A 72,089-nucleotide genomic window follows, 5' to 3' on the forward strand; every position below is an offset into this window, starting at 1 on the left:
AAATATATAAACAGCTCATGCAGCTCAATATTAAAGAAACAAACAACCCAATCCAAAAAATGGGCAGAAGACCTAAATAGACATTTCTCCAAAGAAGATATACGGATGGCCAAGAAGCACATGAAAAGCTGCTCAACATCACTAATTATTACAGAAATGCAAATCAAAACGACAATGTGGTATCACCTCACACCACTTAGAATGGGCATCATTAGAAAATCTACAAATAATAAATGCTGGAGAGGGTGTGGAGAAAAGGGAACCCTCCTGCACTGTTGGTGGGAATGTAAATTGATACACTCACTATGGAGAACAGTATGGAGGTTCCTTAAAAAACTAAAAATAGAATTACCATATGATCCAGCAATCCCACAACTGGGCATATGCCCAGAGAAACCAATAATTCAAAGAGACACATGCACCCCAATGTTCATTGCAGCACTATTTACAATAGCCAGGTCATGGAAGCAACCTAAATGCCCATCGACAGACGAATGGATAAAGAGGATGTGTTACATATATACAATGGAATATTACTCAGCCATTAAAAGGAATGAAATTGGGTCATTTGTAGAGATGTGGATGGATCTAGTGACTGTCATACAGAGTGAAGTAAGTCAGAAAGAGAAAAACAAATATCGTATATTAATGCATATATGTGGAACCTAGAAAAATGGTACAGATGAACCGGTTTCCAGGGCAGAAATTGAGACACAGATGTAGAGAACAAACGAATGGACACCAAGGGAGGAAAGCAGGGGGTGTAGGGGTGGTGGTGGTGGTGTGATGAATTGGGTGATTGGGATTGACATGTATACATTGATGTGTATAAAATTGATGACTAATAAGGACCTGCTGTATAAAAAAATAAATAAAATAAAATTCAAAGAACAAAGAATGTTTCAATATTACATAAAGTTAAACTGAAGTACAGAGAGAGAGGGATATAACAAAATTTGTTTAACATGTTGATTGTGAGACATGGATTAAGACATTTTTGGCTTTGTAGGCAAGACACTGAATCACACCCATATAGTCATATCCTTACTTGGGAGCAATATTTTTTTCTTTTAAAAAATGTTTATGCTTTATTATAAAAATGCTTGCCACAGAATGTTTAAGTTTGAATCTTTTGATATAGTTAAATTTCTGTTAAGTTTTAAGATATTCTATTATAAAAAGTTCAGAGTGAATGTGAATAGCATCCACCAAAACTACTATTCTTTCCAGTGTGGTGTTTTGGTTTCCAGCTAAGACTTTGTCCTTATCATTAACAGATTTATTGCACCAGCAGGACAGTGTTAGCCTCTTAAGTTTGGTCAACTTGCATTCTTTTTCCTCTTTAGTGCAGTCGTAGGCCAAATTCCCATTTCCCCATCATTTTTGTCTCCATTGCCTTTAAAGGGAATATTGCATTCTGATAAAATCTGCCAGTGCTGAAGGAGTCGTAATTTGGCCATGGAATACACAGACAGTCCCCAGTATGTGATGGTTCGATTGAAGATTTTTTGACTTTATGATGGTGGAAAATATTACACATTCAGTATACACCATACCTCAAATTTGAATTTGATCTTTTCCAGGGCTAGGGGTATGCAGTACAAAAGGCTGGGCAGGGCAGGGAGCTGCAGCTCTCAGTCAGCCACTAGATCATAAGGGTAAACAGCTGAGACACTTATAACCATTCTGTATCCAGCCATTCTGATTTTCACTTTCACTACAGTATACAATAAATTACATGAGATATTCAACACTTTATTATAAGATAGGCTTTGTGTTAGGTGATTTTGGCCAACTGTAGGCTAAAGTGAGTGTTCTGAGCACGTTTAAAGGTAGGCTAGGCTAAGCTAAGATGATGGGTAGGTTAGGTGTATTAAATGCATTTTTGACTTACGATATTTTCAATTTATGATGGGTTTATCAGGACCCCCACCTCAAATAGAGTAAGATCTGTAAAGATCACCTTCTACTTTGTTTTATATATTTTCCTCTTTTTCTGCTATCTTTAGATTAATGCCCAGAATAAAAATTTCTTGGATAAATCTGAATAATTCCCCTACAAACAAATTATTTTCACAGAAAAGCATGTGTAAAGTGCCTCACTGAGACTGTTCGACATTTCTTTCTACGAACAAAGTTGCTCCTTGACTATGTCTGTTTCACAGAACCAGTCACAGCTAACCCAATGCTGCCTCTCTGCCTCTCTCCACATAGTGATTGCTTGTATCTCACTTCCTAGAACTGTTTATTATGCCTGGCTTTACATCTTTGAATATACTTGCATGTTTTCTCATGTTTTGTCTTCCTCACTAGATTAGAAATGTCTCAATATTAGAAACAATAATTTCCAATCAGGGATGGACTATTATTTGCCTGCAGATCTCTGAATTCAAATGAAATCCTTTCAAATCCCTTCCTTCCAATTCCCAGAACCCGGTTCTAGTTCAGGCACTCATTCTCTCTCGCCTGATTACTGTAATCATCTTCTAATGATTTACCTGGCCTTTGGTCTCTAACCTCTGGCAATTCATTGCTGATTTCCTTCCTAGTCATCTTTCTAAAGCACAGTTCTGCTGGTGTCACTGCCTAGCTTAAAGGCCTTTGATGGCTCCTCACTGCTTCCAAAATAAAATCCCCAGCCTTTACAATCTGGTCCTATCTTCCGTTTCTAACCCCATTCCAGCCACTTACCCTTCCTACTCTGTATTCTATGAGCTATTAATTGTTTACCAAATACATCTTTGCACATTTCCATCCCCTATCTTTATTCATTTTCTCTCTTCCTCCGATGGACTTCTCCACTTATTCATATCTTGCTCTTCAATTATGATCCAGCTCAATTGGATCACCTCTTAACACCTTTCTTGCTGTCCCTAGTCAACTTGTTTCTTCTTTCCAGAGCATGTTGTTTATGACTCAGTTGTAGCACTTACCATCTGCTCTGTACTCCAGAGGTGGATCTATCTCTGTCTCCCATTTATACTGTGAGCAACTTGAGCGCACGGTTGATGATTTATTCATCTTTCCATGGCCACGGCCTGGCAAGTGGAGTGGGAGAAGGAGAATAATTCTCCCTGAAAAAGAAGAAAATATTTCTAATGACATAAGGGAGGGGAATTTTCCAGCCTGTTTCTTGGAAGAAGTTCAAATTTTAAAATTATAGACATTCACCGTACCTGAAATAACTTCCTGGAATTAGAGTTCAGAGCCCTTCTGATAAAAAACGATTCTTTCTAGAAGTCAAGTTTGTAACTTGTGAAACATGAAAGTTAAGTCTCTCAACCAGACTTATCAAACTCAAAAATCTACACTCTGTGTTCAGCCACCAATTATGTATCTTCTGTGCAACCCTGCTAGCTATTAGAATTTACTAAAAGGAATTCTATATGTAAGTCAATAATAACTGTGATCTCTTAAAACCAAACAAAGGCCAGTCTTGAAAATTCCCTGGGCAGACAAAACCAATTTAGTCATTTCTTGCTTATGCCTTTGGAAATTATAAACAAAATTTGAACTGTTTCTCACGGTTGATATGAGGTAACCACTGAAAATTCTACTATTTTAACCAATCACTATGAAGAAGAAACAGTCACGGCCTTTTCACTATATAAGCTGCTTTATAACAATATATCCCTGAGCCTCACTCCATGTTTTGGTTTGAGTGATTCTAGTTTGCAAACTGTTTTTTGGTGTGTGCACAATACCCTTTCACTAATGACTATTTCAGTGATTTATTGGTTTTACTTCGGCTATTTGTGAACTTTTGACAATCAATGACACGCTATTGTCCTGGGATCTATATCTACTCTTGTCACCACTAGTCAACTGGCACGTGGCTTTCAGGACACCAACCATCAGGGACAGCTCCGTAATTACTTGTTATTCCTTGAGTCGAACGATTCCGGGCGCATGGTGGTTACTTAGCCTTCATTCACCATTTGATTCTGTGCCAGCAGGTCGTCCGGGTGCTTGGCCACTGGCACCGCCGAACCTGGCACCAGGATCGTGGCCTCTTCCAGTCAACGCTGGACCGAGAGAAGCCAACAGCCCCAGCTGGCGGGGAACAAGGGCTGAAGTTGGAGAAGGAGGACGCGCAAAGTCCCGCCCGCCGAGCGCCGCGACGCCTGGTGGGTATTAATAAGGAGAACCTCAAGGCCGCGGCCCCGCCGAGCCTCAGGCGCCCTGACGCCGCCCGTGTGAGCTCGGGGCGGACCCAAGCGGCCGGGCCCCCTTCCATAGTGGCCATGGGGGCGGGGCGGGGCGCGGTGCGCGCCGGCGCGTGGAGGCCGCGGGCAGTGGCGGAGCGCGCGGGGCGGGGACGCGCGGCCGCTGAGGCCTGTGGCGCCGTCACCCGGCGGACTCGAGCGGGTGGAGGGAGGCGCCGCCGGCGAGGCGCGCGGAGACAGATCGGGGCTGCACCGGCGGCCGGTCCACCCTCCCGCCGCCGTCCTCCGGCCCGCGGACCGCGCGGTCCCGTTATCATGTCGTTGAGGCAGCGGCTGGTCCAGCTGGTCGGCAGTTTGCAGGACCCTCAGAAAGTGGCTCGTTTCCAACGGCTGTGCGGGGTGGAAGCGCCGGTGAGCCGCACCGCCACAGCTGCCGCCGGAGAATCCAGGCGCCAAGAGCTGCAGCTGGGGGCGTCCGGAGGCCCCCCGCCGCCCGGAAGCTACCGCAATCAGTGCCCAGCCAAGCCGGGCGGCGGCGGCGCCCCCAACGGCGTGCGGAACGGGCGGGCGACCGAGCTGGGCCCGGCCTCGCAGCGCCGCGCGGGGGTCCTGCGCCGCAACTCGCTGACGGGCGAGGAGGGCCAGCTGGCCCACGTGAGCAACATGCCTCTCTACTACCTGTTCTGCTTCGGCACGGAGCTGGGCAATGAACTCTTTTACATCCTGTTCTTCCCCTTCTGGATCTGGAACCTGGACGCCCTAGTGGGCCGGAGGCTCGTGGTCATCTGGGTGCTGGCCATGTACCTGGGCCAGTGCACCAAGGACATCATCCGCTGGCCGCGGCCCGCCTCGCCGCCCGTGGTCAAGTTGGAGGTTTTCTACAACTCAGAGTACAGCATGCCCTCCACCCATGCCATGTCCGGCACCGCCATCCCCATCTCCATGATCCTCCTCACCTATGGCCGCTGGCAGGTAAGGGTCCCTGTCCTCGCCCGGCTCAGCCTAGGGGAGTTAAAGGACTCCGAGCCGCTGTTGCTGTCTGCAGTTATTTGAATTTGGCCGTTCCCCTCCCAAACCTCTCTTCCCACAGGTTTTCACAGTACCCGCAAACAGGCCCTTTTTAGCTTTTAAAAAAATAATGAAACGATGGGGGAAACCTTCAGACTTAGTCGTCAAACTCTATTTTAATAATAATACCTTTGTTGGAACCTAAAGTAAACACTATTCGTGGAGTAATACATTATCATCGGGCTTTGGTTGAGTTTCTAAGCGATTTTAATTCTTGTGATGCACAGAATATAATTATGGTTACTTAATGTAATGTCCTTATAATTAATAGTTGGGTGACTAAGATTCACCCGTTTTATATGGTGCCTTTCCCCAGACTGATTTCTGTTTCAGGCGTAGGTAAAGTCATTGGATTTATCCCGAGACAATGTTTATGAAACAAACATGGTCGTTCAGGCAATGAAGTAATGAATTTTAAATGAAAGCCACCCTTTGTGGAAGTTAATGGAGCACCGCCTGACTGCTCTTTTAAAGGGGTGTGGTTGCTAATTTGCTGATAGACACAGTTTAATTAGCTTTTGGATCACTGATCTGAACTATCACTTTGAGCTACAGTATTATTGTTGAATTAGCTTTACAAATGGTTTTAAAGTTATTCTTAAAATTAGGGTTCTTGGTCAGACTAGTGGGTTTGTAAAAATGGTAAATATGACAGCAAGATCAGCCTGACAGCTGGGGATGAGTTTTTAACAGTAAACTTTTATATTTTGCCTACTTCTTCTGGCCTCCCATTTTTCAGTTTTTCATGGTCTGTAAATGTTACTTAGATTTAAAAGCGAATTCTTTTTTATATAGAAGCAAAATTTATTCTTAGACTGATTTTTTATCTGTCTTTCTAAAATTCTTATTTTAAAAAGTATAGTTGGTTTACAATGTTGTGTTAGTTATCTGCCTTTTAAATTGTAAGGAGGTTTGTTCATTCTGCAGACCAGTCCCTTAATTTAAGAATAAAGTTAATAACTGTGAAGAATCTAAGGAATCAGTCTTCCTTGATTTTTTTCCCATTACAGCACAAAATCATTTCACACTGAGAAATACACATTCTGTATAAAACTCCATTATGGTAAGCTTACTTATCTCAGGCTTAATTTCAGTATAGATAAACCCTTGTCCTCATGGACATTTCTGTGCAGTGCATCTCTCTTACAGGAACATGGAAAGTATGTAATGTATATAGTAAGAATGGCAGAATTATGAGGGAAGAGTACCATGAACAGTTTTTTTTTTCCTGTTTAACCTAAGGAGATTCGCAGTAATATTCAGATTGTAAATTAGTGCTGCCTGTTTTGCATAATAGATAAATATCTCAAGTTTATTTAATCTAAATGCTTCAGAATTTAAGACTGTCATTGACTTATAATATTAACTGGTTAGCTAATAACGGTTCTCTTATTTTTATGAGATTTTCCAGATTCCATAATGATAGAGTATTTTGTAACTCCTCGTTGAGTAGCTATGTTGCAAGCTATTAATATTAGCAGTCCAAGAAAGAGAAAGTAGTTGTTGCTCATCATTCATTCAGAACACATGCTAACCGGAAGTCTGAAAACAGTACTGCTGGATTGTTTATGGGATGCAGCTATCAATATTTTAACACTTAAGGGTTATTTGAATTATCAGAATATGCTTACATTACAGTTTTTGAACAACCTAGTATATTTAATTCAAAGTTTGAGGAATTTATATACCATACAGTTTTAGAATTTGGGCTAGACAGGACTTTAAAAATCACCTAGTCTCAAACTGTCATTTTACAGATGTGGAAACTGACCAGTTACATTAGAATTAATCTTGGAAAATTGTTTCTTCTTTTACGTGTCCACTCTAAGTTTGAATAAACTTCCAAAATTTGAATGATTGTTTTTGGTTAGTTGGTTTTTTTTTTTTTTTTTTGCGGTACGCGGGCCTCCCACCGCTGCGGCCTCTCCCGTTGCGGAGCACAGGCTCCGGAAGCGCAGGCCCAGCGGCCATGGCCCACGGGCCCAGCCGCTCCGCGGCATGTGGGATCCCCCCGGACCAGGGCACGAACCCGTGTCCCCTGCATCGGCAGGGGGACCCCCAACCACTGCACCACCAGGGAAGCCCTGGTTAGTTGTTTTGAAAGAAAGACTCCCGTACGTGAAAGTTCTGTGTTTATGAATGTTTGGTTGTAATAATGCAGTACAAAAAACCAAAATGACTTTTTATATTTTTTACTTTTTAAAAAAATCCTTGTTTTGATTGAAAACAAAAGTACCTTCCTTTGCTTAAGGTGTTTTGGTCCTCTTCTCTGCCAATTAGTATTATAGTACTTAGGAGGCTTATATTTCCAGAGTGGGTAATGAAAAAAATATATATTGGAAAGTGGGATAAGAATTAAACAATGCAAGCCTAGTGTTTTTTTAATTAATAGCAGTTTTGGTTGACAGTTGTTTCCATCTGCTTGTGCTCCTACTGCTTATTCAGGACAGGTGTGTTTATTTCTAATGCCTAGGATGCTGAAACCTCTGGAAACTGAGTTATCTCACATGCTATCCCTTTGGCTTGAGACAACTACTTCACTCACTCCTCACTTCATGTTCTTAACTTGAAATCTGGACAAGATTCACTCACATGGAGCCTTTTAAATGAACCTTTTCTGTTTCATTATTCATTTGTTCTTAAAATGACAGTAAGCCAGAAAAATCACTTGGGGCTTCTGTAAAGTGCAGTTTCTGCACCTTACTCCCAGAGATTCTGATCCATTAGATAAGTGAGGGGTACTGCATTTTACTGAAATTCCCCAAATATTTTTGAGGAAAAAATGTACTTTCTTCAATCCCTTCAAAAATATCAAGGAGGTCTGATTCCTTAGATTCTTTTTTTTGTTTTAATTTTATTTATTTTTGGCTGCATTGGGTCTTCAGTGCTGTGCGTGGGCTTTCTCTAGTTGGAGCGAGCAGGGGCTACTCTTCGTGTGGTACACGGGCTTTCATTGCGGTGGCTTTTCTTGTTGTAGAGCACAGGCTCTAGGCGCCCAGGTTCAGTAGTTGTGGCACGTGGGTTCAGTAGTTGTGGCTCACGGGCTCTAGAGCACAGGCTCAGTAGTTGTGCCACATGGGTCTAGTTGCTCTGTGGCATGTGGGATCTTCCTGGACCAGGGATCGAACCTGTGTCCCCTGAACTGGCAGGCGGATTCCTAACCACTGCGCCACCAGGGAAGTCCCCTTAGATTCTTCATAGTTATTAACTTTTTTCTTAAATTAAGGGACTGGTCCGCAGAACGAACAAACCAACCTCCAGCCAGTAAAATCAACTCTTGATCCTTAGAATATATTTTATATTTCTACAACATTGCTGTCTCAGTTCTTTTGCAGTTCGATTCTTTGAATCTTTTAAAGATATGTTAATAATACAAAAAGGGAGATTGAAACAGTATGGCTCCAAACAATTATTTGATATGCTGGAAGAATTTTTTCCAGTAATGCAAGATAGAAAGTGTTATGGCATTTCTCCAGGTATTAAATAGCTTGATCCATTGGCCAAGATAATGATTATTGCTCTCATATTATTTGTTGGAATTTTTTGTAGTCTGAATTGGGAAAAAAATAAGAAGTAAGGGACATCAGATATTAAGAACATAGTCTTTTGAAGAATAATCTAAAATAAAGCACTCCTTTTGTATTTATGTCTGCATGTTCTTTCCAGAAATAAAAAGTCTTAATTTTTAAATAACATGACATATAATGAGTTCTAATTATATACTTAATTTAATAACATTAAGCAAGTTTTAGATGAATTTCATTTTTAAAAAATGAGTGACATCTCACTTTTTATAGGGTTACCTATAGGTAACCTATAGGTGCTACCTATAGGGTTACCATTCCCAACTAGGGCATATGCTTTCACTACTTTTAATAATAATAATAGTTATATTATTATCTTTATTAACATTTATTAAGGTCTTACTATGGGTCAGACATTGTTTGAAATGTTTATTACCTCATTTAGTCTGCTCTTAAAACATCCCAATGTTTGGTCCTACTATTAATACAAGTTTACAGATTAGGAAACTGACATGGAGGAAGGATAAATGACTTAGAGTAACATAGCTAGTGAGTCACAGGCTGTCTTTTTTTTTTTTTAATTAATTAATTTATTTTTGGCTGCATTGGGTCTTCGTTGCTGCACGCGGGCTTCTTCTAGTTGCAGCGAGCGGGGGCTGCTCTTCATTGTGGTGTGCGGGCTTCTCATTGCAGTGACTTCTCTTGTTGCGGAGCATGGGCTCTAGGCGTGCGGCAGTAGTTGTGGTGCGAGGGCTCAGTAGTTGTGGCTCCCGGTCTCTAAAGCGCAGACTCAGTAGTTGTGGCGCTCGGGCTTAGTTGTTCTGCGGCATGTGAGATCTTCCCAGACCAGGGCTCAAAGCCCTGTCCCCTGCATTGGCAGGCGGATTCTTAACCACTGCTCCACCAGGGAAGTCCCACAAGCTGTCTTTAAACTTACAGACACACTCCAGAGCTTACAGAGAAAACTCTTTTCATATCATACTTTGTGATTTTTAAATAATCTTTGCAATAATAAAATTTTTGAAATAGATATGTATGTTCTTAAAATATAAAAACAGCTTTTATATACATTGAGAAGATAATGTGTACATACATGTGCAATAATGATAAATATTTCTTTTAAACATTAAGTTGTTGACTGAAATCAAATGCTGATTTGATCATCTTTCCTTTCCTCTATCTTCCTAATATAAATAAAAAATTAAGCATAATGAAGTCTTTGGGGAAAAAAAGAACATAAGATATTCCATCATAATGTAGTTTATTGTAGATTAAAAAGGAAGATATCTGTGAGATCATGAAACAATAAAAGAAAGGCAAGACATAAGAGTTAGAAAAGTAGGTCACAAATGAGAGAGACCAGAAAAGGCTTCAAGAGCCAAAGAAACTTATCATTATAGTAATTCTTGGAAGAAACACAGTTTATTAAAAAATCAAATTGGTTCGCTACTTTATTTCTTTTTACCTAGTATGATACTTGTGTTTGAAATGCACATTTTCCTGATTTTATAAGTACTTATTATTAAATCTTCATTTTAAATTAATTTATTTGAACAGGTAATAGATTGTAGAAAATTCAATATTTACGTAAAAATATGAAGAGGAGAGTACAGTTTCTCTTCTTTTTCTGTTCCACAGCTATGAGAATCTCATTTCCAGAGGGATTCATTGTTAGAAGTTTCTTATTTAGTCTTATAGAGATAGTCTTTACTTTTGTAGGCATATATTTATATAGTTTATTTTTCATACAAATGGCAACATACCTTTCTGGACCTTGCTTTTTTAATGTAGAAATATATTTGGGAGATTTTCCTTTTCTTTTACCCCAAAATTAACGAATACTAATTTTGTGCTTGCGATTGTCTAAATGCCTTACATGACTTTTAATCTCCATAAAATCCCTTGAGTATTGTCACTGGTTTGCAGAAGAAACTGAGGCAGAGGGAAGATAAGTAACTAGCCCAAAATGACTCTGCAAGTACCTAACAGAGCCTGGATTCAGACCCAGGCAGTTCTGCTATGAAGTGACACCATACTACTGTTATATTGCCTCTCCGTATTAGCATTTTCCATGTTTTATACAGAGAGCTATCTGATTTTTTTCACATGTGCATGATGTTCCAGTATATTAACAGCGTAATTTATTTAAAAGTTGACTATTCCAGTACTGCCAATTCAAAGACTTTCTCTATTTTTTTTCCTATCAGATTGTTGGTATTTTACTAATTTTTAAAAACTATACCTCTTTGGTTTTCTTTTTTTTTCTTTAAGTCCTTGCTCTACCTTCAAATAATGTTACACCATTTCAAGTATAGCAACAGTATACTTCATTTTTCCCTTTTCCCAACTTTTTTTTTTTTTTTTGCGGTACACGGGCCTCTCACTGTTGTGGCCTCTCCCGTTGTGGACGCGCAGGCTCAGCGGCCATGGCTCACGGGCCCAGCCGCTCTGCGGCATGTGGGATCCTCCCGGACCGGGGCACGAACCTGCGTCCCCTGCATCGGCAGGCGGACTCTCAACCACTGCGCCACCAGGGAAGCCCTCCCTCCTTTGTATTATTGTTGTCGTACATTTTACATCTACATATGTTATAATACTCAGAATACATTATTATTTTTGTAGAGTGTTCCAGCATTATTTCTAGCAATATTTTTTTCTCCCTTCCCTCACATCATCCCCTTCTGGAACTTCAATCTCATGTATGTTAGATTTGTTTAACACTGGTCACTTGTAAATCACGAATGTGATGATGATGATGATGATGATTGCGGTGTTTCTGCTCTCTGTGCTTCATTTTGGATAGTTTCTATTGCTACAACTTCAAATTCACTGGTCTTCTGCAATGTCTAGTTTTCTGGTAAACTCATCAAGTAGAATGAGATATGATTTTAGATACTGTATATTTTATATCTGGAAGTTCCTATTGGGTCTTTGGTCTAGTGTACAATTAAATTGCTTGTCAGTTTAATCTTTTTAGGCTTGCTAGAGTGGGTCTAGAATAACCATAGTCTAGAGCTAATTTAGCCTCACTACTAAGGTGATAACCTTCCAAAGACTACCCAATTCCCTCAGCACTCTGCCTGGTGGGAAAGCAATTACAGGCCTGTGTAAGCTTTGGGAATTATTTGGCCTACTGCTTTCCAATAGAAAAGCCTGATGGATTTTCATCCCGTGTGTGCACAGGTTAGTTACTCAGCCAATGATTTGCAGAGACCCCCTCCACCACCACGGGGCTCTTTCTCTGTGTAGAGTCCTCTCTTGAAAATTATTGCTGCTTTGACCTCTGGGAACTCCTGTTTCTCTCCCCTCAACTCAGTGAGACTGTTGGACTTTGTTTTGCTTCCTCCTCCTGTGCTACAGCCTGGAGACTGCCTCTAGCAGCAAGCCAGGGCAGTCATAGGGCTCATCTCATTTGTTTTCCCTTTTCTCATGAATCACAGTCCTGTGCTATTTGTTTTCCAGTATCTGAAAACAGTTCTTTCATATAATTTGTCTAGTTTTCTGGTTGTTTACAGTGGAATAGCTTTTTTTTCTTTTACAACAGTTAATCGTTTATGGGCAGAAACAGAAATTCTCTTACCTCTACTTTTTTTTTTTTTTTTAACATACAACAGCTTACTGAGATGTAATTCATATACCATACAATTCATCCATTTAAAATATACAATTCAGTGGCTTTCAGTGTATTCATAGTATTGTACAACCATCACCACAATCAACTTTGGAACATTTTCATCATCCCCCAAAGGAACCCCATGCCCATAGCAGTTGTTCTCTATTTTCCCCCAATCCCTAGGCACCCCTAGGCAACCACTAATCCACTCTAGAGATTTGCCTACTATTGTCATCTCATGCAAATGGAAGCATACATATGTAGTCTATTGTGAATAGCTTCTTTCACTTAGCATAATGTGTTAAGATTCATCCATATTATAGCATGTATCAGTAATTCATCCCTTTTTATTGCAGAGTAATATTCCATTGGATGGATATACCACATTTTATTTATGCTTTCATCTGTCGTTGGACATTTGAGTTCACTTTTTAGTTATTCTGAATAGTGTTGCCATGGATATTTTTGCATAAGTTTTTGTGTGGACGTATTTTTTTTTCCTCTTGGGTTACTTACTAGCTTTTTTTTTCTTTTTTTGCGGTACGCGGGCCTCTCACTGCTGTGGCCTCTCCTGTTGCGGAGCACAGGCACTGGACACACAGGCTCAGCGGCCATGACTCATGGGTCCAGCCGCTCCGCGGCATGTGGGATCCTCCTAGACCGGGGCACGAACCTGTGTCCCCTGTATCGGCAGGCGGACTCTCAACCACTGTGCCACCAGGGAAGCCCACTTACTAGTTTTTGAAGCCTTTTATGTAGTGGTGAAATTTGCCTTTTGACTGTGGTGTGATTTGGAAGTATGTTTCCCTAATCATTACTTCTCTTCTGACTTTTTTTCCAAGGAGAAATTTTTCTTTTTATGTATCAATCTTTTATTTCATAGTTTTGCAATTTTGTGTAATATTAGGATGGCTTTCTACCATGGTTTCTTTTTTTTTTATTTAATTTATTTCTTCTTGGCTGTGTTGGGGCTTCGTTTCTGTGCGAGGGCTTTCTCTAGTTGTGGTGAGCGGGGGCCACTCTTCATCGCGGTGCGCGGGCCTCTCACTGTCGCGGCCTCTCTTGTTGCGGAGCACAGGCTCCGAAGCGCAGGCTCAGTAGTTGTGGCGCATGGGCTTAGCTGCTCCGCGGCATGTGGGATCTTCCCAGACCAGGGCTCGAACCCGTGTCCCCTGCATTGGCAGGCGGATTCTCAACCACTGTGCCACCAGGGAAGCCCCCTCTACCATGGTTTCTTATAGTACTTTTATGGTTTCATTTTTTATGCTTAAATTTTTGAATCATCTCTTGTTTTGAGAAAGGAATCCAACTTGGTATTTCCCAATGGCACCATTTATTGAATAATCTATTTTTCCCTACTGACTTGAACTGTCACTTTTATCATATATTAAGTATAGGTATATATTTGGGTCTATGTCCATAATTTGATTTAGAATTGATATATCTAATATTTTGTGCAAGTACTATACTATTACATTTATTGTAGTTTTATAAATATTTTTTCAGAATTCTTGCTGTTTTTATTTATCTGTCTTCATGTACTTTTGATTCTGTCTAGGTCTAAAAGAAAAATCCTTTTGTGGTTTTTTTTTTTAATTGGAAAGATAAAGTTGTCCTTTCACATTTAAGTTTTTCACCTTCAGTTGCCTTGTACGTGCTGTGAGGTATGGATCTGATGTAATGTTTTATATAAATAATTAACTGACCTTGTGCCATTTTTGAATAGTTTATCCTTTCTCCACTTATCTATAATGCCACTTATGTTACATATCAAGTTCCCATGTATGTATGGGTCTAATTCTGGGTTCTCTGTTTTGTTTCCCTGGCCTGTTTGTCTCTCTCCTTAGCAATATTATCACCTTTCTTAATTGGTATAGTTGCTTTAGAATAAGTCTTGGTATCTGTTTATGAAAGTTCTCTATCATATTCTTCAAGACTGTGTTGGCTATTTTTGAATATTTGTTTTCAATATACAGTTTAGAATCAGCCCTTTAATTTCCATGTAAAAATCTGTCTGGACTTTTACTGAAATTGCAATGAATTTATAAATTAATATGGAGAGAATTGATAGCCTGACAATTTTGAATTTTCTTATGTTTGAATATGGTAAATCTTATTTATTTATGTTTTCTTAAATGCATTTCATGAAGTTTTATAATTTTCTCCATATGGATCAAGCATATCTTTTGTTGGATTTATTTCTAGTTACTTTATTTATTTTTGTTACTGTTGTAAATGATATCTTGTTAAAATTCAAATATTCTAACTTTTTGTAGCTGGAATATAGAAATGCCCTTGGTTTTTATACATTGATTACATATAAACTTTGTTCAACTCGCCATTTAATAATTTGTAGGATAGTCTCATCTGTTCTCTATAGGGAAAATCATCTCAGCTGAGAATAATGACAAGTATATTTGTTCTGTTGTAGTTGTACACTTTTTTCCTTCTCATTGACTGAAAAGCTTTAATCAAGGTAATGACATTCAATTCCACAAATATGATCTCTTCACATTTCTAATAAGTAGTAGGCAATAACATAAGCCCTCCAGATATCAGAGTGACTAAAACAAATATGGTCTGTTTGCTCAAGGAGATTAGATTGGTGTTTTAGAAATACTCTTGTGTCTGTAGGATGGAAAATGGACTGGAGAGAAGCAAGACTGGAGGCAGGCAAGCCAGGCCTAGTAAGAGGTTACTCTGCCAGTGTAAGGGAGAGATGATGGGGACCTAGATCAGGAGACTGCAGACAGGCCTGCTGCCTGATTTTATATGACTTGTGAACTGTGAATGGTTTTCACATTTTTAAATAGTTGAATAAAGTCGAAAGAAGAATGATATTTTGTGACACGTGTACATTATATTATTCAAAAATTTAGGGGCTATACAGTAAAGCTTTATTGGAACACAGCCATGTTCATTCATTACATAATTGTCTGTGGTGCTTTTGTGCTACAGCAGCAGAGTTGTGTAATTGTGACCTTGATTGTATAGTCCACAAAGCCCAAGATAGTTACTTTCTGGCTCTTTACAGAAAAAGACTTTGCTGGCCCCTGACCTTTAGGTGGCAGTAGAGAGAAATGGTGAATTTGAGAGTTATTAGGAGGTAGACTGACAAGGCATGGTGATTAACTGGGTGTGGCTGTAAAGAGGAAAAAGTGGAATAAAGGATTATTCCCAAATTTCCAGATATTTGGAAAGGTGAGAAATATTAGTTTGATTTATAGAGATAGAAGATATTGAAATCAGGTCAGATTTGTGGAAAGGGGCAGGAGCGTGGAGGAGATGAGTTCTGTTTTAGATACGTTGAATTTGACGTGTCTGTAAGACAGCCATTTGCAACTATCTAGGAGGCAGCTGTATACATGAAAGAGACCTGGACAGGTTTGGTGTCAACAACATAGACGTGCAGAACAAAGTGATTAGAGTGGATGATATTGCCCTCAGTGAGGATACAGAGTAAGAAGAACAGAGGGTCTATAGGAAAAAAAAATTTAAAGACATCAATATTTAAGGAATGGATAGAGTAAAAAGAACCTGGACCAGAATCTGACAAGTAGCAGTTCGAGAGGTTAAGAGGATATCTTAGGGATTGTCTAACTAAGGCAGCGTGTGTGTGAGTATGAGTGTGTGTGTGTGAGTGTGTGTGTGTGTGTGTGTGTGTGTGTTGTGGGGGTGCAGTGTTCTAGTAACCCATTTGAACTAGCTTAAGCAAACAAACAAAGAAACCAAAAAATGTTATTTGAAGGCTAGAGGGGGGCTGTCTTGTGGAAGTCAAGGATAAGAAAGTGCTACCAGGTCTCATGAGGGATTGGAGCTAGGCTCTGGAATGCTATCAGAACTAAAGGCATGCCATCCATCTTTGTTTCTTGAGGTTGCATGGTCTCTCATTTCTGCTTCTTTCTTTTCTGTCTCTACTTTGGCATGTGTATGTCAGCCTCACCCCTAGTTCTATGTCATTTCCAATTTCAAGCATGTAACAGAGACTGACTGACTTTCTGACTTTATTACTATTAGGAAAAAGAATCTAATCGGCTCAGCCCAGCCAATGGATTTGCTTCCCTAGAGCCAAGTGTCTGATTCAGGGGCTGTGGTCAAGAGAGCAGGATCACACAGTATGAGCATGTCTCCAGGGCCACACTGCTGGGTCTAAGTGGGGATGTTTGCAGAAGAGAGGGATATAGATTGGACAGTATCATAAAAAGAATATACTATAAACTACAAGTGAAAGAAAGAGAGGGTATTCTGGAAAGGGAAAGTAGTTAATATTGTTAAATGCTACTAAGGATAAACAGGATAAGTACTGAACCTTATAGAAGGCTTGGAAAATACAAGAATAGGAAAAAGCTAGTGTTAACTTTATTTCCTTACAATTTTGAAATAATTGGGACCATATTGTATACGGACTTTATTCTTTTTTTATTTAATATAATGTGATGGTAAATTTTGAGTCATATTGGCTAGGCCACAGTACGCAGATTTTTGGTCAAACACTATTCTAGATGTTTCTGTGAGGATATTTTTAAAAGACACTAACATTTAACTCAGTAGATTTTGGATAAAGTAGATTACCTTCCATAATGTGGGTGGAGCTTTATCCAATCAGTTGAAGGCCTTAAGAGAAAAAAGACTGTCCTCCCCCAAGGAGGAAGGGATTCTGCCAGCAGACTGCCTTTGGACTTGAGCTACATCAAGTCTTCCCTGGGTCTCCAGGCTGCTTTCATACCCTGAAGATTTTGGATTTGCCAACCTCCATAATCCTTAAAATAAATCCAATAATAAAGCCAATTCTTTATAATAAATCTCTCAATATATATGTATACATATACATCCTATTGGTTCTTTTTCTCTAAAGAATTCTGACTAATACATTATGTCATAAATTTTCTATCAGTAAAAATTCCTAGAAAACATTATTAATGAATGAAATATTTTCATATTCCTGCAAAATACTTTTTATACTATAGGGTTGTCCTTACTGTTGATATTATTATCTTTATAAACAAGGAAACTGCATTGCAAAGAGACTATAAAACTAGCCCATGGTCCCACACCTGAAGAAGTAGGCACCTTTCAGAGAGTCTGCCGAGTTCCCAACCCTCTGAAGGTTCCCTCACCTATAGGGCTGCCATATTTTCTCTACGTGTTCTTGCCCATCAGGACCTGAGAAGAGTACTGTTTGGGCAGGTTCCTCAATGAAGAAGTAGTGAATTCAGAAAGCTTTATCTACCATGTGGACTGAAGAACAGAGAAACTAGTCTGCAGAAAAAGAAGAATGAAGTGGATATGTAAAGAGAAGAGATGGTCCTGTGACCGTCCAGTTTATAATTCCAGTTTCTTCTTGAAGCTTAGCCTCATTCTGCCCTAGGGTTCTGTGAGATGCTCTGTGTCTTTACAGATACATCTCTTTTTTTCCCTTCAAGATAATTTAATATGTTATTTACATTTTTAGAGTCCCAATAAATGCATGTAGTAAGTGGCTAGATCCAGGTCCGTGTAGCTCCAAAAACTGATATTTTATTTTATTTTTTTGGCTTTGCTGCATGGCTTATGGGATCTTAGTTCCCCAACCAGGGATTGAACCAGGCCCTCGACAGTGAAAGCGCCGAGTCCTAACCACTGGACTGCCAGGGAATTCCCCAAAACTTATATTTTAAGCACTACTTTATTATCAATAAATGTTGATTTATTCATTGTTGTATGGTATATATAATTTTATTATAAACATGTTTATGTATAATCCTTGCCCTCATTTCTATTTCTTTAGTGAAGAATTCTAGGAGAGAGGTTACTAATTCAATGTATATGAACATTTATAGCTCATTATGTATTGACAAAATGCTTTCCAGAAAGGTTGCCTCAATTTTTACTCCACTAGCAGTGTATGAGAACAATGCAAGATATATCATTAATGTGTTCTTCCTGTCCTTTGTTGTTCATATAAACACTGTCCATTCCTCAAATGGAAAATATAATTTTTTTTCTTGGTGCTTGCCTTTGTCCCATGTTTAAGTTACTTAAAAATTTTTGACTTCTACTAAGAACAGTCTTTGTAACTGCTTTTTTTTTTAATTTAATTTAATTTTTTTTTTTTTTTGGCTGCTTTGGGTCTTTGTTGCTGCGCGCGGACTCCCCCTAGCTGCGGCGAGTGGGGGCTACTCTTCGTTGTGGTGCGCGGGCTTCTCATTGCGGTGGCTTCTCTTGTTGTGTAGCACGGGCTCTAGGCGCGTGGGCCTCAGCAGTTGTGGCTCGCAGGCTCAGTAGTTGTGGCTCACAGGCTCTAGAGCGCAGGCTCAGTAGTTGTGGCGCACGGGCTTAGTTGCTCCGTGGCATGTGGGAATCTTCCCAGACCAGGGTTCGAACCTGTGTCCCCTGCATTGGCAGGCGGATTCTTTTTTTTTTTTTTTTTGCGGTACGCGGGCCTCTCACTGTTGTAGCCTCTCCCATTGCGGAGCACAGGCTCCGGACGCGCAGGCCCAGCGGCCGTGGCTCACGGGCCTAGCCGCTCCGCGGCATGTGGGATCTTCCCGGAAAGGGGCAAGCAGACTCTCAACCACTGCGCCACCAGGGAAGCCCGGCAGGCGGATTCTTAACCAGTGTGCCAGCAGGGCAGCCCTATAACTGCTTTAATTGTAAGTAATTTTATTAACTTACTGACTAAAGTGAGTGTGAATGGAAAATGTCCTAATATAAAACATAATTCCAATTATGAGTGATAAATAGTTAAGGAAAGCATATCAGTAAGAGTAAAAACATTTGGTAGAATAACTGAGGGAAATGTTTAGATAAGTGTTCTGTGATAGGATTTGCAATGAAAAGATTAGATAGTGGCATGAAATTAAAAACATCTAGGAGGTCATATAATCTGTTTTGGGTTTGGTAATTTTTTATTGATTTGAAAATAGGAAGGATTTGTACATTTTTCTTTCATCTTTTTGCTGTTGTTGTTGTCATTTTGCTTTTTTCTTTGGCCGCCCAGCTTGCAGGATCCCCAACCAGGGATCGAACCCACAGTCTCAGCAGTGAAAGTGAGGAGTCGTAACCACTAGACTGCCAGGGAATTCCCTCTTTCATCCTTTTTGATAAGATCTAAAGACTTAAGTAAAAACACTCTTTTTAGAGGAAATAACATAAATTCAGCAGATAAAGCTCAATATTCTCTAAGAAAAAGAAAATAGAAGCTAGGAACCCTTACCAAACTCAAAATTATAACCTATTTGTGTAGTGATAAAAGTGTAAAGTAATAAGCATGGTAAATTGGAAAAATCATCAGAATAGGCCACTAGAATATAATACTAAATGTTATTTAGCATTGCTGGGTCTTTCTTATTTTGTAAAGAGAGGGGAGAGGAATTAGTGTAAGATCCTTTGTACTTGCAATTAAGTGAAGTTTGTACCTAGCCTCCATTCTAAGAAAAACTAAGTAAAATGTATCTGTGGTATTTTTGATCCTAGGGATACAAGGAATTAAACAAAGAATACATTTTATACAGTTTATTATAGTGGTTAAGAGCTCAGACTTGGGAATCAGACCTCCAGTGTTTGAATCTCATCTCTGTAACTTAATACCTGTTTGATTTGGGGCCTCTCTCTGCCTGTGTCATTTAAATTAGAACACCTACCCCTTAGGGTTGTTCTGATGATTAAATGAGCTAATATCTGTAAAGCTCTTAGAATAGTGCCTGGTACATGGTAAATTGTACGTTAAATTATTTAATCTATTAACATCTCAGTAGAAAACAAACCCACACACATTTCTTCTAACATCTGCCTAGAATTGAATTTGGGGTATAAAAAAATCCAGTTTGAGTTTTCTATTGCAATGCCTTTTGCATTTTGAAAATTGCTGTACTTAATTGCCTTTATTCCACTTACTCTCCCAAGTGCTGAGGCAGCTCCAGAAGAGCTGTTGTCATCCCAGACTAGATTTGCTCCCAACCCTAGAGATTTGAATTAGGAATTAAAAAAAAAAAAAATCTCTACAGAATCTGTACTAGACACTGGAGAGATTTTCTGGGACCTTGTGAGCAAATAAGCTATATTATCCAAGAGACAATTAGATTAAAAATGATTTGACAGGTTACAATCATAATGAATTAATGAAGTGGATACTGCCTGGAAGAGGGGATTTACTAAATTTCTTTTGTTTCTACTCTGGTTTCTGCGGAGGGAATTAAGAATTTGTTGTTCACCTTAACTATCTGGAGAGCTGTGAGCTTGAGCTTCCTTTAGCAGCTCTAAAATGATGCAATCTATATAATATTACATGTAGCCCTTATCTTTTTTCCTCACAAATCCCTTCCCTATAATAGGAATTGGGAAATGGACTTATTTTGTTAACATAAGGTCACATCAACTAGTTTGCTAATAAATAGTATTTCCTTATTGTGGTTTGTAATATAAAAGATATTTAAAATTATAATTAAGTTCTATTGATGAGTTCTTTTGCTAAATTGTGATATAAAAGTTTGACAGTGAAACAGTAACTAAGATGACAACAAATGTGTATAGGTCAAAACAGTAGATTGAGCTGAAAATGTTTTAGTACACATTTTTATTAATATGTACATTAAATGACTGTATATGGGTCAGATTTTCTTTTACCTATTTGAACCGACATATTACTCTACATTAGTCTACTGGTGTGGAAAGTACCATGAAGGAAAACATGCTATTTTGATTAAATTTTTTTGATTATTTATTTTTGCTTTTAGTGTAGAAAATATAGTTCATATTGTGTTGTTGAATGAAGTGGCTTTTATATTTCTATGCAACTTGAGTTACTTTATTTTAGAAAGTGTATATTACTTTTAAAAGCTTAAGCTACAGAATCCTTACCTAATAATGTTTATTCTAAAACAAGTATTGGAAGTTCCCTTTCCTAGTTTACTCAACAGGATTTTCAGATTGCAGTTTATCATGGTGAATTCCAGAGATGCTCTTAGAACTAAAGTTTAACATAGCCCAGGTTTGAGGCCAGGAATTGAATGATACCATGGCTTTTGACCCCAAGTTATCTTGAATGAGTTACTGTAAGACTGATGTTCTTAGTGGCTAAAGGCTTACGTTTACTTCATTCAACAAGTATTTATTGACTGCCTACTATATGCAGACACTAGACAATAATTAAAATAAATACTATTATTTTAAGTACATATAAGCATTTGTAATATATATGTACATATAGAATATACATAAAATATATCCTAATGCATAAATATATCCTGTCAAAGATAAAGGTGTTTAATTTCTTTTATTAATATTTTGTAGTTTTCAGTTTAATTTCTTTTATTAATGTTTTGTAGTTTTCAGTATACCATTCTTTTATTTATCTGGCTAAATTTGTTCCTACGTATTTTATTCTTTTGGGTGCTATTGTAAATTGAATTGTTTTCTTAATTTCCTTTTCACATTACTCATCACTGGTGTATAGAAACAAAACTTTTTTGTGTGCATTGATCCTGTACCCTGCAACTTTCTGAATTCATTTCTTAACTCTAGTAGTTTTTTGTGGATTCTTTGGGATTTTCTGTTTTTAACATCATGTCATCTGTGAATAGAGATAGTTTTACTTCCTAATTTAGATGTGTTTTATTTCTTTTCCTTGCCTAATTGCTCTGGCTAGAACTTACAATACAGTGTTAGATAGCAATGGTGAGAGGTAGACATCCTTGTCTTGTTCCTAATCTTGGCAGGCAGGGTGGGAGGGACCTTTCAGTCTTTCAACCATTGAACGTAATAGTATCTGTAGATATTTCAAAAATGCCCTTTATCACGTTAAGGAAGTTCCCTTCTCTTCCAAGGTTTTGAGAGCTTTTATTAAGAAGGAGTGCTGGATTTTGTCAAATGCTTTTTCTGCACCAATTGAGATGATCATGTGTTTTTTTTGTTTTGTTTTGTTTTGTTTTTGCGGTAAGAGGGCCTCTCACTGTTGTGGCCTCTCCCTTTGCGGAACACAGGCTCTGGAGGCGCAGGTTCAGCGGCCATGGCTCACGGGCCCAGCCGCTCTGGGACATGTGGGATCCTCATGGACTGGGGCACAAACCCGTGTCCCCTGCATCGGCAGGCGGACTCCCAACCACTGCGCCACCAGGGAAGCCCATGATTTTTGTTTTGTTTTTACTTCATTCTATTAATGTGGTGTATTACATTGATTGATTTTTCTTTGTTGAGCCACCCTTGTATTTCTGGGATAAATACCACTTGATCGTGGTGTATAATACTTTTAACGTGCTGTTGGATTTTGTTTGCTAATACTTTGTAGAAGATTTTTGCATTAGTATTCACAAGGGATATTGGCCTGTAGTTTTCTTGTGATGTCTTTGTCTGGTTTTGATATCAGGGTAATAACGGCCTTACAGAATGAGTTAGGAAGTGTTCCCTCTGCTTCCGTTTTTTGGAAGAGCTTGGGAAATACTGACATTAAATCTTCCTTAAATGTTTGGTGGAATTCACCAGTGAAGCTGTCTGGACTCAGGTTTTTCTTTGGAGGTTTTTTTTTTTTTTACATCTTTATTGGAGTATAATTGCTTTACAATGGTGTGTTAGTTTCTGCTTCATAACAAAGTGAATCAGTTATACATATACATATGTTCCCATATCTCTTCCCTCTTGCCTCTCCCTCCCTCCCACCCCTCTAGGTGGTCACAAAGCACCAAGCTGATCTCCTGTGCTATGCGGCTGCTTCCCACTAGCTATCTATTTTACGTTTGGTAGTGTATATATGTCCATGCCACTCTCTCACTTTGTCACAGCTTACCCTTACCCCTCCCCATATTCTCAAGTCCATTCTCTAGTACTTTGGAGGTTTTTGATTACTTACTCACTTTCTTTACTTGTAAGTCTGTTCAGACTATATTTCTTCTTGAGTCAGTTTTGGTAATTTGTGTTTTTCCAGGAATTTGTGTATTTCATCTAGGTTATCTAATTTGTTAGCATATAATTGTTCATAGTTTTCTCTTATAATCCTTTTTTAAAAAAATAAATTTATTTATTTATTTTTGGCTGTGTTGGGTCTTCGTTGCTACGTGCAGGCTTTCTCTAGTTACAGCGAGCGGGGGCTACTCTTCATTGCGGTGCGCGGCCTTCTCATTGCGGTGGCTTCTCTTGTTGTGGAGCACAGGCTCTAGGTGTGAGGGCTTCAATAGTTGTTGCACGTGGGTTCAGTAGTTGTGGCTTGCGGGCTCTAGAGCGCAAGCTCAGTAGTTGTAGCAAAAGGGCTTAGTTGCTCTGCAGCATGTGGGATCTTCCTGGACCAGGGCCTGAACCTGTGTCCCCTGCACTGGCAGGCAGATTCTTAACCACTGCACCACCAGGGAAGTCCGTCTTATAATCCTTTTTATTTCTGTAAGATCAATAGTAATGTTTCCACTTTCATTTCTGATTTTAGTTATTTGCATCCTCTTCTTTTTTTTTTTTTTTTGTCAGCCAGGATGTAGATTTATTAGTCTTGTTGTTCTTTTTTTTTTTTTTTTTTTTTTTGCAGTACGCGGGCCTCTCACTGTTGTGGCCTCTCCCATTGCGGAGTACAGGCTCCGGATGCGCAGGCTCAGCGGCCATGGCTCACGGGCCCAGCCGCTCCGCGGCATGTGGGATCTTCCCGGACCAGGGCACGAACCTGTGTCCCCTGCATCGGCAGGCGGACTCTCAACCACTGTGCCACCAGGGAAGCCCTTGTTGTTCTTTTTAAAGAAATAACTTTTAGTTGTGTTGCTTCTCTTGTTTTTCTATTCTGTATTTCATTTTTCTCCACTCTTATCATTTTATTATTTCCCTCAGTTGCTAGCTTTGCATTTAGTTTGCTCTTCTTTTTCTAGTCCTCAAGGTACAGAGTTGTGACTGATTTCTTTCTTTTTAATGTAGGGCTCCACTGTTATACACTTCCCTCTGAGTGCTGCTTTTATTGTATTACATGATTTTTATTATGATGTGTTTTGTTTTTACTTGTCTCTATTTTATAACTTCCCTGTGATTTTATCTTTGGCCTATGGTTATTTAAGGGTAGTTTAATTTCAGGACCTCCCTGGTGGTCCAGTGGTTAAGAATCTGTCTTCTGGGCTTCCCTGGTGGTGCAGTGGTTGAGAATCTGCCTGCTGATGCAGGGGACATGGGTTCACGCCCTGGTCTCATGCCCTGGTCCGGGAAGATCCCACATGCCGCGGAGCAGCTAGGCCCGTGAGCCATGGGCGCTGAGCCTGCGTGTCTGGAGCCTGTGCTCTGCAACGGGAGAGGCCACAACAGTGAGAGGCCCGCGTACCGCAAAAAAAAAAAAAGAATCTGTCTTCTGATGCAGGGTACACGGATTCGATCCCTGGTCAGGGAACTAAGATCCCACATGCCACGGGGCAGCTAAGCCTGCACCGCAACTACTGAGCCCTTCCGCTCTAGAGCCTGCAGTCCACCACTAAAGAGAAGCCTGTGGGCTGCAACTAGAGAAGCCCCCGCACCGCAAGGAAGAGCCCTCGACTTGCAACGCGTGCTGCAACTAAGACCCAACACAGCCAAACAACAATTAAAAAAAAAAAAGAGTAGTTTAATTTCTACATACAGTTGATCCTCATTTTTCATGCATTGCTTGTTTGTAAGTTTACCTACTCAGTAGAATTTGTCGCTTGAGAATCAGTACATTCAGACCTGTGTAGAGTGGTGAAAAATTTGAGTCATCTGGTATACATGTTCCCAGCCAAGGCTGAGCAAGGCAATAAACTGCTTTCTTGTTTCAGCTGTTATACTGTAAACAAGAGTCCTTTTTGCAGTCTGTTCAGTACCACATTTGTAATGTCTTTGTGCTTTTTTTTGATGGCTTTGCTGTTTAAAGTGGTCCCCAAGCTGCAGTGCTGTTTAGTGTTCCTACATACAAGAAGGCTGTGATATGCTTTACAAAGGAAATATACGTGTGTGAAGTAAGATTCATTCAGGCACCAGTTATAGTTCTTTTGGCCATGGTTCACTATTAATGCATCAACAATGTAGTACATCCAGAAAATGGAAGAGGAAATTCACTGATGTGTATGTAAGGCTACTCTGGAAATGCTGAAGTAGTAGTATCTGTAGTGTCTGATGAAGCTATGGAAAAGATGGAAAAGTGGCTGACTTTGTGGATTCATGAGATGATAACCAATTAAAAAAAAGAAAGCATAGTGGACAGCATCGTTATAAAGCTGAAAGTCAATGAAATCATGTTACCCAGAGTAAGGAAAATATTAAATTCTTCTCTTGTAGTACTGACTGGCCTGCACATTTCAAAAGACTATACAGCATGAAAAATGTTAAACTTGCAATAATCCTGAGTCAAGATCAAGAGGCTGTGGGAGAATCTTTAGGTTGTCTGCTAAGTGTTATTTAGGAAAAAGGCTATGTGGAAAAGCAGGTTTTCAATGCTGACGAGACTGGCTTATAGAACTATTTCTCCAATTCTGTCAGTGTTTGCTTCAGTTATTTTTGGGCTTTGTTTGGTGCAAATGTGTTTACAATCATTATATCTTCTTAATGAATTGATCCTCTTATCAATACATATTGTCCTTTGTCTTTGGTAACAATTTTTGACCTGAAGTCTGTTTTGTCTGATTTTAGTAGTGCCACATAGTTCTCTCTTTTGGTTACTATTTGCATGAAATATGTTTTTCCATTTGTTCACATTCAACCTATTTGTGTCTTTGGATCCAAAGTGAGTCTCTTTAGGCAGCATACAGTTGCATCGTGTTTTCTTATCCATTCTACCAATCTCTGCCTTTCATTGGAGAGTTTAAACCATTTCCATCTAAAGTAATTACTGATAAGGAATGACTTTTGACATTTTGCTATTTGTTTTCTGTATGTCTTTTACTTCTAATTTCCTACATTACTGTTTCTTTTGTGTTTGAGTTTTTTATAGTGTACCTTTTTTTTTTTTTTTAACCTTGTTTTAAACTAGCCCACATGCTATATATAGCAGACGCTATGAGCACAGCTTCAGGACTACTGTTCCTCCTTTTACGACCACTGAGACCAGGGTTCAAATCCAATGGGAAAGGGAACTGGAGGGTTATGGCATACCATTTTGATTCCCTTCTTATTTCCTTTTGTGTATATTTTTTAGATACTTTCTTTGTGGTTACCATGGGGATTACAATTAATAACTAGATATATTTTGAAGGTATAACTGACACTTTTAATGGATTGGATGATGGGTGTGAATGAGGAAGTCAAGGTTAACAACAAGGTATTTGTTGTTTTTTGATGAATGGAACAGTGGAGAAGTCATTTGTTAGGAAGGAGATAACCATAGGAATTTAAGCTGGTCAGATGTGGAGACGGCAGAGAAATCAGGAGTTCAGATTTAGTCATGTTACATTTGAGATGCCTGTTAGACATTGATCACGTAGGCAGTTGGATAATAAAAGTCTGAGATTCAGGAGACGTGTCCTGGCTAGAGATGGAAATTTGAGTCATGAACATATGGATTGTATATAAATCCTTGGGACTGGATGAGATCACTAAGGGAGTGAGTGTAGATTGGGAAATGGGCACACTAATACTAAAGAGTTGTGAATAAAGGGGAGAACTAACAAAAATGACTGAAAAGGAGTGGTCTATGTATATTTTATATATTTGTAATAGATTCTGTCATTTCTTAGGAAAGGATAATTCCACATAAATCTGTTTTTTTTCCAGCAATATCTAAATGAGGACAGTGGTCCTAAATATTAGTGGTCCTAAATTTTAGAGACAGTTTAACATAAAATAAAAAGGTAGTTATAATTTGGATATTCTTAAATATAAAATAAGTGTGCCAGATGAATTGGTTATTATGCATAATCTTCCTCCCCCAACATGATCCCACTTGAGGAATATTACTTTATCTAGTTTTTCTAGGTGGTTTTACTTTTTTTTTTTTTTGGCGGTACGCGGGCCTCTCACAGTTGTAGCCTCTCCCGTTGCAGAGCACAGGCTCTGGATGCGCAGGCTCAGCGGCCGCGGCTCACGGGCCTAGCCACTTTGCGGTATGTGAGATCTCCCTGGACCGGGGCGCGAACCCGTGTCCCCTGCATCGGCAGGCAGACTCTCCACCACTGCGCCACCAGGGAAGTCCAGTTTTACTTTTTATAGTCATTAAAATCTGTGATCTTTTTTATCTGCTTAAAAGATTGCTTGATAAAATACTTCTTTGCTTTGATACTGTAATTATACTGAATTCTGTTCTGTGGGGAGCGAATGTGAAAGTTATGTAGTAAGAACTGAATCAGGTCTTCCCCCAAATGTGTTTCTTTCCACAAAAAAAATCTAGGGAAAATATTGTGAAGGTAGAGACTAATTGCTTAAAAAAAATCAAACATCAATAAAAAAAAATGACTTGTTCTTTTCCCAAGTAGTCATCTTACCCCAGTGAGATCTAAAGGTGCTCTGGAATAGGGGAAAAGCTTCCGCATCTAGCTTGTTTGTATTCCTAACTCTCCCATTTAAACACCTTGGAGTTAGTAAACCTGAATAAAGGTGGATTAAGTTAAATTCAGTTAACTTAAAATGCTTCTTTTTGCCTACCTTCAGTCCTAGCTTTTGAGACTTAATAAATGAATTTTTCCTCTATTGTGTAAGAGAATTCCCACCAATAACTTTGTACTTTTTTACTTCCTTATGGGGTCTGAGTGAAAAAAGAGAAAGAAGAAAGACGCATAGGAGACTTTTTTGGTGGTGGTGGTAGTTTTTACTTCTTTGCCTCTCCCTTGCTATTAACAGTTAAAAAAAAATTAACAGAAAAATTGAAAATACCTGAGTGCCTGCTACAGAGACAAAAGCCACTGTTATCATCTCTCACCTAGATTGTAATAGCAGCCTCCTAACTGGTCTTCCTGCTTCCACCCTTGCTCCCTTATTGTCTAATCCCATGACACTGCTCTGCTCAAAACCCTGCAATGGCTCCCCATTTGATTCCCCACAAAATCAGATTTCTTACGGAGGGCTCTCAGGCTCTGGTTGTCATGACCTCTCTCACCTCTCCTCCTACCTGCTCTCTCTGTTCCAGCCACACTAGCTTCCTTGCCAGTTGCATTTCCTCATTAAAGACTTTGCTCTACCTGATCCCACTCCCTCATATATGTTCTTTCCTCAGATACCTGGTTGGCTAATTCTCTGACTTCCATCCAGTCTTGCCTTAAATCTCAGCTTGTCAATATAAAGCCTACACTGACTATCTTTTAATACTTTAACCTGCCCCACTCACACTCCCATACTCCTCATCCTATTTCTGTTACAGTTTTCATTATGATAGGTGTGGTTATGCTCTGGTAATGACTTAACCCTGAAAACAGCTTAACAACAAAAGCTTATTTCTCATTTGTGTTTCATATCCATTATGGGTTAGCAAACGACTCTGTTCCACTTAGAACCTTAGGGACCCAGGCTGATGGAAGTTTGCCCATCTTGTGATGCATCTCAACATGCAGCTTCCAGCGTCCCATCTGTAGGGAAGAGAGAGTTCATAGAATGATTGAAAGGGGCAGAAGTCACCTTTTTCCCAGTTCATTGTCAGAACCAGTCACATGGCCCCAATCTAACTGCAAAAGGAGCACAAGGAATATTTGGTGAAGATTACTGTTTCAACACCTGTTCTCTTTTTATTTCTCCATAGTACTTATCATATTTTATTGTATAATTTGTATATTTTATATAAAATGTCATTTATATATTTACATATTGTATAATTTGCATATTTTGTTTTTATTATTTAGTGCGTTTCCTCAGCAAGAATTTAAAACTTACTCTCCTAGAAAACCTCACTACTTACAGCTTCTTGGACACAAGCATTTCTTCATTTGCTCCTGCTGTTTGTAATGTCCTCTATCTTTTTTGCCCTGTGCTCCTTTTTCCTCTAAAGAGTAAATCCGACTTATCTTTTGGGACAATTTGAATCTTAATCTGGGAGACTCAACTAACATCCTTAAACTAAGTTAAAGGCCCATCCCTTAGACTCCCTCTGAATTTTTATTATACTCCTATCATAGCCCTTAACCTCCTTATAGGGTTACATGTCTGTCTGCCCCATTAACCAAGTTCCTCATGCACATGGAAGAATGTCTGGAGAAATACATGGGGCCTAGAAAAGAAACTGTGAGGATCCGAATAAGGACAGTATAAGTAGGGTGAAGAGATGACAGAATCAAGAAATATTTAGAAAGTAAAATCAGCAAGACTTGCTTATTGGTTGAATATGAGGGATAAGGGAGAAATCAAGGATAATTCATACTTCTCATTTAGATTATGATACTTCCAAGTGAAATAGGGAATATGAGAGGAGGAACAAGTCTAAGTGGTGGGATGATGAGTTGGGTTTGAGGTATAGTATGTTTAACTCCATAAGGATCTCAAGATGGAGATATGTGCAGGGGTTGGCTAAATGGTTCTTAATCCAAGGACATGGATAGGTGTTCAGCATGCTAAGCAGTAGTTAAAAGATAAGAAAAGGTGAGACTGCCAATAACTACTAAGGGCAGAACCCTTAGTTAAACTAACGTTTAAGGAACAATTAGAGGAATCCATGCTCTTGTGCAGAAAACACAGAAAAAAATAGGTGGTGAAAGGGGAACCACGAGAGTGTGGTGCTGTAGAAATCAGGGTATTTAGACTTTCAGGAAGAAATATGTGGGCCATGTTAAAAGCAGTAGAGAAGTCAAATCAAAACAACTGTGTACTAAATCTTGACCACTCTTCTTGCAACGTTACTTAACTCTTTCAACTCCACTTCTCATTGAACCACCTTGAATTCTTATTGAATTGAACTATCTCGGCTTCAATTTCATTGAGAAATTTGAAGTTATCAGGCACACGCCCATCCATCAATCATTTCCTCCTTCTGTTTAATATCAGGAGCTTCAAAGCCAAGTCTGATACCAGTGCCATTAATACTAAGAGTTGTCTACATTTTAAGTTTTTTCCCAATTTATGGCTTTCTGCTCCGAGTATCCCACCACAATTTTTTGCAATAAGGTTGCCATTTGAAATTTTAGTGGAGGGGCAAAAATGGACAACAAATTACGTGATGCTGAATATCAAAAGGAAGATGTGGAAATGGCAAATAGCAGTCAGTCACTGATGGAAGTGAGAGGGAGATAATGCCTCCTCCCCAAGGGAGCAATGATATTCACCTGGACCAGATTCAGGTGTTATTCCAGAGGCACTTTCATTTTGGAGCTACAGTAAAAGTATGTCTCTTACTTGTTTTTCTTCTGTAGCATACCAGTGATTGAATCTTTACTGTAGAAGCAAAAATGAGCCAGTTCCCACAACGAAGATTGTAGAAGCATTCCATTTGATTCATTTGTTCATTCATGTAAAAGTATTTCCTGAATGTTTGCTATGTGCCATGCTTATGGTTAGGTGCTGGGAATACAACGGAGAGTAAAAACCACATAGTTCTTGTTCTCCTGGAGTTTTGTAGTATAGTGATTTTTTATTTGCTTGTTTATATTTAACCTAATTTATTTAACTAATTTTACTTTTTTTTCCCTTTAGTATCCTCTTATATATGGACTGATTCTTATTCCCTGCTGGTGTTCTCTAGTTTGCCTAAGTAGAATTTACATGGGCATGCACTCCATTCTGGTAAGGAAAACATTGTGTTCATAGAGCTTTATTTTTTTCTGAAATCGACAGGCAATTGTATAATTTTTACTCATTTTCAAACTTACTGGAAACCTAAATGAGAAAATATAGTTACTGTAAATCTTCTTTGTTTTGCAAAAATAGAAACAGGATGCTTTGTAAAGTTTTAATGTAGTTATCACGTATTTCATACAAACAGTTCCCACAATAACCAAGTATTATACTCAGGATAACATTTCTCCCTCCTTCCATTTTCACTTTTCTTTTCTTTCTCATTCTCTTCTATGCCTTTCCTACCACTGAGTCAAAACCAACAATGTAAATACAGACACCAAGGAGCTCTACTTAAAAGTGAGGACCCAGTGACTAGAAGCTAAATGAACTTAAAACTGTCCTGGTGCCACTTGTATTTGAATATTAAACTCTAGTTTTCTTCTCTTTCCTGACAGTATTTTAGGGCTTACATCAGATATTTTATTTTGAGAATGCAATTCAGTTTCAAAAGCAGCAGCACAGAGACCCTGTACTCTTTCAGCCAGCCACGCCTACTCACTTCCCTTCCCCTCCATCCCATTGACATTTCCTAGTTCTGGCCTGTACCATCTCTTAACCAGATTACTGCAGCAGCTTCTTAATTAGCAGCCCTACTTCCAATAAGATACTGCTCCGTACAGTGTTTAGCCTCCTGTTGTAGTTTACTGTCCAAAACACAAGTATGATGCCGTACTGAATGACTTATGTTTCCTCAAATGCAAAGGGTGTTTCATATCCCAATACCATTAGGAATGCCTTAACCGCCACACGGTATGCCCTTTCCCTTTTCTTTGCCTAACGGACTATCCTCTCCTGTTCTTCACGACACACAAAAAAACATTATCTCCTAAAGCCTCATTACCTTCCCCATCTTTCCTTTCTCAAGACTGGTTAGATAGCCTTTCTCCCAGAGCGTATTGAACATAATTCTGGCATAGCACTTATGCTAAATTGCTATTGCTTTTTTCTTTATCTTTCATCCCCTCTAGATAATAAGCAACATGAGAAAAGTAACTCTCTATCCCTTGCATTCAGTGTGGTGTCTCTTACGACACTCTGTGAATGTATTATGTATTATCTTGTAGATAAAGGATCAGAAGAAAGATGGAGAGATAGAAATGAATTCATGGAATCCAAAAGTTTATAATAGGTTATATAAAATTTTTCTTGTCCTTAACAAGTTCACATTTTTAGACTTTTCTACTCATAAAAGTGTCTCATTAGCTTATTTCGTAGCTGTAGAAGTATTGGGTTTCTACTTCTTCCTCAGATTGCTTGCTTCCAGCAGCTGCCCCTTCACTAGTAAATTTCCAGAAGTGCCAAATGCTATGTTAAGAAGCAAGCTATTTGTGTTTTATTTTTTATAATTATTTATATTAATGCAAATTATGAATTGGCATATAATTCTGTCTTTGACTAATCTCTACCAGTTTTATAATAGACTAAGTATCACATTTTTATATCAAATCTAATATTAGTCACAAGAAAATGTTTTCCATCTCTGTGCCATGTTACAGTTATTCCCTTCCACTACCAGTTAGCAATATTGCACCTAAAAAACTAACAAAAGGTTATGCATCTATGAATGATAATATTATCCCTAGATTCATTATCATCATAAAAGAGGAATAAGAATCTTAATATATTGAATATGTAATCTCAACCATGCTGTTCTTAAAAAAAAGGAAATGTATAGTGAATTAATTAAATATTCAAGCTGAGTTCAGTTCATGTTTAGCTACTGGATAACATCTGTTCTTGAATCAGCTGAAGTAAAAACAATATTGATGTATTATTTTTCAAATCATGAGTCTGACAACCAAATCATGAGTCCGATAACCCTCGGTCTTTTTTTTTGGCCGCACTGTGAGGCTTGTGGGATCTTAGTTCCCAGACCGGGGATTGAACCCGGGCCCCAGCAATGAGAACACCAAGTCCTAACCACTGGACCACCAGGGAATTCCCCAGCCCATCTTTTAATTATTCAAAAACGATCTTGTCCCATAAAATGTCTTTATCAGTTTTATTCTGACTAGCTACTGAATTTTATTATGTATAGCTTTGCAAGTTGTTTTCCTTTTAAAAGTAAAATCACAGATGACTTGCAAGCATTGTAAATTATGTTTCTGTATTATAAGCACAATTATTCCTAATCAATAATATATTGGTTTTATCATTTGATAATTGATATATGAAATTATAGTCATAATAAACCCCCCTTTTTATATTATGGATCTAATATAGTCCCACAATTTTCACTTTTTCCTATATTTTAATGCTTCAGTAGTTACCTGCATTTTGAACTATTTTCTTAATCATAATTTGTATCTTCATTGTTTATTGTGAAATTACTATGGAACTATAGGCAGAGTATGCCCTAGAAGTTGCTCATAGGTGCTTAGATGCCATATTATCTAAGCAGATGTCTTTATTAACATTAAGAAGAAAGTTCTAATAATGTAGGCTAAATAATTTATATTAACAAGCACTTTGTTGAGTATTTTCCATATGCTTTGTTTTTATTGTTATAACACAAAGAGCAACACTTAAGTTTATTTTTAACACTTGCCTACCTTCCTAAATAGATTTTCTTAATCCCCAGAAAAGTAGAGGAGTTACCACATCCATTTTTCCTCTATTTATTTATGTATGTATTTGTTTGTTTATTTATTTGGCCGTGCCATGCAGCATGCGGGATCTTAGTTCCCCAACCGGGATCAAACCCATTGGGAGTGCAGAGTCGTAACTTAATGGGGAAGTCCCCATTTTTCCTTTATTCATTATCAAACCTAGCTCTAAAAATTTCTTGAAACACAAGCCATTTTTAAATTACTAGATTAAGTACCTGACAAATTACTGTTTTGTTTCTACATTAGTAAAATTATGAATATGTTATAATTACATTTACCCAAAATTGTACTAAAAGTTTATTTTTCTGTATGTGGAAAGTCTTTTTAGAAAGGTATTATAAGATCATAAAGTAGAATGTACCTCTCAAACCCATTTTTATAACAAGACATAAAAATCAAACTAACCAAACAACAGGAAAAATCCTGAAAACATGTTATAGAGAAAGATCCAGAACAGTAAACACTAAGAGTTTTAATAGTGGTTATTTCTGGGTAATAATTACTTGTTATTGTTTATCTATATTTTCTAGTTTTTCTGTACTGAACATGTATTAAATTTGAATTTTAATTAAAGATAAAAATTTCAAAATCCATCCCTAATAATGCCTTTATAATCAAGGATTGCATTCCAATAATGCATTTTGTTAGAAACCCTGTTGGCATCACTGACACGTTGAATTAGAAGCAGAACACCTGAAATATGTTACAATTTAAAAAAAACAACCCTAGGAGCCAGCAGAAGTCTTGAATTCTAGCCTCAGCGAATCACTAGCCTCTCTAGTTTTATTTACTGATTGGAAGAAATGAAAAGGAGACAATTTCAGATTTAAAACATAAGAAATCTTTATTGAATTTATGGTATTTGATATCTTCTACCGTAAATTTGATAACCATGAACATTCCATTCAAATGTGTAATTATTAACTTTTATGGCATATATGTTATCTATAATTAATAAGTATCTAAAATTATTTGCTGTTTCTTTTTGGAAAATTTCCTACTTTGAGTTCTTTATGCTACCTTTAACGTCAGCTTTTCTTTATTGCATACTTTGTGCTGTAATGCTTAAAACCACTTACACATTTTAATATTGTACATTAAATTGATATTACAATGATAGCCACCATGTTTATGTCCTGAATTCAATCATTCTTCCTTCTGGTTCTGTAGCATGGAAATTAAATGTGCCTTTTTATCCAGGATAATATTATAAATAATTAATAATTCAATCAGAAAAGGAGGCAGATTTGTATAGAGACTTGTAGCAATCTAAGTTTATTATTCATAGAGCTATAAAAGAAAAGAAATATTGGATGTTTTATGTCATACTGAAATATACATCTAAAAATATAATTGATGTGTTATCATATATATATATATAACCATGTAAATCAGTAAGAAAAAGAAAATCCAAAGGAATAGTTGCCTTAAAGACACAAATATACATTGTATAGAAAAGGAACAGTCCATAAACATATGAAATAATGCTTAATTAATTATCAGGGAAATGCAAATAAAACATCAAGAAATACCAACAACTGATGGGATATAAATTTCTATAAACATTTTGGAAATTTTTTATTGTCTTGTAAAATTGAACGTGCACATATACTATGATTCTGCCATTACATTCCTAGGCATATGTCCTGGAGAAACTTTCATAGACCCATATGGGAACATAAAAAGAAAGAACATAGAGGCATTGTTTATAATGCTGCTTGGTTTAAGAATATATACCAATTAAGAAAGCTCAACATTACCAATGAACTAATCCAAAAGCTGAAAACATCCTAAGTGACCATCAGTGAGAAAATAGATAAATTGTATAACCACACAATAAAATATTACATGGTTGTGACAGTGAATGACCTATAACTACATATGATGAATGAATCTTAAAAACTTAATGTTAAGTGTAAAAAGCAAATCAAAAGAGACTGCTTACTGCCTAACATTTTTATAAAGCTCAGAAAGAAGCAAAAGTAGATAATGTTTTGTTTGGAGATATGTGATAAAACAGTTTTTAAAAGCAGGTATTTATTCAGCTAATACTCAGGCTTATGCAGAGTGATAGAACTAGGAAACAGCATACCAATAGATTCAAAGTACTGGTAATATTGTAGTTCTTTTTGGGGCAGTGATTTCCTAGATATTCTTTTTGTAATTTCACATATACTTTATGTATCTTATTCTATGTACTAACTATTACATAATAAAAATCTTAGGACAGAAAAACATTAAGCAACTACTCTGGTGCTTAACTGTACTGAATGCTGTTGAGAAGTAACCATTGTTTTGGGCAGCATAAAGGTCACTAGTTAGTATCCATGAAAAGAGTGGTTTCAATGCAGTGATGAGTTTAGGAAAAAATAAGAAGTGAGAAGGTGGAGGCAGTGAATATAAGCAACTCTTCCGATAAATTTTTCAGTGATACTAGATCCCAGGGTTTCGTTTTGTTTGTTTTAAGGTGGAAATTCTGAAACAGTTTTGTTCATGTCAGGAATGATTCAGAAAGGAAAGTTCTTTTAATAATAGTGTTATTTCCTCCAATAAACCAGCTTCTATTTTCTACCCAGTTGTTTGTACCTACAAGTAGGAGTAGGAGTCATTTTTGATCCCTTTTTCTTTTGCTTCTCTCTTACATTCAGATCATCACCAAGTTGAAGTTCGTCAACTCTAATTTTAAAATATTTTACTAAATCCATCTATGTACGTCTCTTTATATGGACCATATCTAGAGTGAACCACTACAGTAGCCTCCCACTAGTGTCTCCTGTCTTCCATACTTTACCCCTATAATATATTCTCTACACAGCAGATGAAATGTTTTTCTATAAATATCCATCAGATTTTATTACACTCCTACTTGGGAATCTTTCAGGCTCCCTATCACTTTTGAAATAAAATCTGAACTTCTTACCTAGCCTACAGGGGCCCTATCTACATGATTTGACATCTGTCTGTCTCTTGGATCTCATATCACATCACTCTTCTCACTATTTGAGCCACACAGAATTTCTCTCAGTTCCTTGAACTCACTAGGTTCTTTTCTGCCTCAAGGCCTTGGCACTTGGTATTCCGTCTACCTGGGACACTTCTTCTTAGATCTAAAGATAGGGCTGACTCTTTTTTGGAATCAGATTTCTGCTCAAGGGTCACCTCCTCAGACAGGTTTCCCTAATCACTCTAATAGGGTCTTTCATCATTCTATCCCATTGTCTTGTTTTAATTTCTTTATAACAATCTGAAATTGTAATATTTATCTATTTTTTACTCACATGGTTATTGTCAGTCATCCCCACTAAAATGTAAGCTCTATGGTGTAGGAATCTTTTCATTTATTAAGCAGTGTATCCTCAGCCCCTAAAATAGCGTCAGGCACATGTAGGTACTCAATACGTATTTGTTCAGTGAATAAATGAATGAATGGGAAAAGGAAAAACAGGCTTTGTATCCTCTTTAGTCATGGAAATAATTATGTATTTAAATGTGTGATTATTATATTAAATGCATGAAGATGAAGTCTTTGAAAAATAAGTACAGTTGATCCTTGGACAACGCGGAAGTCAGCACAATCAAAAATCCACCTATCGTTACAGAGTGCCCTTCATAAACTTGGTTCCTCTGTATCTGCAGTTCCTTTGTATCAGGAGTTCTGCATCCTCAGATTCAACCAATGGGGATCATGTAGTACTGTACTACTGTTTACTATTGAAAAAAATCAGCAGTTAAGTGGATCCACACAATTCAAACTCATGTTGTTTAAGGGTCAGCTGTATATTGTTTTCCCCAGAAATCACTACATACGTTAAGCATAGTTTATTGTTCATTTGAATATACATTTGTGTGTAGCATATATGTATTAATTTGTAAAAGGGCAGAGCTATAAAAGCATAATCATTTTATTATCATCAATGAATCTTTTTAGTATTATTAAAACAGCTTTTAGTACCTATTATATAAAGTTTACTTTAAGAATGTGACATATTTAAAAATGTACATTTATTAACATTGAAATGTGAAATATATATATATATATATATATTTCCTTAAATGCCAAAAAAGTATTATACTAAACAACTCTACCTTCTTCTTTTCTCAGGATGTTATTGCTGGATTCGTATATACCATTTTAATCTTAGCTATCTTCTATCCATTTGTGGACCTGATTGACAACTTCAACCAAACTCACAAATATGCTCCATTAATCATCATCGGGCTTCATTTAGCCTTGGGGATCTTTTCTTTCACTCTAGACACTTGGAGTACATCCCGGGGAGACACAGCTGAGATTCTAGGAAGTGGTGCTGGGATTGCATGTGGATCTCATTTTACCTATAAAATGGGTCTAATATTAGATCCTCCTCTGGATATATTACCTTTACCTAGGCCCCCCATTTCAGTGACTCTGTTTGGAAAAGCCATATTGCGGATTCTCGTAGGGATGTTGTTTGTACTAGTAGTCAGAGATATAATGAAAAGGATCACTATTCCTTTAGCCTGTAAAATCTTCAATATACCATGTGATGATGTTCGAAAAGCAAGACAGCACATGGAAGTTGAACTTCCTTATCGGTATATTACCTATGGAATGGTTGGTTTCTCGATCACATTTTTTGTTCCTTACATATTTTTCTTTATTGGTATCTCTTGATGGAGAAATATTGTTTACGATAAGAAAGGAGGGTATCAGTTACTGATATCTAAAACCATATTCTAGTTAAAAGCCAAATCAGAGTTAGGCTTTTGCAGGAATTTAACTTAAATAATTATTTAAGTAAATTCATAGGAGTCAGTGCATTTTATCATTGCACATCCAGTTATTGTTTTAGGTGAGCTGAGCTATTTCAACATTGAGAAAATGATAAGTATCCATTTGGAATGTTCATGTAATATTTGGAGAGTTTTATGCTGTTATGGATTCAAGTTATATATAATATATATTAAGGAACATAATATATAATTATGTATCTAATATATGTTATATATAAAATAATATACCTAAGTTTTTTTTTAAACCATGGGGGTGTATTATAAAATCAATAATAATATGCAAACAGTTGTGCCTGTGTATTTGGACTTAATACAGGTATGTTGTTATTAACAGATACATTTAATGTTTATTTACTATGGGAGCCATTTCCTAATCAAATTGCATAATTACTAGACCAGAATTCGTATGCTACCACATATTGATTTCCTGCTTCTTTTTATACTGCCATCACCTTTCATGTTACTCATGATGTTGAACATAGGAGGCATTTTTAATGGACCAAATTTTCAGAAAAATTAGTTTTTGAATTCCTTTTTTTTGTTTCCCAGTTCTGTACACTGTGTTGAATGTACTTTATTTGCACTTGTTCTGGACATTAGTTTAATAATTCAGGTACTGAATTTTATTGCTTGCTAATTGTGCCTTTCTGTTGCTGAATTAAGAAATGCCATGTATACTGTGATATAAAAATAAGACTAACTTTATCTTAAGTTACATGTAATCAGACAAATATTTTAAAAAATATCTGTCAAGCTAACAGGGCTAGCAGTAAACCACCTTCAGTTCTTTAGCCTTTGTTTAGAAAGAAATGTGGAATGGACTAAACTTTCTCACTAATTTATTGGGAACCTAAATGGATAAATATTTCCATTTTTGTAGGTATTTTTCTGTGCATTGTAAGTTATAGGAACAAGATATATTTTTTGTACATTGTCTTGATCGTTTATACTACAGGTAGATATTTCCAATGAATGGAACTGTAATTGAACTTTATAGATGGGACAATGCACATTTCATATGTAAACAAACCATTTTTCTAAATTATTTGGAAATGATTGGGTTTAGCAGTGTTAACTTTTAATACCATTTATTAGCTACTGTGGTAAATTATAAAATTTTAAAGTATCAGTATTTTAGGTTCTATTATTTTTTTCAACCTTTTGTTATTTTCATGGTGGAATATTTGAGTATAAATATTAAACTATTCTTTATTCTGTTCGTGCCTTTATATTTTGAAGTGTAATTGTAATTAGGTTAACATTATTTGTAGTAAGTTTTTCATAAAGAAGAGAATTAACTTTCCATGTAAATGAGCATCAGGTATGGAATTACTGACTTAGTGCAATATCTGTCTGATTATCCAGAGGTATAACTTAAGATGTTTCTATTTTGGGCAGCATAACTATTTGAGCTCATATTTTTATAATTATGATTGAGAATTTAGGGACGTGGTAATTTTTGCCAATAGTGAATCTGATAATTGTAAGTAAAACAACTAAATTTTCGACATTTACCTATTAGTTAACAGAAAACCAAGGCACTTAGGAACATATCGGTACGTTGGAAAATGTGCAAAGAACTTTTCTTTCAAAATGTGTTCACTGAATCAAATTTTAGGGACTATTTCCCATAATTTGAGTATATGCTATCTTATTAATTTTTATATCTAGCTTAAAAGGTATTCAAAAATATTCCATTTCTTTGTGATTTTTTATTTTCTGTCCTATGATAGTTCCATGCTAAATGTATTTTAAAATAAAAGCCAAATTCAAGATTGGAGGGTGTTTTGTTTGCCTTCTATGCATTTGTTTCTGTATTGTCTGGTAGAGATTTATAAAATATATCTAGTATTTTCATTCTAGCAGTCTTTTCCTGTGAAGCATTTTATTCAATATAAGTACTGTTTTTAGAAATAGAAGACATTGAAGAAATTCTTTAAGGTTCAAACTGCTTTGGACTCTATATATAATCATTCTGACACTGTACTTGTAGTGAAAAGTTTCATAACTTTATTTTTAAAACTTATGCATAAAACATGTTTCAGTAAAATCCACAACTGAGTATTGTAGGTAGTTGGCTGTTAATCCATTAATCCAGGAATTAATCATAATACAAAGAACAGGTACTTTTACAAGCAAAATAAACATATGGACATTTCATTTTGTAATTATAAAGTGCCATGACATGTGAACTGCAAAAACTAGGGCTTCCTGAACGTCATTATAAGACCTAATATAAAGCAATGCTACTATAGTAGATTTATGTAATTTAATTTTATCTACTAGCTTTCTTTACAAGTAATGTTTATTAAATGTGTCTTTCAAAGACAACATAAAAATTAATTCAGTGATATGAGTATAATTTAAAGGCAGATTTTCATAAAATGTTTGATAAAGATGAGTAAATGTTAAAATGTTTTTATTTTGAGTAAAATTGTGTATAATCACACAATTTTATATGCAAAGATTTTTTATTGCCAAAGCAATTTCATTCTTGTTAATGAAGAATGTTTACTCTAGATTTAAAACCAAACTGTTTAATCTGGACATCAATAAGGCCCAGTTTTTAAAATGCAACTTTATAGCTGAATTAGTTTTTCTGAAGGGAGTTTTTGTTGTTTGCTGTGGAGATTATTTTGAGAAAGGAAAGAGGCAATAGTTTGAGAAAGTAATTTGATGTGGTGGATGTTACTATGCTATTATTTTGTCAAATTTTGGTCATGTTCTTCCAGTTTTTGCTGTTATATACATAAGTTAAAAAGAAAAATTTTAGGGCTTCCCTGGTGGCGCAGTGGTTGGGAGTCCGCCTGTCGGTGCAGGCGACGCGGCTTCATGCCCCGGTCTGGGGGAATCCCGCGTGCGGCGGAGCGGCTTGGCCCGTGAGCCATGGCCGCTGAGCCTGCGCGTCCGGAGCCTGTGCTCCGCAGTGGGAGAGACCACAGCTTTTAAACTTGAACTTTTTTTTTTTTTTTTTTTTTTTGCGTTATGCGGGCCTCTCACTGTCGTGGCCTCTCTCGTTGCGGAGCACAGGCTCCGGACGTGCTGGCGCAGCGGCCATGGCTTACGGGCCTAGCCGCTCCGCGGCATGTGGGATCTTCCCGGACCGGGGCACGAACCCGTGTCCCCTGCATCGGCAGGTGGACTCTCAACCACTGCGCCACCAGGGAAGCCCTAAACTTGCATTTTAAATAACTTTTATACTTGGATTTTAATGGTGGTTACATAGGCTATAAATAGCACAATAAAAATAAGTTTTAACATGCTAATTACAAAGGACATTTTAGAAAGTTCTTCATTTTTAAGCACACCAGACCACTACAAATCTTTATAAACAAAGCATGCCATGCCTTCCTTGTGAGACACACAGGAGGGAAAATTCAAAGAAAAATTAAAGAAATATATTTTTTAAATAAAAATGTTTACAGAAATAAACACTAACTTTTTAACCTCAACTATCTGGTATCTGCTAATTTGTCCTTTTTTCCTTTCATCATGTTTAGTCTTGGTGCACTTTCCATGGATGTCTAAAAAGCCTAGCTCCTAGTACTGTAAGTGACAGGATATGACAGAAATCTAAAGTGTGTTTTTAAAGGGTATTTTCCTGTCATTTTCTAAAAGCCAAGTGAATTTTAAAATAGCTTTATGATGTATACTATATCATGATGTCTACAACATCATTGGGTTTATTTCAACCTTAAATGTCATAAAGTCCATTATCTCAGGTTTTAAAAGTTCATACACTTACCTATTATGCTGTTTGCAATATTTGATTTAATACATATTTTTAAAGTTTCCTTTGTTACATAATGACATTTTCTTATGAGATGTAAAATGGATTCTCTTTTTAGAAAATAGTTACTACGGTAATATTACCTCTTCAGATTTGAGGTTTGTCCCTTGTCCTAAATTAGGGGTTCTCATAACTGAAATCCATTGTAGCACATACCACAACCTGTGATTATTTATGTATTATTTTCTTAAATTTTCATCTCCATGATGTAAGCTCTATGAGGAAAAGTGGCTTGTGCCTCTATTTACTTCTGGATCCCTGGGACAGAGCACGCATAATAATTATTGAATGAATACCCAGTCCCAGTCCCTAGACAGGCTTCAGTATGTGTATTTATCTGGGTGAAAAATTCTACAATTTTCATCAGCTTCTCAGAGAGATCGGTGATCTAAAAAAGTTTAAAATTATGTAATAGTCTACATTTTACTTCTTGTTCTAGCTGTTTTAAAGGTTTAGATTGTAAATAAATGCATCCAATTCATCTAGTAAAAATTTTGTCACTTTTCATGCAAATATTTAAAGGATAATCATTTAGATTCTTGAAATGTTTTACATGTAATTACTATAATACCCCATTGTATAGAATGTGATTTGTATCCAAATAAGTTTTAAGATGTTATTTTCTTTGGAATTAAAATAAAATCTGAGAAGAAAATATTCTGCATATATGGGGATATAACTTTAGTTTCTAGTAATAAGCTATATAAATATGTTCTTGAGAATATTACTTTGTACAGTTTGATCTTTAATCTTTCACATAACCAACTACTTCACAATCTGTGATTTTTATAATTAAAGTGATATTTATAATTAAAATGTAGATGAGATATAGTCAGGGATTAAATATCAATTTTTTTACTTAAGCACAAAGACTCCCCTGGATTCCAAATGTCTCCAGGCCCAGACTTATGGGACTCAACTGGGGTTGGTGACAATAAAGTGGATTCTAATTCCCCTAATATTTAAAGTTCCCCCAGTGTCCCCCTCCCTGCTTTTATCTGGGCTGACTTAAGGGATAAAATTCACCAAACTCATTTTAATGGTGGTGTTACTTTTGCTAATTTCTGATTGAAATGCTGTGATGACAGACTTGAAAAAGTAAAAGAAAAAACAGAAGTTATAGTCCCTCAACATTTCCACTCTGCAAAATGTTTCAAGTAGCTTTACAAAATAAATATTTTAAAAATATTTCTTTCTCTTGGCAGTGTATTCCCAAAATCTTATTTAAATTATTCATGGATACAAGCTGTAAATTTTTAAAATTAACATATAACTTAATTTATAAATATAATTAATTAATTATAACCCAAACATGACATTTATATCTGAAATATTTTTCTTCCTTTTCTAAAAATAAGTTGTCTACATTTTCCAACTATGTTATATATGTTAAGGCTAATCGTAGATTTACAAAATACTTTATTTTTTTAATCTATTTTTTATTGAAGTATAGTTGAATTACAATGTTGTGTTAATTGCTGTACAGAAAAGTGACTCCGTTTTTAATATATATATATATATATATATGTATATATACATACACATTCTTTTTCATATTCTTTTCCATTATGGTTTATCACAGGATACTGAATATAGTTCCCTGTGCTATACAGTAGGACCTTGTTATTTATCCATTCTATATATACCAATTTGCACTGCTAATCCCAAACTCTCACTCCTACCCTCTCCCACCCCCCTCCCCCTTGGCAACCACCAGTCTATTCAAATGTCCCTGATTTTGTTTCTGTTTCATAGATAGGTTCATTTGTGTCATATTTTGGACTCCACATATAAGTGATATATGGTATTTGTCTTTCTGACTTCACTTAGTATGATAATCTCTAGTTGCATCCATGTTGCTGCAAATGGCATTATTTTGTTCTCTTTTTTATGTCTGAATAGTATTCTACTGTATATATGTACCACATCGTCTTTATCCATTCATCTGTCAGTGGACATTTAGGTGGTTTCCATGTCTTGGCTATTGTGAATAGTACTGCTATGAACATAGGGGTGCATGTATCTCTTTGGATCATAGTTTTGTCTGGATAATATGCCCAGGAGTGGGATTGCTGGGTCATATGGTAAGAATTACAAAATACTTTAGATGTATCTGGCATCTTAGAGCTCATATATGGCAATTTCTTACCAAGTGCATAAATCTATAATACTATTAGCAGATATCATGTGCAGTCTTCTTAAATACTTAGGCAGATTGTAACTTTATGATGCATTGTTGAAATAAATGAACGAATGAAATAAGTGAAATAAAATTTCAGTGGGCTAAGAGCAGTGTGGTGGGACAGAGGATACATTTTAGGTAGAAGTAATCGGATGAACCAAAACATGGAAATGGGATGTATTAGACCTGTTTGGCAAACAAATGGATTGCAGTTTGTCTGGAGCATCAAGGTACCTGGAAGGGAGTGGTAGAATGTAAAGCTGAGAAGTTTGTTAAATTGTTCAGTAAACAACGGTAATAGTGGATGTTGCCTTTCTTTACCAGTAGAAGAGCTGCACTATTTATTGCTTGTGGATGAAATTACACCCAACTTGAAGGTAACCAAAACTATTGTTTGTTCAATAAATAAGGATATATTTTTAATCTGTGATAAAGGAAGAGAGTTGTGTGTTTAGCTTTAAGTCTTGTTTACTTATTGAGAAGAGAAGTAAGGCAATTTTTTATTATTAATCCTGGATTTTATATGAAGAAGCCCAAGGCCTTGAACTTTGGTGACATGAGATCATGACTGCTACAGTTGCAGTTATTTAAAGGAGCCCCAAGTGACTTAGGAGAACTTTGAATGTGAAGTTATACGCCCCCAACCTTCCACCCTCACTAGAGGGTTGTAAAGCAAATAATGGCACACCAAGAGCCCCGTGAACGACCCTAAGGAATGCAGCATGAGGACTGCAGAGTTTGCAGGCCTTTCATGTGTTCCACGACAAGGACTACCTCCCAGGGGATGCACTGGGATTTCTAGACATGCTCTGGGAGTAATGTTGGTGTTCTTCAATTTATCTCCTATCCCACCATACTTGAGACTGAACTTTCTTCTTTGGTTTGAAGTCAGAACCTATCACACATCTGGTCAACCCCAACTGCTTGAGACATGGATTGTGGGGTGAGTGTAGGAAGGATGTTTGCTAGTAGAATCACAGAGACACCATAAATATATTCTATATATGTCAGATAATCCACAATACATCCATGAGCACCTGATTTTTCTGATTCAACATTATTGTTCAGGAGGGCTCTTAGCTTCCTCATTAGAAGTGTGTATGTGTGTCTATTACCTATTTTAAAAGGACATAATAACTATATTGTCTTATATTTACCTTCCAGTTAGCCCTCAAACATGTTACTAGACAGTGCAGATCTGCAAATATAGCCATTCCATATCATTCACTTGAAACTCTCATTCAAAGAACCATTTGGTGACTTTTCCATGAGATGGTTTTGTAAGTAGAACAGAAAGATCATAGAATTTTGTTTTGGGGGACTTTAAGGTGTTCCATGTCATAATATGTTACATTCTTATTCTTGCCCTTGCAAGTCTATCATAAAGCTGACTTCAGATTCCCAGCTCGCAAGCAGTGGTTTCTCAAATCCTGACCCTGATAAAGAACTCTTCATTTTTTACAGAACTCTTGTTCATCCTTGTGAAAATTTTTGTGTATGAATTCCATTCTGCATGAAGATGCTGGTGCCAAACTGGTATTGACTTTTGTGTTCCCATTCTGTATCTGTTTTCTCCAGTAAATACAACAAAACAAGTATGTTGAATAAAAGAAACAGACTCAAGCCAGTATGTTACAGATGACGTCAGAAGAGCAGAATTTTGGTTTTGACTTTGTTTTGTCTTTGACTATAATTTGCTGTATACCTTTAGGCACTAGCTCCGTCTTCATGAAACACCACGTCCTCACATATAAAATGAAGACGTTGGACTTGATGTTCTCTAAGATCCCTTTCAAAACTAAAATTTAATAAACTGTATTAGACGAAGCATGCAAAAACAAAGGAAATATTTCTATTGGTTTTATGAGGATACTGAAATTTAATGGAAAAAATTTTACTCCCTTTTCACTGAGGGAATAGAGTCGAAGGAACCTATCTTGTCCTGTCCGTAAAAAGTTTGTAGACACCCATCTAAGAAAGTTTCAAGTTTCTCCAAAGAGAAACAATGAGTTAATAGCTTTAGAAGGGTCATAATAAGAGGTTATAAGTCTCTGTTATAATTCTTGTTTGAATCACAAGGTTTAAAGTGACCACTAGGCATTACCTAATCCAGCCTACTATCCAAATAGCTGTGAACTGTAATCACCCTAAACAGATGGTTCTTTAAAAAATAAAGGGAGGGGGGCAAGGACAGGGTAGACGCCAAAGACCTCAGTAATTCTATAGTTCATTCAACAAATCTTGCTAGCTATGGAGATGAACAGTAAATGAAAAAGAGAGAGAGAGAAAGAAAGAAGAAAATTCCCTTTGGGGATCTCAATCAGAACTAAAAGAAAAAACAGAAGAGAATGCTTGATAAAGAATGTAAAACTACCTCATTACAAGCATAAATCTCGTATGAACATTGAAGATTCATGTTGTATTTTAGAAAATAAGACCCTTGTAATAAATTCAAGACATTTAAAAATTGCAGAGCACATTATCAAGTTATATTTTTTAAAAATAAAATAAGCAGGGCTTCCCTGGTGGCGCAGTGGTTGAGAGTCCACCTGCTGATGCAGGGGACACAGGTTCGTGCCCCGGTCCGGGAAGATCCCACATGCCGCGGAGCGGCTGGGCCCGTGAGCCATGGCCGCTGAGCCTGCGCGTCCGGAGCCTGTGCTCCACAACAGGAGAGGCCACAACAGTGAGAGGCCCGCGTACCACAAAAAAAAAAAAAAAAAAGAAAGAAAAAAAAAAAAAGAAGCAGAACATAAAATCACTACCTTTGTTCATGAGAACATTTCTAAAATTTCAACAGTGCTCATTGCAGTAAGGCATTTAAAAAGTGTTTCAAAAGTTCTGTTAGAAAACATGAGGTTATTGAATGTCAGTCAGCTGTTTTCTTACAGTGAAATTTTTTCACAGAAATGAGAAGTTAACTTGCCACAAAAAATTACACGAGATATATATGGATACCTTGGTGGTGTAAAAAAATTCAAATACAAGAAAAGCAGAAGTCCTATTTGACCATTATAACAATTGCATTCTCCTCCCAGAAGTAACCAGTGTTGCCATTTGGAGGGTTTTTTTTTTCTTTTGTATGTATATATTCACACGTGTTGAAATACATAATTGTGTTTTATAAAAGTTGGGTTTTCTAAACAAAAGCAGGATGTTGTACATATTGTTCTGCAAATTGCTCCCCTCTTTTTTTTCCAGTTAATGATATATATTGGAGTTCATAGAGAATTTCTCTTCTGGAGTTATCTTTTTTATCCTGAAACGTGGACTTTTCCCTATCTACTTAACTGCTGCCAAGAGCACCCAAACATGGTCTGCCTCATGTCTCTGTTCTCAGCTTCTTGCGAATTGTCTATGTATTGTCTTCACTTCCTCACCACCCATTCCGTGTTTTATTTGAGAATTTATAACAATTACAGAAAAGTTAAAAGAATATAATAAATATCTATATTCCCATTACTTAGAATGAACTACCCTTGGTATTTTGTCATATTTGCTTCCAGTCTATTGTATTTTACTTTTTAAAATTGAGATATAAAATAAATAAAATTGAGATATAATTGACAAATAACATTATATTAGTTTTGAGTGTACACATGATTTGATATATGTATATATTATGAAATTATCACCATAATACGCCTAGTTAACATCCATCACTACACATAGTTACAATTCTTTTCTTATGATAATATCTTTTAAGATTTACTGTCTTAGCAACTTTCAAGTATATAATACAGTATTATTAACCATAGTCACCATACTGTATGTTACACCCCCATGACTTATTTATTTTATAACTGGAAGTTTGTACCTTTTGGCCACCTTCACCCATTTTGCCCACTCTTCTCCCCCCACCTCTGGCAACCACCAATCTATTCTCTGTATCCATGGGTTTGTATTTTTGTTTTTTAGATTCCACATATAAATGAGATCATATGGTGTTCATCTTTCTCTGTCTGACTTATTTCACTTAGCATAATGCCTTTAAGCTCCATCCATGTTGTCGCAAATGCAAGATTTCATTCTTTTATATGGCTTAATAACATTTCATTGTGTGTGTACATACGTGTATTTATTTTCTTTATCCACTCATCCATTGATGGGCTTTTAGGTTGCTTCATGTCTTAACTATTATCAGTAATGCTACAATGAACATGGGGGTGCAGATACCTTTTCAAGTTAGTGTTTTTGCCTTCTTCGGGTAAATACCCAGAAGTAAAATTGCTGGATCATACAGTAGTCCTTTTTAAAATTCTTGAGCAACTAACATACTGTTTTCTATAGTGGCTACACCAATTTACATTGCCACCAACAGTGTACCGGATTCCCTTTTCTGTATATCTTTATTTGTCTTTTTGATAATAGCCATTCTAACAGGTGTGAGGTGATATCTCATTGTGATTTTGATTTGCATTTCCCTGATGATTAGTGATTTCGTTTATTTTTAAAAAGAAGTAAAACATTACAGATGAACCTAAGCTTCTTTTAATCATTGCCATATTCCCATCTCCTCTCATGATTTGCAGAGGCAATTGTTATGAGTCCTTCCAGTCCATTGTTTACTTTTATGCACATATTTGTATACCCATAACCAGTGTACAATATTTTATGTGTTCTTTTAAATATACATCAATGGTATCATTCAACAATTGCTTTTCTTTGATTCAGCATTATGTTTTTGAGATATATCCCTGTTTATAATTTATAGATCTAATTCATTTGTTATCTAATGTATAGTATTTCATTATATAATTATACCACAATTTACTCCTCTAGAAGGGACAATTAAATTATCAATATGTTTCATTAAAAAATATAATAGACTTTATTTTTTAGAGCTGTTTTAGTTTCACAGTAAAATTGAGGAAAAGGATAGAGGGTTCTCACATTCCCCCACCTCTCCTCTCCCCAAACCTTACATAGCCTCTACCACCATCAACATCCTGCACCTGTGCAGTACATTTGTTACAATAGCTGAACCAACACTGATGCATCATTATTAATCAAAACCCATAGTTTACATTAAAGTTCACTCTTTGTGTTGTATACTCTATGGGCTTGACAAATATATAATGACGTGTATCCACAATTATAGCATGATACAAAATAATTTCAATGCCCTAAAAATCCCCTTGCTCTGCCTATGCCTCCCTCTTTCCCCCTAAGGCCCTGGCAACCACTGATCTTTTCACTGTCTCCATAGTTTTGCCTTTTCCAGAATGTCATATCGTTGGAATCATACAGTAATAGCCTTTACAGATTGGCTTTTTTCACATATTAATATGCAATTTTATATTAAAATAATATTAAATATTAAATAAATTAAATAATAATATCAAAATAACATGCTTTGATGTACAACACAAAGAGTGAGCCCTAATGTAAACTATGGACTTTAGTTAATAATAATGTATCAAAAAAAAATAATGTATCAATGTTGGCTCCTCAATTGTAACAAATATCACACTAATGCAAAAATTAATAGGGGGAGTTGGGGAGGCGATTAGGGGGCATATCTGTATTTTTCCCCCAGTTTTTCTGTAAACCTAAACTTGCTCAAAAAAAAAAATCTCAAGGTAAAAAAAAAAAAAAATAGACTTACAAAACTTAACTCAAAATGGATAAACTAAGAGCTGAAACTATAAAATTCTTAGAAGGAAACATAGGAATAAATCTTTGTGACTTTGGATTAGGCAATAATTTCTTATATATGACACCAAAAGCACAAACAATAAAAGAAAAAATAGATAAAATGGACCATCAAAATCAAAAACTTTTGTGCCTCAAAGGATACCATCAAAAAAGGAAACAGACAATCCACAGAATGGGAGGAAAATATCTGATAAGGGTCTAGTATCTAGAATATATAGAGATCTCTCACAACTTAATAACAAAAGATTAATAACCCAATTTTTAAAATAGGCAAAGGATTTGAATGACATTTCTCCAGAAAAGATATACAAGTGACCAAGAAGCACATGAAAAGATGCTCAACATCATTTGTCAGTTAGAGAACTGCAAATCAAAACCACAATGAGATATCACTTCACACACTAGGATGACTGATAAAAAAGACAGACAGGGCTTACCTGGTGGCACAGTGGTTGAGAGTCCGCCTGCCGATGCAGGGGACACGGGTTCGTGCCCCGGTCTGGGAGGATCCCACATGCCGCGGAGCGTATGGGCCCGTGAGCCATGGCCGCTGAGCCTGCGCGTCCGGAGCCTGTGCTCCACAATGGGAGAGGCCACAACAGTGAGAGGCCCGCGTACCGCCAAAAAAAAAGACGGACAATAACAAGTGTTGGTGAGGATATGGAGAAATTGGAATTCTCAAACATTGCTAATGGGAATGTAAAATAGTGCAGTGTCTTTGGAAAACAGTTTGGCACTTCCTCAAAATATAAGCAGAGTAATTATATGACCCCACAATTTCACTCTTAGGTATTTACCCAAGAGAATTAAAAACATATGTCCATGTCTGTGAGTTTGTTTCAGTACAGAAAACAAACTTATGGTTACCAAATTGGATAGGGAGGAAGGGAGGAACAAATTAGGAACGTGGGTTTAACAAACTACTATACATAAAATAGATAAGCAACAAGGATCTACTGTACAGCACAGGGTTAAATTATATTCAATATCTTGTAATAACCTATATGGTATATAATTTGCAAAAAAAATCACTATGCTGTACATCTGAAACACAGTATTGTAAATCAACTATACTTCAATAAAAAAAAAACTTACATCCACACGAAAACTTAAACACAGATACTCATAGTAGCATTATTCATAATAGCCAAAAAGTGGAATCAATCCAAACGCCCATCAGTTGATGAATGGATAAACAAAATGGGATGTCCATGCAACGGAGTATTATTTGACCATAAAAAGTATTGATATATGCTACAAAATGGATGAAACTTTGAAATTGTGTTAAGTGAAAGAAGCCAGATATAAAAGACTACATATTTGAATCTGTTACATGGAATGTTCAGAATAGGCAAATATGGACGGACAGAAAGTAGATGCCAGGGACAGGGGGAGGTGAGGGAGGAGTGATGGGGGAATAACTGCTAATGGATATGGGGTTTCTTTCTGAAATGATGAAAATCTTCTAATTAGTTATTGGTGATCATTGCACAATTTTGAGAGTATACTAAAAATCACTGAATTGTACACTTTTTAAAAACTAAAATGAAAAATAAAAAGTTCTATAAAAACCTTTGTGACAATTTCCTTGTGGAATTATGCAAGAGTTTCTCTTGGGTACATATCCAAAGTGGAAGTATTGGGTTGTGAATTATGCACATTTATAATTTTAGTAGCTACAAACAAATTGCTCTCCAAAGCAATAGTACCAATTACAATCCCAATAACAGTACTTTTTTGCTTCACATCATTGCCAACATATCCTATTTTTATGCTTTTTAGTTTTTGCTAATATATGAGTATGAAATGGTATCTTGTTGCTTTTATTTGCATCTCTACTCCTCAGTGCAATTGAATGCTTTTCCCTCAATGACCATTCGAATTTCCTTTTGTGGTTTGCCTACTCCAGTGTTTTACCCATTTTTCTACTGGATTGTCTTTAAAAAATTGATTTGTAGGAGTTCTTTTTTTTTTTTTTTTTTTCGCGGTACGCGGGCCTCTCACTGTTGTGGCCTCTCCCGTTGCAGAGCACAGGCTCCGGACGCGCAGGCTCAGCGGCCATGGCTCACGGGCCCAGCCGCTCCGCGGCATGTGGGATCTTCCCAGACCAGGGCACGAACCCGTGTCTCCTGCATCGGCAGGCGGACTCTCAACCACTGCGCCACCAGGGAAGCCCCTGTAGGAATTCTTTAATCTTTATCTACGTCACTTATTGAGCCTTCTTTGTTATATCTTTTGCAGTATGGAGTTTTTTTCTAGTTTAAGATAGTAAACTTATTAACCTTTTGCTTTATGGCTTATGCTTTTTCTTTTTTTTTTTTGGCTACGCTGAGTGGCTTCTGGGATCTTAGTTCCCCAACCAGGGATTGAACCCGGGCGCTCGGCAGTGAAAGTGCCGAGTCCTAACCATTGGACCGCCAGGGAATTCCTGGCTTATGCTTTTTAAGTTTTATTTATGAACGCTTTCTCTACCTTGTAGCCAGAGGATATTTCCCCATGTTTTCTTCTAGTATTTATAGAATTTGTGTCCCCCACTCCCATCTGTATATAGTTACTCCATCTGGATTTTACTACCTACTTCTTTGACTTAAACTTCATCCCAGTCACAATGGCCTTTTTCTCTAACTCAAGCATCACAGCCTTTGCCATTGCCATCTCTCCCTACGTCTTCATTTGCATGGCTTCCCCTCACCATTCAGATCTCAGCTTAAATAGCACCTCCTCAATGAAGCTTTCCTTGGTCATCTTATCTAATGGGCCCCCATCTCCTACATGTTTTTCTTTATCACATTATCCTGTTGTATTTTTTTCATAGCACTGAAATTATGTTGTTTAATTGTTTGCTTGTTATATTCTTTCCCCACTAGCCTGGAAGCTCCATGAGGGCAGGAACCATATCTATCATGTTCTCTGCATTATTCCCAGCACCAACTCAATAAATGACTGAATAGATCTACCTTATTATTTTACAGTGCTGCATGGTATAATTACATAAATCTACCAGAGTTTACTTAATGCTTACTATATTCATGGACTTTCAGATTGCTGCTAATTTTTTGCTATAACAATGCTACTCTAAAGATTCTTCTATGTGTCTTTATTTATTATTATTATTATTTTGTAATTGCATGTGACTGCAAATAGGCAGGGAGCCAACAGAGGTGAATAAATAAGACTATATCCTGTCCTCTTTCCTAACAGCATTTCTATTTCCTTTTTCCACAGAGATTTAAAGAACCCTCGTACCCAAAGTAATTTTGAAACATAAAGCAAGTTTGTTTCTTTTAATAGCTAGATCCAAAGAGAAAGTTTTTGCTTTATCATCAAGAATGTATTCTCTGTCCCAGTCTAGTTAGATCTGAAATTCTCTTATGTCTCAGAAATCACCATGGGATTGTAAGAAGATAGAAGACCCTTAAAATTACCTCTACAAATAATTTTAAGTTTGATCTTTCATCATCGTCATCTTATTCATCTCTGTTGGCTCCCTGCCTGTACATGTCTTCAGCAAGTTATACTAGAATGTTTAAAAGTCCAGTACCGGACATTTTGTAACTATCATTTTTAATGGATATTTATTGCTATTTGTATTCCCTTTATATTTAATAGCTGTTGGTATACTGAAGTATATCAAAAATGTGTAATTTATTTTAAGAAAATTAGTACTTAAAATTTGCTTCTGGAGGGAGTCTTTACAACACATGTTTCACCTCAAGGACAAAAACCGATCAACTAAGAGTGTTAAAGGGCTGTGTTGTGAAGAATTATTCAAATTCTGTTGATAGGAGTGCTACAAGCAATTAATGATATCTGCCAAGGACAAGAGAAAGGGGGTGGAAGATAAGAAGTCAATGAAAAGGTCTCTAAAATCCAGACTGAAAGGGAGGAAAGAGTTCCCAGAAGAACAAAGAGATCAATAGTGTCAAATGCTAGTGGAAGGATTCAGGATAAGGGTAGAGAAAAGCCATGGGTTTCTTGTTTAACTTTAAAGAGAGCAAATTCAATAATATATGTGGTAGGATTAGTAGTCAGAGTATAATGAGTTAGAGGGGGAACAAAAGAATTGGGGAATGAGGCAGTAAGTATATTTCTGAAGTTTATAAATTTGTGAAATTAGTAGGTACTACATGCTAGAACTAATTTTATTATATACAGTTTTTTAAATCTACATTAAATCTAAGATTAGACTGCATACGAATCGGAAAGAATGTAAAACCTAAGGCTAAGACTATCCATCAAATGACTTTGTAGCACCTGATCTTAAGCAATAAATTTCAGTACCATTAATCTAGCTTTTATCTCACATTTGTCAAACAAAGAGAAAACATCAGGGAACCACGTCTAGGGGATCAGCTAAACTACCTGGAGCAGTGATTCTCAGTGTGCATTTCCCTGACCGGCAGCATCAGCATCACCTGGGAACTTGTTAGAAATGCATATCCCCAGGCCCCATCTAGGACTTACTAAATCAGAAAAGATTTGGAGCCTGGAACCAGCAATTTTTTTAACAAGCCCAACAGGTAATTTGGGTGTACACTTGAGTTATTATATTGTAACATATTATAATGGTACTTTCTTATTAAATAAGCCACATAGTTATTAAGTTACTAATCTACTCGGTGGGCTTGGCCTAGATGCTATACTGCCAAACCCTTTCAAGGCCTCAGAGCCAACTGAAAGTCTTTTAAGGGTATTGTGGTCTATTGGCCAGTTGTGATATATTAAGAAACCTCAGAGCTGGAGGAAAAATGATTACTCACATTGGGCACCAGCAATCCCACAAGTGAGAGAAGCTCCTCTCCTTAAGTCCCTGGGGCTTGAACTCAGAAGTCTCAGGTACCCAGAGCCAATTCCTGACACATCAAAACTACGTACAGTCATTTTTGACATATTTGTCTGTGAAGAACAGAACTATTTGTTGAATTTTTGCCTCACTACCCATTTGTAACATATGCCTTGCAAAAATTCTCCCCCCCCCTTTTTTTACAAGTTTATTTGTACATCTATTACATTGCTGTATTACATATAATATTACATAATAATATATTATACTGCATTTCAAAATGATCAGATCCTTTAAAAAGATCCCTTCACCGGCTTCCCTGGTGGCGCAGTGATTGAGAGTTTGCCTGCCGATGCAGGGGACACGGGTTCGTGCCCTGGTCCGGGAAGATCCCACATGCCGCGGAGCGGCTGGGCCCGTGAGCCATGGCCGCTGAGCCTGCGCGTCCGGAGCCTGTGCTCCGCAACGGGAGAGGTCACAACAGTGAGAGACCCGCGTACCGCAAGAAAAAAAAAAAAAAAAGATCCCTTCATCTACAAAGTGTGCTTCTCCTACTGAGTTCTCCTTTCAGCCTCGCAATTATTGAAGGTCTTTACATAAAGAAATTAAAAGCTCGCTTCTTTGTATAATATCAACTCAGTGTCAGAAAATAGATGATCTAGCCAGTATTTACAGGCATAGTGTTGACTCTCCTGAACCTGTGCTCACTACCCAAGGCCCTCTCTTACCTTCTGACTCTGGTTTGGTCCTAGTTACCTCCGTTGGTCAATCTGTGCTATGGGCATGAGGCTTGAAGTGGCATCCTCACATTTGCCAATGCTGTGTATGCCAGGGAAGGTCTAAGACAGAGCCCCACCATTGAGATCAATAATTGTGTGATTCATATTTGTAAAACTGAGAACATTTATTTTCAGTGTTTTTTTTAAATAAAAATTGAAAATGCCCTTTACTAATCAACATTTTATTTATAGTGAAAGTTATAGCATGGTTTAATGGATATCTACATCATCAGATTCAAAGCATTTTTTAACAATAACCTTAAGAGTGACATCTTTGTTTCTCCTTCTGAACTTTGTCCTTAATTTATCTTGTAACTATATGAATGTCTAGACAATCTGTGCTTCAGAATTATCATGTAACCTTGAAATGATTGATAGTGATTATGATTGTTTTAAATTCATGTATTCAACATATTTACAATTCATTAAAAAAATTTTCCAAATTGTTTTGAATTCATTGCTACCAGTCAAATGCAGGTGCATTATTTTCCTGTCTTTATTAAATCCACATTTCAATTAGTGCAATGGAAAATCATATATCACTAATGTTTATTAATAATCATGCAATAGCATAAACTACCATGTTTCAAATACCTTCTAAACAGTTAAATTGACAGTATTTTGATGAAAAACTGTCAATATAAAAATAATTTCTCCTGCCTCAAAAATAATAATCCTTATAAATCATGGTTTGGTTTGAAAGAAAAGAGGAAGAACGTTTATGAAAGTTCCTATAAAAATACATCTAGTATATTCAATAATGTGTATTTAATGAACTCGGTTTCTTCTAGAGTAAGTTGAACTGAACTTTCTGACTATTGCCCTAAATTTATCCAGATTATCAAATCAGCATTTTATTTTCTGCTATGCAAACTTTCCTTAAAATCCCAAATTTGAAATACTGCACTTAAAGACATTTCTATTGCAAGGGGAAAAAAAACCCATAAGTTAGTACCATAATAATTATAAAAGTGTAAAACAACTGCCAGAAACCCATACCTCTCATGCTATTGGAGTCTTTAACAGATGACAAAGAATGAAGACCTCCTAATTGTTAATAATTTAACTACCAGTTCAAACTATAAAAGGCGAATATGTATTATTACCAGATTGGAAATTAGTCTTTGTTGCCAGACTTACACAGCTCTTCCTCTCCACTATGTTCAAAGGAGAGCAAGATGGTGATTTCCAATATTATATACCTATTAATGTATCATTAATAATATTGGTGGGACCTTAACCTACATATGCTACATTTTTCAAGGTTCTCAATATATAAATGTTTCAAATAAGTGTTCAATACAAATTCTGGTGATATAGGTTGGCATTTCTTAAAGAAGTTCTATTTCTGTAAGTGGTATTTCAAGAATAGTATTCACAATATTTTTATCTTATGAAGAGAGTGCTCCCTCGAGAATCAACATTTATATTTCAAAATTTAGTAATATGTATAACCACAGAAGAGTGGAACAGTAGTTGTGTTTTCAAGAGAAAGAACTCTATTTCTTGTAGACATTCAAAGCATATATCAGAGTTTTGCAAAATCAGGAAGTAACATTAACAACTTACTTTCGCTGTCTTTGATAGAGAAAAAGTGATAAAGTGTATTGTTTTATAGCTAAACGTCAGTTAAAAAGAAATTGACCTGAATGCTTTGCGATGAACTATTTAATTTTTTAAAAATTAGTTGTGTTTAAATGAAAGCCCTTTTTAATGAAAGTCTTTGAAAATTTACAAATAAATTACTTCCATAACTTTGTAACTACGATTTAATTCTCCTTTAACAATGGAGAGTCTAATTTTCTCCTACAGTCAATATCTGGAAGAACAAATTTTCATGTGCTATTCCAGTCTGTATAGAGACCCTGTTCTTGGAGCTTAGAGGATGCTTTTTTCTAGAAGGGGGATTGCAGCAAAGATTTCTGAATGGGTACATGACATTTTATTTTATTTTTTATAAATTTATTTATTTATTGGCTGCATTTGGTCTTCGTTGCTATGCGCGGTCTTTCTCTAGTTGCGGTGAGCGGGGGCTACTCTTCGTTGCCGTGTGCGGGCTTCTCATTGCATGGCTTCTCTCGTTGCGGAGCATGGGCTCTAGACGCATAGGCTTCAGTAGTTGTGGCTCGCGGGCTCTAGAGTGCAGGCTCAGTAGCTGTGGCACACAGGCTTAGCTGCCCCGCGGCATGTGGGATCTTCCCGGACCAGGGCTCGAACCTATGTCCCCTGCATTGGCAGGCAGATTCTTAACCACTGCGCCACCAGGGAAGTCCGGTACATGACATTTTAATGTAGCTATTTTATGTGGCCATTTTGGTGCATTGATATTTTTTAAAGTTTATCACAAGTTAATAAAACTTGCTCATAGTTACATAAAAAATTAAAATATAACTGAGATACAAAGGAAAGAATAAAAGTCTTCCTTTTACTCCTCAGAAGTAACCACTGTTGACCCTGTAGACTTTTAAAAAATGTATACACTAGCATAAAAATCCCTTTGAAAGTTAAATAAAAATGAGCTATATATATGGTTCTGTAGTTTCTTCATTTAAAAACTGTATGAAGGATCTACCTAATTTTAATGGCTGCATATTATTGTATTCTTGTAGCATAGTTTAACCAGTATTCTATTTATAAATTTAAGATATTGCTAGGTTTTTAAAAATTACAGTGATACAGAGTCTATCCTTGTATATACATTTAAATGCATTTATGCAAAGTAACCGACAAGTCAAAGTTTTTGTGGATTTCATTGTTGATAGATGTCAAATTGCCCTCCAGATAGGTTATCTCAATTTATAGCACCACTAATAGTATATGAAAGTACGTGCTTCCCTATTCACTTTTTAGTGTATACACTTTTGTGCTGTTTCAAGGTTTTTTGTTTTATCAAGAATGCAAATCACCTTTTCAAAGTTCATAATTTTTCTAAAGTGGTGAGGTAATTTTTTTTTTTTTAATTTATTTTAAAGGGTGTTACTTGTAGGTAGCCTATAGTTGGGTTTTGCTTTTTTATTCAATCTGACAGTTTCTACCTTTTTTTTTTTTTTTTAAATTTTATTTATTTATGGCTGTGTTGGGTCTTCGTTTCTGTGCGAGGGCTTTCTCTAGTTGTGGCAAGTGCGGGCCACTCTTCATCACGGTGCACGGGCCTCTCACTATCGCGGCCTCTCTTGTTGCGGAGGACAGGCTCCAGATGTGCAGGCTCAGTAATTGTGGCTCACGGGCCTAGTCGCTCTGAGGCATGTGGGATCTTCCCAGACCAGGGCTCGAACCCGTGTCCCCTGCATCGGCAGGCAGATTCTCAACCACTGCGCCACCAGGGAAGCCCTGGTGAGGTAATTTAAAGTCAGTCTTTTTCTTTTATGGCTATCCTATTTTTCCAAAACTATTGTTGAATCAGCCATCTTTTACTCATTATTCTGAAATATCATCTTTATCATATACTAAATTCCCATATAAATATTAGTCTTCTTCTGGATTCTTTATTCAGCTTCGTTGATTTGTTTATCTGGTTGCAAAGCGTTTCAAGTACTGTAGCTATAGAAGTTTAAAATTCTTATAAGACTAATTAATCCTCCATAAATGCTCTTTTTTAAAAAAGTTTTTTTCCATCTATTCTCATATTTCTAGAAGAATTTTTTCGGCCAGTCAGATTGTCTTATTGTGGTAAAATACACATAAAATTCAGCATTTTAACCATTTTTAAGTGTACAGTTGTGTACTTTCACACTGTTGTGCGACTGTCACCACCATTCATCCCCAGAATCTAGATGAATTCTAGTAACACTTTGTCAAGTTCCGAAACATAATGCTGTTGATATTCTGATTATTATATTCAGTGTAGAGATTTACATAGCAATAACACTTTTACATTGTTGTTTCTAACCAAGCACAACATATGTCTTTCCATCTCATTCATTCATCACTAACTTAAGAAACATCTGTTGAGTGCCTATTATACCGAGAACTCTTGCTAGGCACTGGAGATGTAGGTGTAACTAAAGTAGTGTATCTGTTATCATAGATTTTATGAAATCCAGTAGGGGAAATAGAGATTAAGCAAACAATTGTACATATAAACATAAAATTGTGAAGGGAGAGATACATGCTGGGCCTACATTAAGTGATTTGATCTAACCTTGGGGGTCTGGGCAGTCTTCCCTGAAGAAGTGACAACCAAGCTCACTCATATTATACTCAGATATACTCAAATCATCTTCAGTATCCTCCAATTGGCTTCATACAGGCCCAGAACATTTCTTAGGTTTTTCCCTGAGTATATAATCTTTGAAATAGTATATGGGGTCTTTTATTCATTTTATTTTCTAACTGGGTCTTTTCTCTTTATCACTTTATACAAAGTGATTGAACTTTGTATTAAATTTTTAAACAGCTGCCTTTAGGATTTTTTAACTGTTTTTGAGGGAACTCATCCTCTTATTCTTGTACATTTTCCCTCAGCCATTAAGACAGGAATGTCTGCCAAAACTTGCATTCTTTGGGAAGTTTTAGGGAGATGCTGCTTTCTCCACCTCTGTGAATGCAAGAGGGATTTATCTATTTGGTGAAATGGTGAGACTATGACATCTGTGTTGAGTAGAATTAATGTGTGAAAGGTGGCCCATCTCTCTTAGCTCTTGATAGTCAACAAGTAAGGCAGACCCCAATCCACTCTGCAGCAGGCTGGTTCACATGTTTGCTCTCTTGACATAGCTCTCCTGTTATAGGAAGGATGCTTGAGTTCCACACACTACGTTACTTCATGTAAAATTGTTTGGCCAAGAAAAAATTGGACATTATATTTTTATTCTTATATCTTGGATTTTTACCTATTTCAGAATGAAATTAAAATATTTAATTGTATCAGCTTGGAGAGTTTGATTAAAGAGCATTCTGTCAATGAAGATTCACTAGACCAGTGGTCACCAAACTTTGTTGATTGCACATTCAACATAAAAAATTTTTAATCATCTATCCCTAAACTTTACTTAATAAATTACCCACAAGTACTATAATAATGTTCTTTGTATTATAAAATATACATGGAATCACAATTGTTAAAGGATGAGATTTCTAAAATAATTTTTACTTATTAATCATTCTCAAATGTTTTGCTCTCAGCAATAATAATAATTATTATAATTTCATTATGTTTTAAAATCTTGGTTTAACAATTTGGATATAAAGCTTCTTGAAAGTCTGATTCTACATTCAATTTATTTCACTTCTTGGTTTTAATGTCTATAATGTATGAAAAACATACTTCAAAAAGGTACTACGGTTCAAAGGGAAGTGGTGCAAAATCAGGATACTCATTTTTTATTATATATATCCTAATTATGGAAATTTCTGTTGAAAATTCCACTAGAAAAGTAGGAGTTTTTGTTGAAATTCCACTAGAAATCTTCCCTAATGTCAATCAGATGGTGTATATCTAACATATGGATTAAATATCTACTGTAAGTCTTCATTGGAAAACTTTCAAACAAGTTTGACAATTCTGTTTCCCAATTTCAGCAGACTTGATTTTTTATAGATGACAAAACATCATTTTCAGCAATAAAATCACAGAATGATAGAAACATTTCCAAACGTGTTTTCAAATTGTACTTGCTTTTTTTAAAAAAAATATGATGGCTACTCAGTGAATCACCTTTTTTTTAATAAAAATTTTATTTATTTAGTTTATTTATTTGGCTGCGTTGGGTCTTAGTTGCAGCACGTGGGCTCTTACATGTGGCGTGTGGGCTTCTCTCTAGTTGTGGTGTGCGGGTTTTCTCTCTCTAGTTGTGGTGTGCAGGCTCCAGGGTGTGTGGGCTCTGTATTTTTTGGCACACAGACTCTCTCTCTTTAAGTTACCCGAACTCAGTAGTTGTGGCCTGCGGGCTTAGTTACCCCGTGTCATGTGGGATCTTAGTTCCCCGACTAGGGGTCAAACCCAAGTCTCCTGCATTGGAAGGCAGATTCTTTACCACTGGACCAACAGGGAAGTCCCTGTACTTGCTTTTGATAAGCAATTACTTTTCCATTCATTGTGAAAAGGTCACTATTACCTTGAAGGAACAGATAAAGTGTTCCTTTTTTCTGTTCCCCAAAATATCTGCCAACATTGCATTTGCAGAGAGCCACTTGTCAGCACAGGAAATTTGAAACACTTTCTTTTTTGTCAAGGGAAAATGTGAAACTTATCTTCATTTTGGCAGCTCTTTTAAGTACTCTGCCACGAAATATCAGTAAACCTCTCTCTGTTGTATAAAAAAATTTCATGCCCATTCTACGGCTAATTAAAAAGTATTGTAAAGAGTCTACACTAAAATTTTAAAGTCTTGTTTCTATTAAAATAGATGCTATTCTGTAGAATTTCATACAGTCTGGCTCCAACTTTCCTGTCATTGTAACTTACCAATGAAGAATCCAGTGATTTGATTTCACGTGTTATTAGCACTGTAACCATGTTCCAGAGAATTCATTTATTCTAGTGAAACCAGCTGCTCCACTAAAAAAAATCAGTTTTGCTTTCCCATGCAAAATTGTTTTTTATAAGCAAAGTCATTTATTACTGAAAACATAACCTCTCTGGGATATCTTTCTTTTAATGGTTCAAGAAAAATAGTTCTTCCTGTACTTAATTCTTAACTCAGAATTTAACAAATACCATAAGCTGAAACAGATGAGAAACACTTACACGTTCATCCAAATGAATAGGAAGAGAATAGAGCTAATTGCCTGCCTTGTCATCAACATTTACTTTTTTTTTTTTTTTTTTTTTGCGGTACGCGGGCCTCTAACTGTTGTGGCCTCTCCGGTTGCGGAGCACAGGCTCCGGACGCGCAGGCTCAGCGGCCATGGCTCACGGGCCCAGCCGCTCCGCGGCACGTGGGATCCTCCCGGACCGGGGCATGAACCCGTGTCCCCTGCATCGGCAGGCGGTCCCTCAACCACTGCGCCACCAGGGAAGCCCAACATTTACATATTTTGTTCCTTAAATGGTTACTTCTTCCACCCTGCTAAATCAATTACCACCTTCTACTCAATTTCCATCTTCTAAAAATCCATTAAAGTCTCTTTTCTTCCCTCTTGTTTGCTTGGTCCTTCTGGATTATTAACTTTTTTTCATTCCTTTATGATAATTTTAGAAAATAGGAGGAAGTAGAGAGAAACTGTTATGTTACTCTACCTTTTTTTTTTTTTTTTTTTTTTACTTTTTTTTTTACTCTACCTTTTAAAACCAAAAATCCACGGAAGGTTTAAGCAGGAGAGTCAAGGATTTGCTCTCTCTACAAGGTAAAGCACTGGTGACTTTATGGAGAAGAGGCTGAAGGAGGGAGAAAGTAGAGGCAAAGCTGGTTTAAAGCTATTGCAAAGTCCAAGTAAACAGTAAAGAGGGTCTGAGTTAGGAAGGTAGCAGTGGGGAAAGCAGGGGTACAGGAGAATGTTTTTTTCTTCCTCCAGATGCTATCAGTGTGTGACTGAATGAAAAGGGTTAAGTTGAGGGTCAAAAATTATGTAAAGGGCTTTTGTGTATGTGGTTGGCTAGGATAAGGAAGCCACTGAGAGGGGCAACAGCGAAGGTGCAGACAATTTTTTGTGGGACTTTGGGGACATTACATTTAGGAGGAGGCAGAGGGACTGAAAGAGGATTAGGATGAAGGGAAATCAGAAGCCAATGGTATTTCACAAGATGCAGGGGTCAACATTTTCAAATGTAGGTAGGTCCTGTCAGACAAAGTAGAGAAAACCCTTGGATTTGGCAATTAAGAGTTGATTTGTGACCTCTGAGAGAAGTTTTCATGGAAGCCTAGAGATGAACGCTATATTCTACCTGATCGAAGAATGAGGGTGAGATGATGAAATAGAGGCAGCATATAAGATATAGAAAATGGAATAAATCAATGGGTTCTCAGGGTCACAGGAAAGGTTTTTATAGAATGGAACAGACTTACATATGTGTAGGAAGAAGGAAAAGGTAGAACTGAGGAAAAGGTTGAAAATAAAGTGAGGACACAATTGATGATTCAAGGCCTCAGAGGACATGTGATTAAGTGCCTCAGAAAGAAGGGCACCCCTCAGGTTCCTAGTATTTCCTTCTTGCAACCTCTGCTCCCCTTAAAACACACACAGAATACACCCACCTACAATATTGTCTTGTACTCGGATGTCTCTATCATACCACTTCAGTCTATAGGAAACAATTTGTCGTTGTAATATGTATCCCCAAATATGAATTATTCAGTCCAGGACAACACAAAGGAGGCACTATCAGAAGAGTCTAAGGTTGTCTTTGGCACTCCTACTTTTGTTCCCACTGAAGTCTCCCCATCAGTGTGTGGTAAACAGATCTCCCATGCTCTCTGGTCATCCAACAGATAACTGTTGTATAAAATATCCGCACCCCCGCACCTCCCAAAGACTCTATACTTCTCAGGAAGAATACAGAGTTAATACACAGCTATTTTATAACTCTCCACCCTCTTAGCTTGCTTTATTTTTCTTCAGAGAAGCAGGGCTGATTTTCAGCCGATTTACTTTAGCAAGGCTACATCAATTGTTATAATATTGAGATACTCTACTTCTATGCTGGCAAGCAGATAGCTGCTGCCCCACATCCTGAGTGCATCCCCTGTTCTTGCTATCCTAGCATCTCCCAGACTTTCCCATGATCTGGCAACTAAAGGCATAACACCAGTCACAACTAGTCTAAGGCCGGCCCATGTTCTGAGGGGTTAGGGTGGGAGTAGGAAGGAGTATATAGGAACATAGTTACAAGCGAAAGCTTATATACTAACATGTTATTGGGAAGTTCAATGTCAAGGAAGTTGGAGTGAGCAGGAAAGGGAAGTGAGGCAGGGAAGGGAGCAAATACAGAGGAGTACAAGGGAATATGAACCCATACCAAATATCACAAAGCTGGCCATACCAATGTTAAATATTTGAATATTCCACCCTGCATAGTACTTGTCATTAGCTGAAATTATATTATATACTTTAAAAATATACATTATATTTATATTTCTAGTGTCTTCCCACTAGAAAGTAAGCTGCATGAAGGCAGGAACTTTGTTTTGTTTAACATTGTAATTCCAGGATGTAAAATATACTGAGTACATAACAGGTGATAGATAATATTTGTTGAATGAATGAATCAACTCATATTAAGGAGAAACATTTTCTAAATAAAGCACATTTTATGTAAATTCCTGGCCATAATACATGTAGTACTTTATATTATTTTTGCAGAGTGGTTTCCATTTCTCATTTTTTATTCTCCAGCTTCCTAATCATGCCCAGAGGCCTTCTTGTACATAAGAAATGACCATATGGTAACCATTTCATGTTACAGTCATCTACCTGTGGTTCCACCGTCTATCTACTCAAAGACCTGGCAAAACTCTGAAGTCCTTGCTTTCCCTTATCTTAGCCCACCAAATAGGTAGTCAAGGCATCTAAAAGGGAAAAGAGGGAGATTTGTTTTCTCCTGCACAGAGCATTCTCTCAAGGGTGGGGGACAAAGGTTACAAGTTAGCTCACTTAGACTTGGTATTTATGACTTTGCTCTTTGAAACAGTTCTCTTTCCTTCACTGCTCATGCTGCTCTAACTAGTACTCAAATGTGTCTTTTTATTTTTTTTTTTGAAATATACATTTTCTTAGTGTGGAAGTTTTATAGGAAAAATTATTACATGCTACAAGTTTAAGTGGGAAATGATTATCAAAAGTAGTCAGTTTTATAGTACAACCAAGAACTACCATGCTTAGATTTTCAATTTGGGAATTTAAGCGTGAGAAAATGCTAATTAATTAGATTAATATATTCATGACTGAGACAATCTACTTAATGTTCCTTTCCTCTTCTAACCTTTCACTTCATCAGCCTAAGAGCAATCATCTGTAATCATTTATAATCATCTGATTGCAAACTCACTCAAGCTGCTGACTCTCACTGTGACCCTATATTTTATCTCCATCATCACAACATATTTTTAAAAATTTTCTTTTATTTATATGTTTTTCTATATACAATATATTTCTCTAAATGAAAGAAAACACGGTTTTGTTGCAATGTGATATTATTATCGCTCAGATATCAAGATGCTGGCAATCATGATCAGATTCATCTTTATAATGCTCGGCACGACTTAGGATATTGTGCCATCTGGCAAGGAAATTTATTTAATATAATGCTTAGAAAATTAAAGCCAACCTCCTACTAAATATTGTTTCTAGAATAGAGGTGAGAGAGAATCACACAATATGTAAATCCAAAAAGATGTAGACAATAAGTGGGGATACCAGTGGTATTTGAGTCTGGGGGCTAAAAGTTCCAGAAATCCTACAAAAGAAAACAAAGGTTTCATATTTCTTTTACAGCTCAGATGAATAGTTTTGTATTATACCATCATATAGATCAACTGGAGATCACATGAAAAAAAGAAAAACCCTAAGGATATGAGATTAGTCAACAAGTATATTTCATATAAGTTCATATCAATTATCTTATTAGTGGGCTCTACTCTACTTTGCCTGTAACTTTGATCTACTTCATTTAAACTTCTTAGATTCCACTTCCTGGCTGTTGTACACTCCTAGTGCTATCATTAAAGTTTTTTTCTTTTTTCAAGGATAATTTTCAACAACTAAAGGGCTTAGCAAACATCTTGTTTTTGGTCATCCTTCCTATAATCTCTCAGAGCAAGTGGTGAAAGTAGACCAAATGTTGGAATCTGAACCAATAGTTCCTGAACGTCTGCACTGTGGCATGCACTGTGCTGGGCACTTTATTTACACTGTGTTAATCTTCATAACCCCATTGAAAGGAATATATGGTCACCTGATGAGTAATTTGAGGTTTAGAGAGATGAAACAACTTGCTCAAAATCACACACCTAGCTTTGAGTAATAGATATTATTAAAATATCTGCCTATTGTAGTTACATTTGGGGGGGAAAGTCATTATTTAGAGTTACAAAGAGTACTATTTACAAGTGAAATGATGCTGGGATTTTCTCATAAATAATCAGATAGGAGATGTGGTGGGAATGTGGGTGAGAGCATAGATACAAGTAAGTTTAGCCTTCAGTTAAAGTTGGGTGATAGGCTCATATACATAAGGGTTCATGATATTTTTTTCTACTTTTGTATACAATGGAACTTTTCCACACTGAACAGATTTTAAAAGTAAACTGGAAAGTAGAATCACGATAAAAAAGAAAGTGTAAATGTGTAGTAGCGTTCATCTTAGCAATTCAATAACTCTTTCAGCTATATCCTTTTAGAGCTGATCTTGAGGAGGGACCCTGGATCAATTTCACATGCCTGGATAAATGGGCACTTTCTTAACTTATCTAATAAAAAAGTGATGGGAATGCCCTGGTGGTCCAGTGGTTAGGACTGGGCGCTTTCACTGCCGGGGCCCGGGTTCAATCCCTGGTCGGGCAACTAAGATCCCACAAGCCACGCAGCACGGCCGAAAAAGAAAAACAGAAAAAAATGAATATTCATAGCAAATATTAAGATCCTAAGCTGTTTCTGTTGATCCTAACCACACCTCTCTCTTTAAATAAACTATGGTCCTAATTCTTAATTAAACAGAAGACCCAAAGACCAGTTTGTCAGACAGTCTGGTCTGGCTTCTCCTCTTGACTCCATTTAGTGTGCTATTTTACTGTCTGTTCATTCTTTTTAACTGCAAAGTGGCAGGAAGAGAACAAACAGCTTAAAGCAGTTGATTCACCACTTTTGAGCAGCCCTATGGAGAGGTTTTCTGGAGGTAGGTAGTGTTTTCGATCAACATAATTATGAGTTTCAGTACTAGCTCTGCCTCTTCCTCAACTTTCAGCTGTCTAAATTAAAAGGGGTAATAGGAAAGTCCATCTTAAAACTGAAGTAGTTAAAATACCACCACTATCTTGAAAAAATTTGGGCATGGTGACTGGTATAAACCAGCTGGCACCTGTTACAGGATCTTTTAGCCACCACTCCACCTTCTGGCTTCAAGGGCGGTGTTGCTGACATTTTCAAAAGCTTTAGAGCAGGAAGTACTCCTCATATAGTAGAGGCCGGCTTGCCTATGAGTGGGCCTTATTTACTGGGAAACCTCTGTGATCGAAGAGTTGGGCAAAGTATTCCTGGTGCTAAAGAATGGAGCCAAAGACTTCAAATGTAGCTGTCAGGCCAAGATCTCAAGGACTAGCCGGCCAAAAGAGGTAGGGAGTTAGAGAGGTAGGCTGGAATGGAGTTTGAAGGTAGAGCTGTTCCTTTTAGATGTATTTTACCAGAGAGTGGAAAATGGAATTGGTTTGTACATCCTATATGCTTATACTAACCCACTCCCCCAAATACAAGACACAGTGTCAAACACGGTTCTTTGGAATGAGTTCCAAGCCTGAAACCAGAGTCTCAAACAAATGATGTGAAATTCTTCATCTATGTGTTGCTGTGAAGGTATTTTGTAGATGTAATTAGCATTCATAATCAGTAGACTTTAAATAAAGATTATCCTGGGCTTCCCTGGTGGCGCAGTGGTTGAGAGTCCGCCTGCCAATGCAGGGGACACGGGTTCGTGCCCTGGTCCAGGAAGATCCCACATGTCGCAGAGTGGCTGGGCCCGTGAGCCATGGCTGCTGAGCCTGTGCGTCCGGAGCCTGTGCTCCGCAACAGGAGAGGCCACAACAGTGAGAGGCCCGCGTACCGCACAAAACAAAACAAAACAAAAACCAAACAAACAAAATAAATAAAGATTATCCTGGATAACCTGGGTAGGCTGATTCAATCAGTGGAAGGGCCTTAAGAACAGAACTGAGGTACTCAGAAGAAATTCTGCCTGTGGATTGCAACTTCAGCTCATGCCTGAGAGTTCCAGCCTGCCTCTCCTGACACCCTGCTCTACAGATTTCAGACTTATCCCCTAGCCAGCCCCCACAACTGTGTAAGTCAATTCCTCACAAAAAAATTCCTTAATATATGTCTCCTACTGATTCTGTTTCTCTGGTTGAGCCCTGGTATAGTGATTGAGCCTGAGTATTTTCAAGCAGTTATTATGTGTAATTCAGACTTCATATTTTAACAATAGCAAATACAAATATTCTTATGTATATATAGGAGTAAGAGTATGTGTGGGCTGTATATATATGTGTGCTCTTTTGACTAGGCTTGACCTTCAGCTCCCATGTCCTTCCTTGTAGTGTTTAAGAATCCTGTAGCAAGAATTCTGCTAAGGCAGCTTAACCAGAATCACCCTCCCTCAATATCTGATTGAGTGCCTCATCCTTCATTATCCCCCAGTTGATGTCTGATTACACCCACCTACTTTTGGTAAGAATACTGTTGAGTGATGTAGCAATAATCCCCCCTATGCCTGATGTTTCTTCATAGTAATTTTCCATCCACTGACCCCCTATCCCCTACTCCTTGGCTATAAATTCCCACTTTTCCTGTTGTATTCAGAGTTGAGTCCAATCTCTCTCCCCTATTACAAAACCCTACCACAGTAGCCCCCATTGAATAAAGTCTGCCTTACCATCTTAAAAAGTGTCATGAATAATCTTTTCTTTAACACCTCCACACCTTTCTTGATCACATATTTCTCAATAAGTTTTTAACCATTCATATATAAATAAACATATATACATATATATGATTAGATTTCAAAGTTTATACTGTTATATCATGTTCACTATTTTTAAAAATACAGATATAAAAAGAAAAATGTTGATATTAAAAAGTAAATATTACAAACAGGGATTGTACCTCTTCCTGTATCTCAAAAGTCATCTTGCATTTATCTCACCTTGAGGTCATTCCTTAAACTATTTCCCAACAGATGGTGTACCAAGGTGATTCCTGGGTTCACATCTTAAAAAGCAGTAATGGTGCCTGTTGCAATTTCTACTTTTAAATTCTCAGTTAAACAAAAAATAACTACTAAAGTTTTTTCTCTTTAAAATGGAACACTTTGAGAGCGTCCAAAAGAATCCGAAAGAGTGAGCACTTAGGACAGTTAATACAGATCAGCCAAAAGTGTCTAGGAGTCAGTCACTCAGTTGATTTACCACTCTGCTGAACCCTGCTAAGGACAGTAGCAGTCTTGATACTTGCAGTTTTTAATGGTTTTTATTCTTAGTCAAACGAATTTGATTAACATCCCAAATGGACCACTGATTTAAAATAGGAGTCAAAAAAGGAAAATTCTTTCCAAATGTTAGTTAATGGAAAGCATTAAAACTAATAAATCTGCATTTTTGTCTCAGGGTGATTTTCGTATCCATATATGGCACTTAGTACATCATATCAAATATTTAAAGGAGAAATACAGTGGTGATTACACCCATTTTGGTTATTTATTGAGAATTATAAAAAAGTTATGTTTCTCATGTTTCATTTGCAAATAAAACCTGAAACCTTCTCTCATCATCTACAAACAAGACACAAAAAATTATTAAAATAATTTGATTTTTTTTAAACATAAAAGCAATTATTCCAACCATCAGTCAAAAAAGCGGTTTCCGCTTAAGTCCTCTAAAAGTGTACTTAATTTTTAGTCCAGCAACAAGCCCTTTTCTTACATGTATGAAAATTTGTATTACATATTAAATAGAAAAAAATTTGTTGGAAGGAAAAATTCCACTCAAAAAGTTTTGGTATTTATACATTGATTTTTACTTTTGCTAAACACAAAGTGATGAAACATTACTAAATGTGCTCACAGAAGTGAAAGGAGTTCGTGATTCAATAAAGGCAGGGAAATTCTGCCTTAAACTAACATGTTTCCAATAAGACTGAAAATAGACGTGATAATACAATCTCGAATAATATACAATGTGCGTGCCTCCTGAAACTGGTCACGTTTGACATTTTAATTACAGCACTATTTTTCTGTCAAGACAGCAGCCAGTTCTGCTTCATGTCGTATCAACACTTGATTTATGTAAGCAGCGACAAAACAGTATAGATAGCTGTTAAGTTTAGGGCGCTTTTCAAATATCCTCGAATGGACACTAATATGCAAATCAAAGACCACTTTGTTGTAAAGGCAAAAAATTAAGACTTAGTATCCGCTTAGTACGTTAATTACAAATATCTAGCAGAGAGCCAGGCACAGTAGTGGAATGTTTGAAACACTAGTATTTATCTTTACAAACATACATTAAGTCTTTCCAGTTTTCCTAAGTGTCCTTTGGCTTTAATGGTGCTGATAAGTGAAAGGATTAAAAAAGCACAACGGAAAACATGAAAACCACAATAAATGTCAGCGGATGTTAGCAACGAAGAGCTCAGCGACAACCACATTTAAAGCCATAGGATCTTTGCGCCCGATACTTCAAATCCCAAGGTTCCCTGGGGGTGGAGGCGGAGTTACATTCAAATTGACAGCTTTTTCAGCCAATGACACAGCCAAGCAAAGGACCGCGAGAAGGCCTAATTCTCCCACATTACAACGCTGAACGTACGAGTTCTGAGCGTATGTGGGTGTTTCAGGGCCCGATTCGAACTACTAAATATTTCTCACCCGCAGTTACTGTCTGGTCAACATAGCAATTCTCTACCCGAGTGTGGCTCTGTGGGAGTTCTAGCGTCTAAACGCTGAAAGGAACTCACGTCGCCCTATGTCAACGGAAGGACCCATTCGTCCGAGGAAGAGGCGGAACTCGTTTTATTCTTGCTGTTTATTGGCCACGCAGCAAGGAGACCTAAACTTTCAGCACAAAGGATAAGTCGTTAAAACTTCCGCTAACGTAACGTAAAGGGCTGTGCTGTGCTGCGCTATACGGAAGCTGGGTCTACGCTGGCGCAGATATCTTGCATTCGTCCAATCCGGAGAGAGGCCACTCCCTGGCGCTTCTTCGCTCACCCCGCCCAACCTCTTTCCCTTTCCCTGGGCTATGGCCTGCCTCTCTGCTGCTGACCAATACTCTGCATCCTCTTTGTACGTTTATCCAATCAGAGAGGTGGAGGATGGAGTTCCGGTCGACCGGTCCGCGCAGAGGCTGTGCTCCGAGTTCTCTCCTGCAGCAGGTGTGGGCTTTGATGAGGTATATTTCCCAGACTTGCGTTGGGCAGGTTCCTGGGATGGGCAGGTCTCTAGACGGGCAGCGACAGTGCCGGTTGACTGTAGAAAGCCGAAGCCGCTGAACCTGTAGCACGAGGAGCAGAGAACCACGTGTTGGGGCTTCTGGTGCAGTTGTCGGAGCCCCTGGGTCATGCCCTGCCCCGCGGGCTTTCCAAGGGTTAGGTTGGTGTCGCCGAAGCCGCCCCCAGCACTCCTCTAGGTTATTCTTCAGTAAAAACAAAGCTTCTATTCGTCAAGTGTTCAAGGAGAGGTAGCCAGGACCTATTTTTCCTCTACCCTCATTCCTTTCCCTCGCATTCTTAAATTACCCACCTCCTGGGTTGGTTAATTTTCGGGGTCAGAAAGCAGATTTTCCTTTCGGAAGAGACGTGCTGGAGTGTATAGTACGAACTCTGAGACTAGCTACTATGATAGGCACTTTACGTGTATTATCTCATTTAATCCA

The 72,089-nt window shown here is 37.1% G+C and overlaps 1 protein-coding gene and 1 non-coding gene across 2 annotated transcripts; one reads left to right on the forward strand and one right to left on the reverse strand.

The window, feature by feature from the left end:
• The first annotated feature begins 4,481 nt into the window (after positions 1-4,481).
• Positions 4,482-38,264, forward strand: SGPP1 (sphingosine-1-phosphate phosphatase 1). The gene is made up of 3 exons (XM_065872867.1): positions 4,482-5,138; positions 30,858-30,947; positions 37,713-38,264. Exons 1-3 carry the CDS (start codon positions 4,482-4,484, stop codon positions 38,262-38,264), a joined length of 1,299 nt encoding a protein of 432 aa, XP_065728939.1.
• Positions 26,268-26,395, reverse strand: LOC136119718 (small nucleolar RNA SNORA61). The gene has a single exon (XR_010655679.1). It is a non-coding gene; the product is annotated as a small nucleolar RNA SNORA61 (small nucleolar RNA).
• Positions 38,265-72,089: the final 33,825 nt, after the last annotated feature.

This window comes from Phocoena phocoena, chromosome 2 (genome assembly GCF_963924675.1).
Source record: "Phocoena phocoena chromosome 2, mPhoPho1.1, whole genome shotgun sequence".
Classification (NCBI taxonomy): Eukaryota; Metazoa; Chordata; class Mammalia; order Artiodactyla; family Phocoenidae; genus Phocoena; species Phocoena phocoena.

Excerpts from the sequence above, each read along its gene's own strand:
- SGPP1 (XM_065872867.1), top strand. The coding sequence starts at position 4,482 with ATGTCGTTGAGGCAGCGGCTGGTCCAGCTGGTCGGCAGTTTGCAGGAC. Across the intron at positions 5,139-30,857 it reads TCACCTATGGCCGCTGGCAG|TATCCTCTTATATATGGACT; the intron begins GTAAGGGTCCCT and ends TTTTCCCTTTAG. Across the intron at positions 30,948-37,712 it reads TGGGCATGCACTCCATTCTG|GATGTTATTGCTGGATTCGT; the intron begins GTAAGGAAAACA and ends TTCTTTTCTCAG.